This window comes from Nyctereutes procyonoides, unplaced genomic scaffold, assembly GCF_905146905.1.
Source record: "Nyctereutes procyonoides isolate TBG_1078 unplaced genomic scaffold, NYPRO_anot_genome, whole genome shotgun sequence".
In the NCBI taxonomy this organism is placed as follows: domain Eukaryota; kingdom Metazoa; phylum Chordata; class Mammalia; order Carnivora; family Canidae; genus Nyctereutes; species Nyctereutes procyonoides.
This window is the reverse complement of record NW_026575125.1, coordinates 86,993,308-87,065,396: the sequence shown is the minus strand read 5'-3', so window position 1 is coordinate 87,065,396 and position 72,089 is coordinate 86,993,308. Positions and strand designations below refer to the sequence as shown.

The window sequence follows — 72,089 nt, the reverse complement described above, 5'->3', positions numbered from 1 at the left end:
GGGAGGGGGCCTCACGGGCTAAACAGCTCCCACTGAGCCTTACACCTAGCAGGGGGCGGGGCAGCTCCCCCAGGTGCACACACCTGAGAATCAGCACAGCAGCCCCTCCCCCAGAAGACCAGCTGGAAGAACAGGGGAAGAGCAAGTTCTTGACCAAGCAACGCTGGAAAGATCCAGGGTAAGTCAAAGGATTTACAGTATAAAGAATGAGAGGGTACTCCTCCTATTTTCCCCCCTTTTCCCAATACAACTCCTTTTTATATCAGACTAAAAATTTCCAATACATTTTCTCTTTTCCCACCTTAACTACAATATGTTACCACCTCTTCATTTTTAAGTTTCTTCCTTTTTGACATTCTACGATTATATGTCTTAGATATATTTTCCACTTCTAGATTCCCTTCAACATACTCAGATTAATTTTGGAAGATATACGAGATGTGTTTTCTTGTTTTGTGTTTTGTGTTTTATCTGCCTCATTTTCTTCTACAATGGGGGAAATTAATACCTTCTAAAACATGACCAGCATGCACCCAGAACCAAGTGGAATACTGAGCTGGTTCATTCTGTGAGATTATATTCTCTCTTCCTTCCCATTGTGCCCCCATCTTTTTATCATTTATGTTTTGGTGGTCAATATTGGGGCTTTCTACAAGTATTGCTGGTTTACATAAATTTGGGGCTGAGCATCTTCTAATATACAGAACTTAATATACTCAGAACCAAAAGGATCACCCTCTAGGAACCCTCAGGTAGACTACATTCTCCCTCCACTATGACTTCATCACCACCACCATCTCCCAATCCCCCCCTTTTTTTCTTCTCCTTTTTTTTTCTTCTTTACTTTTATTTTTTTTTCTCTTTTTTTCTTTCTTCTATATTTCTTCTTCATTGGGATTCTTGGCCTTTTATTTTTTAAAATTTTTTTTAATTTGTTTTTCACTTTAATGGTCCTTATGTTTTATTTTGTTCTGATCTTTGTTTTCATTTTCTGGTCTCTGACCTTGTCAGAATCATCTAGGGTGAAATTTTACTTAGGTTGTGGTTGCTTTCTTGACTCAGCCTGCTCACACAGCCACTCTGCATTGAGCAAAATGACTAGAAGGAAGAACTCACCACAAAAGAAACAATCAGAAACAGTACTCTCTGCCATAGGGTTACAGAATAAGGATTACAATTCGAAGTCAGAAAGCCAATTCAGAAGCACAATGATAAAGCTACTGGTGGCTCTGGAAAAAAGCATAAAGGATTCAAGAGACTTCATGACTGCAGAATATAGACCTAATTAGACAGAAATTAATGATCAATTAAATGAGATGCAAGCCAAACTGGAGGCCCTAATGATGAGGGTTAATGAGGTGGAAGAAAGACTGAGCAACATATAATACAAGTTGATGGCAAGGAAGGAGGCTGAGGAAAAAAAGAGAAAAACAATTAAAAGACCATGAGGAAAAGTTAAGAGAAATAAATGATAGCCTCAGAAGGAAAAATCTACATATAATTGGGGATCCAGAAAGCGCCGAGAGGAACAAAAGGCCAGAAAGCATATTTGAACAAATTGTAGCTGAGAACTTCACTAATTTGGGGAGGAAAACAGGCATTTAGATCCAGGAGATAGAGAGATCCCCACCTGAAATCAATAAAAACCATCAAACACCTCGACATTTAATAGTGAAACTCACAAATTCCAAAGATAAAAAGAAAATCCTTAAAACATTGAGAGACAAGAGATTCTTAACTTATATGGGGAAAAATATTAGGTTAAGAGCAGACCTCCCCACAGAGATGTGGCAGGCCAGAAAGGGCTGGCAGGATATATTCAGGGTCCTAAATGACAAGAGCATACAGCCAAGAATACTCTATCCAGCAAGGCTCTCATTCAGAATAGAAGGAGACATAAAGAGCTTCCAAGATAGGCAGAAAATGAAAGAATATGTGACCACCAAACCAGATCTGCAAGAAATATTAAGGGGACCCTGTAAAAAAATGGGGGGAAGCCTGCAGGAATAATCCACAAAAACAGGGACTGAATAGGTATTATGATGACACTAAATTCATCTCTTCCAATAGTTACTCTGAATGTGAATGGGCTTAATGCCCATCAAAAGTCGCAGGGTTTCAGACTGGATAAAAAAGCAAGACCCATCTATTTGCTGTCTACAAGAGACTCATTTTAGACCTAAGGACACCTCCAGCCTGGAAATGAAAGGGTGGAGAACCATTTACCATTCAAATGGTCCTCAAAAGAAGAATGGTGAGCAATCCTCATATCAGATAAATTACAGTTTATACCAAAGGCTGTAGTAAGAGATGAGGAGGGACACTATATCATACTTAAAGTGTCTATCCAACAAGAAGACCTAACAATCATGAATATTTATGCCTCTAATGTGGGAGGTGCCAAGTATATCAATCAATTAATAACCAAAGTTAAGACATCCTGAGATAATAAAACACTTATACTGGGAAACTACAACATGGCGCTTTCTGCAAATGACAGATCTTCTAAGCACAATATAACCAAAGAAGCAAGAGCTTTAAATGATACACTGGGCCAGATGGATTTCACAGATACTTACAGAACTTCTAAACACAACTTACTACATATTCTTCTCAAGTGCACATGGAACTTTCTCCAGAAGAGACCACACACTATGTCACAAATCAGGTCTCAACCAATAACAAAAGATTTGGGATTGTCCCCTGCTTATTTTCAGACCATACTGATTTGAAACTAGAACTCAATCATAAGAAGATATTTGGAAGAAATTCAAACACGTGGAGGTTAAAGATGATCCTCCTAAAAGATGAAAGTGTCAACCAGGAAATTAGAGAAGAATTAAAAAGATTCATGGAAACTAATGAGAATGAAGATACAACCATTCAAAATCATTGGGATACAGCAAAAGCAGTCGTAAGAGGAAAATACATCACAATAGAAACCTCCCTCAAGAAATTGGAAAAACCTCAAATGCACAAGCTAACCTTGAACCTAAAGGAATTTTAGAAAGAACAGCAAGTAAAACCTACACCAGGCAGAAGAGAGATAATAGGGATTCGAGCAGAACTCCATGAAATAGAGACCAGAAGAACTGTAGAACAGATCAACAAAACCAGGAGTTGGTTCTTTGAAAAAATTAATAAGATAGATAAATCCCTAGCCAGCCTCATTAAAAAGAAAAAAGACTCAAATTAACAAAATCATGAATGAAAGAGGAGCGATCACAACCAATACCGAAGAAATACAAATGACTTTAAAGATGTACTATAAGCAGCTATACGCCAACAATTAGGCAATCTGGAAGAAATGGATGCATTTCTATAAAGCCACAAATTACCAAAACTGGAACAGGAAGAAATAGAAAAGCTGAACAGGCAAATAACCAGGGAGGAAATTGAAGCAGTCATCAAAAACCTCCCAAGACACAAAAGTCCAGGGCCAGATGGCTTCCCAGAGGAATTCTATCAAACATTTAAAGAAGAAATAATATCTATTCTACTAAAGCTGTTTCAAAGGATAGAAAGGGACAGAATACCTCCAAACTCGTTTTATAAGGCCAGCATCACCTTAATTTCAAAACCAGACAAAGACCCCACCGAAAAGGAGAATTATAGACCAATATCCCTGATGAACACAGATGCAAAAATTCTCACCAAGATACTAGCCAATAGCATCCAACAGTACATTAAGATTATTCACCATGACCAAGTGGGATTTATCCTCAGGATGCCAGGGTGGTTCAACATTCATAAACCAATCAACGTGATAGATCACATCCACATGAGAAAAAACAAGAACCATATGATCCTCTCAATAAATGCAGAGAAAGAATTTGACAAAATATAGCATACATTCCTGATCAAAATTCTTCAGAGTGTAGGGATAGAGGGAACATTCCTTGGCATCTTAAAAGCCATCTAGGAAAAGCCCACAGCAAATATCATTCTCAATGGGGAAACACTGGGAGCCATTCCCCTAATATCAGGAATAAGACAGGGATGTCCACTCTCACCACTGCTATTCAACATAGTACTAGAAGTCCTAGCTTCAGCAATCAAGCAACAAAAAGAAATAAAAGGCATTCAAATTGGCAAAGAAGAAGTCAAATTATTCCTCTTCACAGATGACATGGTGCCATATGTAGAAAACCCAAAATACTCCACCCCAAGATTGCTAGAACTCATACAACAATTTGTAATGTGGCAGGATACAAAATCAATGCCCAGGGGCAGCCCGGGGGGCTCAGCGGTTTAGCGCCGCCTTCAGCCCAGGGCCTGATCCTGGAGACCCGGGATTGAGTCCCACATCGGGCTCCCTGGTTGGAGCCTGCTTCTCCCTCTGCCTGTGTCTCTGCCTCTCTCTGTCTCTGTGTCTCTCATGAATAAATAAATAAAAATATTAAAAAAACAAAACAAAACAAAATCAATGCCCAGAAATCGGTGGCATTTCTATATACTAACAATAAAACTGAAGAAAGAGAAATTAAGGAGTCAATCCCATTTACAATTGCACCCAAAACCATAAGATACCTAGGAATAAACCTAACCAAAGAAGTAAAGGATCTATAACCTAAAAACTACAGAACACTTCTATAAGAAATTGAGGAAGACACAAACAGATGGAAAAATATTCCATGCTCATGGATTAGAAGAATTAATATTGTGAAAATGTCTATGCTATCCAGGGCAATTTATACATTCAATGCAATCTCTATCAAAATATCATGCAATTTCTTCAGAGAGTTAGAACAAATAATCTTAAGATTTGTGCAGAATCAGAAAAGATCCCAAATAGCCAGTGGGATATTGAAAAAGAAAACCAGAGCTGGGGGCATCACAATGCCGGATTTCAAGCTGTACTACAAAGCTGTGGTCATCAAGACAGTGTGGTACTGGCACAGAAACAGACACATAGATCAATGGAACAGAATGGAGAATCCAGAAGTGGACCCTCAACTTTATGGTCAACTAATATTCGATAAAGGAGGAAAGATGATCCACTGGAAGAAAGACAATCTCTTCAGTAAATGGTGCTGGGAAAATTGGACATCCACATGCAGAATAATGAAACTGGACCATTCTCTTACACTATACACAAAGATAAACTCAAAATGGATGAAAGATTTAAATGTGAGACAAGACTCCATCAAAGTCCTAGAGGAGAACACAGGCAACACCCTTCTTGAACTTGGTCACAGTAACTTCCTGCAAGATACATCCATGAAGGCAAGAGAAACAAAAGCAAAAATGAACTATTGGGACTTCATCAAGATAAGAAGCTTTTGCACAGCAAAAGAAACAGTCAACAAAACTAAAAGACAACCTACAGAATGGGAGAAGATTTTTGCAAATGACATATCAGGTAAAGGGCTAGTATCCAAGATCTATAAAGAACTTATTAATCTCAACACCCAAGAAACAAACAATCCAATCATGAAATGGGCAAAAGACATGAACAGAAATCTCACAGACGAAGACATAGACATGGCCAATAAGCACATGAGAAAATGCTCCACATCACTGGCCATCAGGGAAATACAAATCAAAACCACAATGAGATACCACCTCACAAGAGTGAGAATGGGGAAAGCTAACAAGGCAGAAAACAACAAATGTTAGAGAGGATGTGGAGAATGGGGAACCCTCTTACACTGTTGGTGGGAATGAGAAATGGTGCAACCACTCTGGAAAACTGTGTGGAGGTTCCTCAAAGAGTTAAAAATAGACCTGCCTTACGACCCAGCAATTGCACTGCTGGGGATTTACCCCAAAGATACAGATGCAGTGAAAAACCGAGACACCTGCACCCCGATGTTTCTAGCAGCAATGTCCACAATAGCCAAACTGTGGAAGGAGCCTCGGTGTCCATCAAAAGATGAATGGACAAAGAAGATGTGGTCTATGTATACAATGGAATATTACTCAGCCATTAGAAATGACAAATACTCACCATTTGCTTTGACTTGGATGGAACTGGAGGTTATTATGCTGAGTGAAGTAAGTCAATCGGAGAAGGACAAACATTATATGGTCTCACTCTTGGGGAATATAAAAAGTAGTGAAAGGGAATAAAGGGGAAAGGAGAAAAAATGAGTGGGAAATATGAGAAAGGGAGACAGGACATGAGAGACTCCTAACTCTGGGAAACGAACAAGGGGTAGTGGAAAGGGAGGTGGGCGGGGGGTAGGGGTGACTGGGTGACGGGCACTGAAGGGGGCACTTGATGGGATGAGCGCTGGGTGTTATGCTGCATGTTGGCAAATTGAACTCCAATAAAATTTATATATATATATAAAAGTTTGCTAGTGCTTTTATGATTTTTAAAATTTATAAGCATTTTACTATTACATATGAATTCTTTTCTAACTTGTTTTATCATTTGTTTGTATTGAGATATATACATTTTGGCCTTGTTCATTTATTTTACTGTTGAGTAGAATTCCATTATGTAAATAAAATTCTTTCCAAAACTGTTTTAACAACTGCACTCTAACTTCACAGCACTTGAAAGAACCTATTTTCCTATATCCTTGCATAAACTTATGCTCTCAAATTTGAAGTTTCATCAATTTGTTGGGGGTGAAAGATATTTATTTAAATTTATATTTCTTTATTATTGAGATTGAAAATCCTTTTATATGTTTACTGAGTTTTCATATTTCTTTTCTGCGTCAATATTCTTTGATCATCTTTTAACTGCTTTAAAATAAACCCCAAATATCTATGAGTCTTTATGGATTCTTGACACTCAATATGTTTTTAATTTATATGTATTGGAAATGTCTTCTCCCAGTCATGTCTTCTAATTTAACCTTCCCTTTGTTGTACAGAAAAATTTAAATTATTACACACTCAAACTTTGATCTGTTACTTTTTAGTTTTAGCTTTGGATTCCTGTGTTAAAAAGCCATTGCCATTTCCAAATCATAAAGATAGTCTCCTGCATTTTGTCTTAAAGTTTTTTCTTTTTAAATTTAGGTCCTTAAATTCATTTGAAATTGATTTTTATTTTTATGTGATGTAGGGATTCAGTTTTTTTTCATACACACACACACACACACACACACACACACACACAATTTATCCAATACCACTTATTGAAAAGCTTGTGCTCTCCTAATTTTAATGCAATCTCTGTTATATGCTAAGTTTTCATATATGGAATGTATGCATATACATTTGGCCTCATTCTGTTTTACTCGCATAATGGCTTCATTTTGCCAATATCACACTGTTTTAATTACTATAATTGTATAGTAAATTCCTATATATAGTATTTTTCTGACTATTCAAATACAGTTATATAACCATTTCCTTTTTTTTTTAATTGAAGTTCGATTTGCCAACATATAGTATAACACCCAGTGCTCATAGCATCAAGTGCCCTCCTTGGTGCCTGCCACCCAGCTACCCCATCCCTTCACCCGCCTCCCCTTCCAATACCCTTTGTTCATTTCCCAGAGTTAGGAGTCTCTCATGTTCTGTCACCCTCTGTGATATTTCCCACTCATTTTCCCTCCTTGCCCTTATAATCCCTTTCACTATTTCTCATATTCCCGAATGAGTGAAACCATATGATGACTGTCTTGCTCCAATTGACTTACTTGACTCACGATAATACCCTCCAGTTCCATCCATGACAAAGCATATAGTGGGTATTCGTCATTTCTAATGACTGGATAGTATTCCATTGTGTATATAGACCACATGTTCTTTATCCATTCATCTGTCGAAGGACATTGAGGCTCCTTTCACAGTTTGGCTATTGTGGACATTGCTTCTGTGAACATTGGGATGCAGGTGTCCCGGCGTTTCACTACATTTCTATCTTTGGGGTAAATACCCAGTAGTGCAATGCTGGGTCGTAGGGTAGCTCTATTTTTAACTCTTTGAGGAACCTACACGCTGTTTTCCAGAGTGGCTGTACCAGCTTGCATTCCCACCAACAGTGCAGGAGGGTTCCCCTTTCTCCACATCCTCTCCAACATTTGTTGTTTCCTGCCTTGTTAATTTTCCCCATTCTCACTGGTGTGAGGTGGTATCTCATTGTGGTTTTGATTTGTATTTCCCTGATGGCCAGTGATGCGGAGCATTTTCTTGTGCTTGTTGGCCATGTGCAGGTCTTCCTTGGTGCAATTTCTGTTCATGTCTTTTGCCCATTTCATGATTGGATTGTTTCTTGGGTGTTGAGTTTAATAAGTTCTTTATATATCTTGGATACTAGCCCTTTATCTGATAGGTCATTTGCAAATAACTTCTCCCATTCTGTAGATTCTCTTTTAGTTTTTGTTGACTGTTTCTTTTGCATTGTAGAAGCTTTTGATTTTGATGAAGTCTCAATAGTTCATTTTTGCTTTTGTTTCCCTTGCCTTCAAGGATGTATCTTGCAAGAAGTTGCTGTGGCCAAGTCCAGAAAGTGTGCTGCCTGTGTTCTCCTTTAGGATTTTGATGGAATCTTGTCTCACATTTAGATCTTTCATCCATTTTGAGTTTATCTTTGTGTATGGTGTAAGAGAATGATCTAGTTTCATTATTCTGCATGTGGCTGTCCAATTTTCCCAACACCATTTACTGAATAGACTGTCCTTTTTCCAGTGGATATTCTTTCCTGCTTTGTCGAATATTAGTTGAACATAGAGTTTCATAGAATTCCCCTGGGAAGCCATCTGGCCCTGGAATTTTGTGTCTTGGGAGGTTTTTGATGACTGCTTCAGTTTCCTCCCTGGTTATTGGCCTGTTCAGGTTTTCTATTTCTTCCTGTTCCAGTTTTGGTAGTTTGTGGTTTTCCAGAAATGCATCCATTTCTTCTAGATTGCCTAATTTATTGGCGTATAGCTGCTCATAATATGTTTTTAAAATCATTTGTATTTCCTTGGTGGTGGTGATCTCTCCTTTCTCACTCATGATTTTATTAATTTGAGTCTTTTCTCTCTTATTTTTAATAAGGCTAGCTAATGGTTTACCTATCCTATTAATTCTTTCAAAGAACCAACTCCTGTTTTTGTTAATCTGTTCCACAGTTCTTCTGGTCTCTATTTCATTGAGTTCTGCTCGAATCTTTATTAAGTCTCTTCTACTGGATATAGGATCATTTTGCTGTTTTTTCTCCAGCTCCTTTAGGTGCAAGATTAGCTTTTGTATTTGAGTTCTTTCCAGTTTTTGGATGGATGCTTGTATTGCGATGTATTTCCCTCTTAGGACTGCTTTTGCTGTATCCCAAAGATTTTGAACAGTTGTATCTTCATTGTCATTAGTTTCCATGAATCTTTTTAATTATTCTCTAATTTCCTGGTTGACCCTTTCATTTTTTAGCAGGATGGTCCTTAACCTCGACGTGTTTGAAATCCTTCCAAACTTCTTCTTGTGATTGAGTTCTAATTTCAAAGCATTATGGTCTGAAAATATGCAGGGGACAATCCCAATCTTTGATATCGGTTAGGACCTGATTTGTGACCCAGTATGTGGTCTATTCTGGAGCAAGTTCCATGTGCACTTGAGAAGAATGTGTATTCAGTTGCATTTGGATGTAAAGTTCTGTAAATATCTGTGAAATCCATCTGGTCCAGTGTATCATTTAAAGCTCTCGTTTCTTTGGAGACGTTGTGCTTAGAATACCTGTCAATTGTAGAAAGCGCTACATTCAAGTCACCAAGTATAAGTGTATTATCTAAGCATGTCTTAACTTTGGTTATTAATTGGGGATCCCTGGGTGGCGCAGCGGTTTAGCGCCTGCCTTTGGCCCAGGGCGCGATCCTGGAGACCCAGGATCGAATCCCACGTCAGGCTTCCGGTGCATGGAGCCTGCTTCTCCCTCTGCCTGTGTCTCTGCCTCTCTCTCTCTCACTGTGTGCCTATCATAAATAAATAAAAATTAAAAAAAAAAGAAAAAAAAACTTTGGTTATTAATTGATTGATATATTTAGCAGCTCCCACAATCGGGGCATAAATATTGATGACTGTTAGGTCCTGACTGGATAGATCCTTTAAATATGATATAGTGTCCCTCTTCAACTCTTAGTACAGTCTTCGGGATAAACTTTAGTTTATTTGATATTAGGATGGCTACCTCTGCTTTCTTTTGAGGACCATTTGAATGGTAAATGGTTCTCCAACTTTTATTTTCAGGCTGTAGGTGTCCTTAGGTCTAAAATGAGTCTCTTGTAGACAGCAAATAGAAGGGTCTTGCTTTTTTATCCAGTCTGAAGCCCTGCACCTTTTGATGGGGTCATTAAGCCCATTCATGTTCAGAGTTACTATTGAAAGATATGAATTTAGTGTCATCATGATATCTATTCAGTCCCTGTTTTTGTGGATTGTTCCCTTGGACTTCCTCTATTACAGGATCCCCTTTAGTATTTCTTGCAGAGCTGGCTTCGTGGTCACATATTCTTTCAGTATCTGCCTATCTTGGAAGCTCTTTATCTCTCCTTCTATTCTGAATGAGAGCCTTGCTGGATAAAGTATTCTTGGCTGCAGGTTCTTCTCATTTAGGACCCAGCCCTTTCTGGCCTGCCAGGTCTCTGTGGAGAGGTCTGCTGTTAATCTAATATTTTTCCCCATAAAAGTTAGAGATTTATTTTCTCTTGCTGCCTTAAGGATCTTCTCTTTATCTTCGGAATTTGCAAGTTTCACTATTAAATGTTGAGGTGTTGAGTTGTTTTTATTGATTTTGGGGGGGGGATCTCTCTATTTCCTGGATCTGAATGCCTGTTTCCCTCCCCAAATTAGGGAAGTTCTCAGCTATGATTTGTTCAAATACCTCTGTCCCTTTTCGGCGCCCTCGGGAACCCTAATTAAACGTAAATTTTTCCTTCTGAGGCTGTCATTTATTTCCCTTAACCTATCCTCATGACCTTTTAATTGTTTTTCTCTTTTTTCCTCAGTTTCCCTCCTTGCCATCAACTTGTCTTCTATGTCACTCACTCGTTCTTTTACCTCGTTAACCCTCCTCGTTAGGACCTCTAGTTTGGATTGCATATCATTTAATTGATTTTTAATTTCTTCATGATTAGATCTAAATTCTGCAGTCATGAAGTCTCTTGAATCCTTTATGCTTTTTTCTAGAGAAGCAATGGCAATCTTAATAATAAAATAGCCAGGTATTGAACCAGCAAAAATGAGTTTATTTGGCAATAACACAGGAATTGCTGTAGTGAACATGCAAATCAATGCAAAGCATAGTCAAGTTCAAAGAACTAAGGAGCAGAGCATACTTTTATAGAGGAAAGAAGGAAGTTAGGAAGGGTTATTTTTAATAAATCTCACTGGAGGAGATGGAAGGTTCAGGGTTGGGGCGGTTTCTCATTGGCTGAGTTGTTGCTAAGCAAGGATTAAATCATTCTTCGCGCTGGATATGTAAAGAAATCTGTGAGGAGTGGTACATGAGTGAGAAACCTTCCTTCATGGCTTCCCAGCTCCATTTTGAATTAGATTTCCTATATTAATTTTCACAACAGCAATATACTGTAAACAGTTTATGGAAACATTTTGCTATATTAACATAAAATGAGACATGGAGGAAAGTAACTTAAAAAGAGTGATTATTCCAGGAAGGGGAGGCATATTGAGATAGATTCAGGGTAAAAAGTGGACTTCAACTGCATTTATAAGCTTTATTCTTTAAAAAAAGACTCACGCAGATATGACAAAATCTTTATATTGGTGAATACAGATTCTGAGCATCCAAATTATTGAAAAGAACATAAAATCTCTCCTAATCCCACCATCCGGGATTTACTGTTAAACTTGTAACACATTTCTTAGAGTCTCTGTGCATCTCCCTTGTGTTCTTATTTTCTGCAGTGTGTGTGTGCATGTGTGTGCATGTGTGTGCGTAGTAAATTGTGATCATGAAGTTTTACATGCCATTTTCTTCATCTAACATCCTATAGTAAGATTTGAGCATTTGATATATAGCCATTCCAATACCTCCCAGTTTTTCACTACTTATATAAACAAGAAATGGCTGTTTCTGATGTGCATCTTTGGCCCCATCTCTGGATAGTTTCTTAGAATAGATTTCTGATGTGGAATTACTAGGATATTAATATTTTAAGGCTTTTGATACCTATTTTGCTATAAAGCCTTTGAGAATATTTAGGTTAATTTGCATTCCTATTAGTAAAATGAGTATCCACGCTCACCACAGAAGATTAGAATCTTCAAAATATCAGTCAAATATATAGACCTCATTTCAATTTTCATTTCTTTGATTGCTAATTAGATTGGGCATTATTATTACTATACTTTTTTGGTCAATTATTCCTCTTCTTTTTTATGTCCTTATCAATTTTCTATTAGAATATTCATCTTTGTTTGGAGTTCTTGAGTCTCTTTCCATTTTCTACATATTCCTGCTCTAATACCACATTGCTTTTAAAGTGTTTCTTTGATACATTTTTATATAAGCAAGTATCCTGTCTTTATTTTTGTTGTCCAAAAATTTCTTGGCTGTCTCATGTTTTAAAACTTCCAGATGAGTGTTAAAATAATTTTCTCAAGTTTCAAATATCCCACTGGGATTTTGATCTGAATTACAATAAACTTACATCTGAATTTTGGAAAACTTGGCATGTTCATATTGTTTAGTCTCCCCATCCAGGAACATGTTATTCTTCTATGTTTATGTAAATCTTGTATCTCTCCCAGTAAAGTTTTGTCGTTTTCTTCAGCCAATTTTTAATTGTTTGTTTCTGGGTATTATGTTGCCATTTTAAGCGGTCTTGTTTCCCTGCTATATTTTCTAACAAGTTATTGTCAATATGTAAGGAAGCTCTTTACTCTGTTTCCTATGTATTCAGGCGTTTGACTAAACTCTCCCATTAGTTCTAAGATTTTTTTAATGCAGAATCTTTTAGATATTCTATGCAGATATTTCTTATTGCATACACTGGAATTTCCATGTGATAATTAAATAAATTTAATGATGAAGCATGCTTGCCTTGTTCTTAATTTTGATTATAATGTCTCCAGTGTGTCACTGTTACAGATGATGTTAGTTATTGTTTTTGTCTCAATATTGTAAGATTAAGAACCTTTCTTTCATGCCTAGGCTTTTAAAAAATTAATGCTTAGTTTCATTAATCCAGAAATGGGTGTTGAAATTTAGCAAATGCCCCTTTTGGCCATATATGGAGATAGTCTAGTAACTCTAGTAACTTCTGACTTCTGGGTATGTTATAATAAGTGATTTCCTAGTTTTATCAGGCTAACATTCTGAAATAAATTGTACTTGGTGATATTATTTTCTTTTGTATACTGTCCATATTTTATTGGCTTAGTGCTTTATGTTAGTTTTTTTATTTTAAAAGAATCCATCTTTAATATCTATGTGCTATATTTGGTAAGATTTTGTATCAGGGTCAAGTTAACTTCAAAAAATGTATTCAGGAGACTTCCTTCTTTTACCATGATGTGATTTTTTAAAAATATTACTGGCTAATTACATATCCATGAAAATCTGAAAAAAAAACATAAATAATCAGTCTGAGAATTTGAATAGAGCTTCTCAATAGTATATAAGCTGCAAGGACAGTTTTTGTCTCTTTGTTCACTACTGTATTTCTAGAGTCTAGAACAGTTCTTGTCATAGAGTGGGTATTCAGTAAATATTTGTTGAGTTAATGTAATGAATAGTATCCTCAGACCTTTTGTAGTATTGTTTGGAAGGTTTCTTTCTGATTTATTTTGCATTTTGCTCAATAAAGCTCTTTTAGTGTATCATTTGACACAAACATGCACATACATACAGACACACCCCTCAAAAAAACTGTTTTTTTAGACAACCAAAGTATAGATGTTACTAGAAAGATCATGTATTGTACTTAAATTCCCCACTGATATTAAGAACAATTATCAACATTTTCTAAGGTTTTCCAATATTATGTTTTAACAAGGCCATAAATTCTATTTTAAGAAAATTTTCAGGCTGGCATTTCAAAGCTTCAGTGATAGACATAATGAATTGTTAGTCCCAATTTGAGATGGACATGTAGCTCATTCTCTTAGTAAAAAAGCTAAAAGCAATTTCTCTTCCAAGTCCCTTAATACTTTCCAGAACACATTACAGATCTAAAGGTCACTTAAAATAAGCTCTAAATGTCACTTAAAGTAAAACTATGTCAGTGAAGATAAAATACCAAATTTAAGCATCATTGCTCAGATTATATAATCTTTTTCTTTTGCCTATATTATAACATCAAGGGTGATATGGCGGTAGAGGAGGAAAAAATGTCTCAGGTTGGGGTTGATCATAATATAAACAGTTTTTAATCCCTTCTTTTGAAAAAAGAGAAGAAATATGGTCTGATATTGTTAACTCAGATGTGATTAATTTTAAAGAGCATGACCTCAGCAAAATACTATGGTAATTTTATGTCGTGACTTCTTATTATGGTGTCATAGATCAATGATCTGTGGTATATTTCACAAATATAACATATCACTTATTTATTTGACCCTGGATAATATGGTGCAATTCTAAATGAAAGGAAGCTGTGATTAAACAGTATAGAGCAACCCAAAAATGAAATAAACCTACAATGCCCTCTGTTGATGAAATGTGTGACTACAGAATGCATGATCAGAAAGGAAAAATTCAACATATGTTTCTTAGTTCATTTTTCTATCAGTTTAAGGTAGTTTTTCTAAAATGTGTCTTAATTTAATTTCATAAAATGACTGTTTTGTTTTTATAGCAGTGAGCACAAAATTATATAAATCAATAGGAAAAAATCAAAATAAAAACGATTAATACAATAATTCCAGGCACATGGCCTTGAACAGGTATGATCTAGTCTGGCCCTGTTCTAGGAGAAAAACAATATGGAGGGAAGAACCATTTTTAGAGAATTTCAATTAAGGTAGAGTAGAAGAGGTAGATTAGTATTGCTCAGATTGCTATTCTCCTCCTCATTTCCCCTAGTCTTCAAATATCAGCTAAGTCCTTACAACTGATGGAGTTCACTTGTGGCTTATGGGTGCAAGGATGGATTGGTACCCTAAAACAAAACCTAAATCCCCTCTTCTAGAATGTGTTAAAGAGATTGATAGACATCCTTTGATAACTCTTCTCCCTCTCCTTAGTAACATAATCATAAATTTTGGTTGGGCATATTGGTACCCTGCCTAAGCACTGTATTTCTTAGCCTCCATTGCAGCTAGATTTGGCCATGTATCTACATTCAGGCCAATAAAATGAAAGTGATAGTAACATATGTAACTTCTGGGAAATTTCTTCAAAAGATAGAATGCACGTCCTTCTTCACCTTTGCCACTAGCCTGGTAAGAAAGGACAGTTCGGCAACTATCCTGGACCATAACATAGAACATATATGTTGAAGATGACAAATCAACAGAATATAACAAACTTCTGTTCCCAATGCATCTATGGATCTGCCCTACACATGCTGGACTGCCTCTCAATCAAATATTTTGTAAAGTTATTATTTTGCATCTTAGCTACACCTGAATCTAAACCTAAATGAAAATAAAGAAATATTAGGTAAAGAATTTCAGAGGCTATGACACCATCAAGCATTATGACAAGTTACTTTATACCGATTATTTGCAGAACCTTTACCACATTATTCAAATATATTTGCATTAAATTCTCATTGAATGTGTTAAAGATACATTGTATAAACCTAGAGTAAATTTTATTGTTATAAAATGAAAAGTATTGTAATATTTTCTGGATATCAATTACCTTACTTCTGTGGTTATGTTGACTCATTTGTTAAGGAGGGTCTCCTTGATAATTCAGGTTGAAGATAGAGTGTCCTTTTATGTGTAAAGGATTCGTCTGAGGAAACTAAAGTTTCATTCTGTACTCATACTACTCCTCCTTCAAAGTCAATAGAAATGAGCTTACATCTTCCAGGCATCAGGAGCTATTATACTTTGAGCTTAGGAAGTATAACATTGTTACAGAGGTGGTTACATATGGTAGCATACAAGAGAAGATCCTAAGCAATGGCAGAAGCTCCATAGCACAACTAAAAAGGGGCAAACAACTTAAATTACATCAACACTATCTTAATATCATTTGATATCCCCTCTGTCAATTTCACAACTAGAGAGATAATGAGTTACTTGTTAATGGACCTGATGGTGAACATTGAAAGATTTACTATGTATAGTAAACTGCTGCCAAGATATCTCAATTTATTCACCTTCTTAACATAGGAACAGAAAATTAATACCATAGACTATTTAACTTGTGATTCTTCTCTATTTGGGGATAAACATATGGAGACAGTATGAGAGGACCCCAAGTGAAGAGACCTGGTTCCTGGTTCCCAGTTAACTGGGATTTTTTTTTAAACTAGGACTTGTTTTGTTAAAAAAAATTATTTTTATTTGAGAGAGAGTGAGCAAGAGAGAGCACAAGCAGGGGAAGGGGCAGAAGGAGAGAGAAGCAGACTCTTCTGCTGAACAGGGGGCTCAATGGGGGGGTGAATGGAGGGCTTGATCCAAGGACCCTGGGATCATGACCTGAGCCAAAGGCAGACGCTTAATCAACTGAACTACCCAGGCAACCCTGATTCTGAGACCTTAAGCAAAGCAATTAAATTACATCAGCTTCCTCTGCCGTAAAATGGGAATTACACTTGTCACAGCTACCACACAGGATTGTTGGGAGGGATTAAATTAAATCATGTAAATGAAGATATTTTGGAAATCGTAGAAACGGTAACCAAATATAAGAGCACAACCTTTTTATCCAGGTTATTAGAGATAGCAAACTGTTTTCATGAATAAATTGATCATGTAACAAAATACACTTATCCAACGTCCATCACCATAGAAAGCACTGTCAGTGCTCCTACTAGAATGTAAAAATCACACCTATTCAAACACCAGCCTTGGAAACACTCATCAAGTTGCCCACAAATATTTCATAATAATATACAAATGGCTAAGGAATCTGGTATGTTCAAGTTTAATATTGTATGACATATATGTCAGGACTTGGGGACAATTTTAATAGAATTTATACATGATGTCCTCAATATCCTTTTTTTCCCCTTGATTCTATCCTATTCCCTACCCTCACACAACTGTTAAACTTACTTTCTCATTATACCTCCTTCCACGAGGAGAAACCCATCAAATAACTAAGGTAATCCAAGTATTTAAAAAATTGATGTCATGTACATCTTGGCATAAAATAAATTCTTTGGGGGCACCTGGGTGGCTCAGTCAATTAAGCATCAGCCTTCAACTTAGGTGGTGAACCCCAGGGTCCTGGGATTGAATCCCACATCTGGCTCTCTGCTCAGCGAGGAGCCCGCTTCTCCCTCCCTCTCCCCACTGCTTGTGCTATCTCTCAATCTCTTCCTCTCTCTCTTCCTCTCTCTCTCACTCTCTCAAAGAAATAAATAAAATCTTTAAAAAATAAAAATAAAGTCTCAGGAGGGGGAAATATTTTAAGCCTTATCTCTACAATGGGGAGTAAACAAAAGCTTTCACAACTTCCTCCCCTAAGAATTTCAGCTTATTAGTACGGAGATTAATCTTTTCCTGTGTAAAAAATGAAGTGGCAAAGGACCAGCCCACGGACTTTAAAACTATATTCTGTAAGCATATGAGATACTGAGGACTGTTCCCTCTATCCCAACACTTTGAAGAGTCTTGATCAGGAATGGATGCTGTTTTTTTGTCAAATGCTTTCTCTGCAGCTATTGAGAGGATCATATGGCTCTTGTTTTTTCTCTTGTTGATATGATCTATCACGTTGATTGTTTGACGAATGTTGAACCACACTGGTATCCCCGGGATAAATCCTACTTAGTCATGGTGAATAATCCTCTTAATGTACTATTGGATCCTATTGGCTAGTATCTTGGTGAGAATGTTTACATCCATGTTCATCAGGGATATTGGTCTACAATTCTCCTTTTCGGTGGAGTCTTTGTCTGGTTTTGGAATCAAGGTAATGCTGGCCTCATAGAATTGGTTGGAAGTATACCATCTCTTTCGATCCTTTGAAACAGCTTTAGTAGAATAGGTATTATTTCTTCTTTAAAAGTTTGATAGAATTCCCCCGGGAAACCATCTGGCCCTGGGCTTCTGTGTCTTGGGAGGTTTTTGATGACTGCTTCAATTTCCTCCCTGGTTATATTACTTCCTGTTTCAGTTTTGGTTTTTGTAGGTTTCCAGAAATGCATCCATTTCCTCCATATTGCCTAATTTGTTGGCATATAGTTGCTCATAATACATTTTTAAATCGTTTGTATTATCTTGGTATTGGTTGTGATCTCTCTTTCATTCATGATTCTATTAATTTCAGGCTTTTTTCTTTTTAATAAGACTGGCTAGGGGTTTACCTATCTTCTTAATTCATTCAAAGAACCAACTCCTAGTTTTGTTGATCTGTTCCACAGTTCTGGTCTCTATTTCATTGAGTTCGGCTCAAATCTTTATTATCTCCTTCTTCTGCCTGGTGTAAGTTTTTCTTTTTTTTCTTTTCTTTTCTTTTTTTTTTTTCTTTCTTTCTTTTTTTTTTCTTTTTTTTTTTTTGCCTGGTGTAGATTTTACTTGCTGTTTCTCCTACAATTCCTTTAGGTGCAAGGTTACCTTGTGTATTTTAGTTTTTTCCAATTTCTTGAGGGAGGTTTCTATTGTGATGTATTTCCCTCCTAGGACCGCTTTTGCTGTATCTCAAAGATTTTGAACAGTTGTATCATTATTTTCTTTTTTTAAATAATAAATTTATTTTTTATTGGTGTTCAATTTGCCAACATACAGAATAACACCCAGTGCTCGTCCCGTCAAGTAGCCCCCTCAGAGCCCGTCACACATTCACCACCACCCCCCGCCCTCCTCCCCTTCCACCACCACTAGTTCATTTCCCAGAGTTGGGAGTCTTTATGTTCTGTCTCCCTTTCTGATATTTCCTACCCATTTCTTCTCCCTTCCCTTCTATTCCCTTTCACTATTATTTATATTACCCAAATAAATGAGAACATATGTTTGTCCTTTTCCGATTGACTTACTTCACTCAGCATAATACCCTCAGTTCCATCCACGTTGAAGCAAATGGTGGGTAATTTGTCGTTTCTAATGGCTGAGTAATATTCCATTGTATACATAAACCACATCTTCTTTATCCATTCATCCTTCGATGGACACCGAGGCTCCCTCCACAGTTTGGCTATTGTGGACATTGCTGCTATAAACATCGGGGTGCGGGTGTCCCAGCGTTTCATTGCATTTGCATCCTTGGGGTAAATCCCCAACAGTGCAATTGCTGGGTCGTAGGGCAGGTCTATTTTTAACTCTTTGAGGAACCTCCACACAGTTTCCCAGAGTGGCTGCACCAGTTCACATTCCCACCAACAGTGCAGGAGGGTTCCCCTTTCTCTGCATCCTCTCCAACATCTGTGGTTTCCTGCCTTAATAATTTTCCCCATTCTCACTGGTGTGAGTTGGTATCTCATTGTGTTTTTTTTAATAATAAATTTATTTTTTTATTGGTGTTCAATTTACCAACATACAGAATAACACCCAGTACTCATCCTGTCAAGTGTCCCCCACAGTGACTGTCACCCAGTCACCCCCACCCCCCGCCCTCCTCCCCTTCCACCACCCCTAGTTCGTTTCCCAGAGTTAGGAGTCTTTATGTTCTGTCTCCCTTTCTGATATTTCCCACACATTTCTTCTCCCTTCCCTTATATTCCCTTTCACTATTATTTATATTCCCCAATGAATGAGAACATACAATGTTTGTCCTTCTCCGATTGACTTACTTCACTCAGCATAATACCCTCCAGTTCCATCCACATTGAAGCAAATGGTGGGTATTTGTCGTTTCTAATGGCAGAGTAATATTCCATTGTATACATAAACCACATCTTCTTTATCCATTCATCTTTCGATGGACACCGAGGCTCCTTCCACAGTTTGGCTATTGTGGACATGGCTGCTATAAACATCGGGGTGCAGGTGTCCCGGCGTTTCATTGCATCTGAATCTTTGGGGTAAATCCCCAAGAGTGTAATTGCTGGGTCATAGGGCAGGTCTATTTTTAACTCTTTGAGGAACCTCCACACAGTTTTCCAGAGTGGCTGCACAATTTCAAATTGCGACCAACAGTGTAAGAGGGTTCCCTTTTCTCCACATCCTCTCCAACATTTGTGGTTTCCTGCCTTGTTAATTTTCCCCATTCTCACTGGTGTGAGGTGGTATCTCATTGTGGTCTTGATTTGTATTTCCCTGATGGCAAGTGATGCAGAGCATTTTCTCATGTGTATGTTGGCCATGTCTATGTCTTCCTCTGTGAGATTTCTCTTCATGTCTTTTGCCCATTTCATGATTGGATTGTTTGTTTCTTTGGTGTTGAGTTTAATAAGTTCTTTATAGATCTTGGAAACTAGCTCTTTATCTGATACATCATTTGCAAATATCTTCTCCCATTCTGTAGGTTGTCTTTTAGTTTTGTTGACTGTATCCTTTGCTGTGCAAAATCTTCTTATCTTGATGAAGCCCCAATAGTTCATTTTTGCTTTTGTTTCTTTTGCCTTCGTGGATGTATCTTGCAAGAAGCTACTGTGGCCGAGTTCAAAAAGGGTGTTGCCTGTGTTCTCCTCTAGGATTTTGATGGAATCTTGTCTCACATTTAGATCTTTCATCCATTTTGAGTTTATCTTTGTGTATGGTGCAAGAGAGTGGTCCAGTTTCATTCTTCTGCATGTGGATGCCCAATTTTCCCAGCACCATTTATTGAAGAGACTGTCTTTCTTCCAGTGGATCGTCTTTCCTCCTTTATCGAATATTAGTTGACCATAAAGTTCAGGGTCCACTTCTGGGTTCTCTATTCTGTTCCATTGATCTATGTGTCTGTTTTTGTGCCAGTACCACACTGTCTTGATGACCACAGCTTTGTAGTACAACCTGAAATCTGGCATTGTGATGCCCCCAGATATGGTTTTCTTTTTTAAAATTCCCCTGGCTATTCGGGGTCTTTTCTGATTCCACACAAATCTTAAAATAATTTGTTATAAGTCTCTGAAGAAAGTCCATGGTATTTTGATAGGGATTGCATTGAAACGTGTAAATTGCCCTGGGTAACATTGACATTTTCACAATATTAATTCTGCCAATCCATGAGCATGGAATATTTTTCCATCTCTTTGTGTCTTCCTCAATTTCTTTCAGAAGTGTTCTATAGTTTTTAGGGTACAGATCCTTTATGTCTTTGGTTAGGTTTATTCCTAGGTATCTTATGCTTTTGGGTGCAATTGTAAATGGGATTGACTCCTTAATTTCTCTTTCTTCAGTCTCATTGTTAGTGTATAGAAATGCCACTGATTTCTGGGCATTGATTTTGTATCCTGCCACACTGCCAAATTGCTGTATGAGTTCTAGCAATCTTGCGGTGGAGTCTTTTGGGTTTTCTATGTAGAGTATCATGTCATCAGCGAAGAGGGAGAGTTTGACTTCTTCTCTGCCAATTTGAATGCCTTTAATGTCTTTTTGTTGTCTGATTGCTGAGGCTAAGACTTCTAGTACTATGTTGAATAGCAGTGGTGAGAGTGGACATCCCTGTCTTGTTCCTGATCTTAGGGGAAAGGTTCCCAGTGCTTCCCCATTGAGAATGATATTTGCTGTGGGCTTTGTCATAGATGGCTTTTAAGATGTTGAGGAATGTTCCCTCTATCCCTACACTCTGAAGAGTTTTGATCAGGAATGGATGCTGTATTTTGTCAAATGCTTTCTCTGCATCTAATGAGAGGATCATATGGTTCTTGGTTTTTCTCTTGCTGCTATGATGAATCACATTGATTGTTTTACGAGTGTTGAACCAGCCTTGTGTCCCGGGATAAATCCTACTTGGTCATGGTGAATAATTTTCTTAATGTGTTGTTGGATCCTATTGGCTAGTATTTTGTTGAGAATTTTTGCATCCATGTTCATCAGGGATATTGGTCTGTAATTCTCCTTTTTGGTGGGGTCTTTGTCTGGTTTTGGAATTAAGGTGATGCTGGCCTCATAGAATGAATTTGGAAGTACTCCATCTCTTTCTATCTTTCCAAACAGCTTTAGTAGAATAGGTATGGTTTCTTCTTATGAACGTTTGATAGAATTCCCATGGAAGCCATCTGGCCCTGGACTTTTGTGTCTTGGAGGTTTGTGATGACTGCTTTAATTTCCTCCCTGGTTTATTGGCCTGTTCAGGTTTTCTATTTCTTCCTGATCCAGTTTTGATATTTGTGGCTTTCCAGAAATGCGTCCATTTCTTCTAGATTGCCTAATTTATTGGCGTATAGCTGTTCATAATATGTTTTTAAAATCGTTTGTATTTCCTTGGTGTTGGTAGGATCTCTCCTTTCTCATTCATTATTTCAGTAATTTGAGTCTTCTCTCTCTTCTTTTTAATAAGGCTGGCTAATGGTTTATCGATCTTATTAATTCTTTCAAAGAACCAACTCCTGGTTTTGTTGATCTGTTCCAGAGTTCTTTTGGTCTCGATTTCGTTGAGTTCTGTTCGAATCTTTATTAACTCTCTTCTTCTGCTGGGTGGAGGATTTATTTGCTGTTTTTTCTCTAGCTCCCTTAGGTGTAAGGTTAGCTTTTGTATTTGAGTTCTTTCCAGTTTTTGGATGGATGCTTGTATTGCGATGTATTTCCCCCTTAGGACTGCTTTTGCTGCATCCCAAAGATTTTGAACAGTTGTATCTTCATTCTCATTAGTTTCCATGAATCTTTTTAGTTCTTCCTTGATTTCCTGGTTGACCCTTTCATCTTTCAGCAGATGGTCCTTAACCTCCATGTGTTCGAAGTCCTTCCAAACTTCTTGTTGTGATTTAGTTCTAATTTCAAGGCATTATGGTCTGAGAATATGCAGGGGACGATCCCAATCTTTTGGTATCGGTTCAGACCCGATTTGTGACCCAGTATGTGGTCTATTCTGGAGAAAGTTCCATGTGCACTTGAGAAGAATGTGTATTCAGTTGAGTTTGGATGTAAAGTTCTGTAGATATCTGTGAAATCCAACTGGTCCAGTGTATCATTTAAAGCTCTTCTTTCTTTGGAGATGTTGTGTTTAGAAGACCTATTGAGTGTAGAAAGTGCTAGATTGAAGTCACCAAGTATAAATGTAATATTATCTAAGTATGTCTTAATTTTGGTTATTAATTGATTGATTTTTGGCAGCTCCCACATTCGGGGCATAAATATTGATGACTGTTAAGTCCTCTTGTTGGATAGATTCTTTAAGTATGATATAGTGTCCCTCTTCATCTCTCACTACAGTCTTCGGGGTAAATTTTAGTTTATCTGATATAAGGATGGCTACCCCTGCTTTCTTTTGAGGACCATTTGAATGGTAAATGGTTCTCCAACCTTTTATTTTCAGGCTGTAGGTGTCCTTCTGTTTAAAATGAGTCTCTTGTAGACAGCAAATAGATGGGTCCTGCTTTTTTATCCAGTCTGAAACCCTGCACCTTTTGATGGGGTCATTAAGCCCATTCACGTTCAGAGTTACTATTGAAAGATATGAGTTTAGTGTCATTATGATATGTATTCAGTCCTTGTTTTTGTGGATTGTTCCACTGGACTTCTTCTTAAAGGGGAATTTTGAGAGTCCCCTTAAAATTTCTTGCAGAGCTGGTTTGGAGGTCACATATTCTTTCAGTTCCTGCCTGTATTGGAAGCTCTTTATCTCTCCTTCCATTCTGAATGAGAGCCTTGCTGGATAAAGTATTCTTGGTTGCATGTTTTTCTCATTTAGGACCCTGAATATATCCTGCCAGCCCTTTCTGGCCTGCCAGGTCTCTGTGGAGAGGTCTGCTGTTACCCTAATATTCCTCCCCATTAAAGTCAGGGATTTCTTGTCTCTTGCTGCTTTAAGGATCTTCTCTTTATCTTTGGAATTTGCAAGCTTAACTATTAGATGTCGAGGTGTTGAACGGTTTTTATTGATTTTAGGGGGGGATCTCTCTATTTCCTGGATCTGAATGCCTGTTTCCCTTCCCAGATTAGGAAAGTTTTCAGCTAGGATTTGTTCAAATACATATTCTGGCCCTCTGTCCCTTTCGGTGCCCTCGGGAACCCCAATTAAGTAGGTTTTTCTTCCTCAGGCTGTCGTTTATTTCCCTTAATCTATCCTCATGGTCTTTTAATTGTTTGTCTCTTTTTTCCTCAGTTTCCCTCTTTGCCATCAACTTGTCTTCTATGTCACTCACTCATTCTTCCACCTCGTTAACCCTCGTCGTTAGGACTTCTAGTTTGGATTGCATCTCATTCAATTGATTTTTAATTTCTGCTTGATTAGATCTAAATTCTGCAGTCATGAAGTCTCTTGAGTCCTTTATGCTTTTTTCTAGAGCCACCCGTAGCTGTATAATAGTGCTTCTGAATTGGCTTTCTGACACTGAATTGTAATCCAAATTTTGTAACTCTGTGGGAGAGAGGGCTGTTTCTGATTCTTTCTTTTGAGGTGAGGTTTTCCTTCTAGTCATTTTGCTCAGTGCAGAGTGGCCAAAAACAAGTTGTATTGGGAAAAGGAGAAAAAGAGGAGAGAAAGAAGGAAAGAAAAGAGAAAAAGAAAAAAGAAAAAAGGAAGAAAAAAAAGAAAGAAAACGAAAGAAAGGAAAAAAAGGGGGTGGGGAAGCAAACAGAAATCAAAAAGCAAAAAAAAAAAACAAAACAAACAAACAAACAAACAAAAACCACAGGGGAGTATCTTCTGATTCTGTATACTTTAAGTTCCTTGACTTCCCCTGGAACTGGTCCGTCTAGCTGGTTTTCTGGGGGAGGGGCCTGCTGTGCTGATTTTCAGGTGTTAGCACTTGGGGGAGCTGCTCTGCCCCTGCCTGTTGCAGGGCTCAGTGGGGGTTGTTTACCCCGTGGAACAACCCCAGTGGCTGCGGCCAACTCTGGAGCCCTGGATTCAGCCTCCACAGTAACTACAGAGCTCTTGGTCTGCAGGGCCTGGATGCTCCGGGGCGGGGCCGCTGATCTGCTCAGCTCGGGGCAGGAGCGTCCTTGCTGTCCTGGGCCCTCCCGGCCTCTGCCTGTCCCGGGGGAGGCCGGATCCTGGGCTGTGTCCCGGCGCCCTGTGCTCCGGGCCCTGCGCTGTTGGATTCGCGCTCCCGCCCCGCAGCCCCCTCCGCGGAGCCGCCGCCCGAGCCCCTCCGAGCTGCTCCTGGGTCCATACGTGCGCGCTGCAGCCCTTAGGGAGCTCGGCGCACTCTCCCGGGGCGCAGGTGCCTGTTAGTGTCCCCGGGAGCCCGAGGGCATCCCCGCCCTCCTGGGTCCTGCTCCAACTCCCTGCGAGCCCCTTTCCGCCCGGGAAGGTTGGTGCAGCTCCTGCTTCTCCGGGACGGGGCTCTCCTGTCCTGAGGACACTCGCCCCGGCCTCAGCCAGGCTCCTCGCGGGGCCCCTCCCCCTCGGAGGCCTTTTGTTTCTTTATTTCTTTTTCCCCGTCTTCCTACCTTGATAGAAGCGCGAACTCTTCTCACTGTAGCATTCCAGCTGGTCTCTCTTTAAATCTCCAGCCGAATTTGTAGGTTTTCAGGATGATTTGAAGGTTATCTAGGTAATTTGGTGGGGGCAAGTGACTTGGGGAGCCTACTCTTCAGCCATCTTGCCCCGTATCTTTATTTTCGTTTGTTTCCATGAATCTTTTTCATTCTTCTCTAATTTCCTGGTTGACCCTTTCATCTCTTAGTAGGATGCTCTTTAACCTCCATGTGCTTGAGTGTCTTCCAAATTTCTTCTTGTGACTGAGTTCTAGTTTCAAAGCACTGTGGTCTGAGAATATGCAGGGGACTATCCCATCTTTTGATATTGGTTGAGACCTGATTTCTGACCCAGTATGTGGTCTATTCTGGAGAAAGTTCCATGTGCACTTGAGAAGAATATATATTCAGTTTCAGTAGGATAGAATGTTCTGTATATATCTGTGAAATCCATTTGGTCCAGTGTATCATTCAAGGCACTTGTTTCTTTGGTGATGTTCTGCTTAGATCTGTCTTTTGCTGAGAGAGCTATGTTGAAGTCTCCTACTATTAATGTATTATTATCTATGTATCTCTTTGGTTATTAATTGATGTACTTGGCTACTCCCACATTAGAGGCATAAATATTCAAAATTGTTAGGTCTTCTTGTGGGATAAACCCTTCAAGTATGATATAATGTCCCTCCTCATTTCTTACTACAGCCTTTGGTATAAACTTTAATTTATCTGATACAAGGATTGCTATCCCAGCTTTCTTTTGAGGACCATTTGAATGGCAAATTGTTCTCCACCCTATCATTTTCAGTCTTGGAGGTGCCCTTAGATTTAAAATGAGTCTCTTATAGATAGCATATAGATAGGTCTTCCTTTTTTATCCAGTCCAAACCCCTGCATCTTTTGATGCAATCATTTAGCCCATTCATGTTCAGGGTAACTATTGAAAGCCATTTATGAAAAAAAAAAAAGCCCACAGGGAACATCATTCTAAATGGGGAAAAACTGAGAGCCTTTCCCCTAAGATCAGGAGCACGAAAGGGATGTCCACTCTCACCACTGATATTCAACATAGTACTGGAAGTCCTAGCCTCAGCAATCAGACAACAAAAAGACATTAAAGGCATTCAAATAGGCAGAGAAGAATTGAAACTCCCTCTTTGCAGATGACATGATATTGTGTGTGGAAAACCCAAAAGACTCCACCGCAAGATTGCTAGAATTCATATAGCAATTCAGCAGTGTGGAAGGATACAAAATCAATGCCCAGAAATCAATGGCATTTCTATACACTAACAATGAGACTGAAGAAAGAGAAATTAAGGAGTTAATCCCATTTACAATTGTGCCCAAAACCATAAGATACCTTGGAATAAACCTGACAAAGAGGTAAAGGATCTATACCCTAAAAACTACAGAATATTTATGAAAGAAATTGAGGAAGCCATAAAAAGATGGAAAAACATTCCATGCTCATGGATTGGAAGAATTAATATTGTGAAAATGTCTATGCTACCCAGGGCAGTTTCCACATTCAATGCAATCCCTTCCAAAATACCATGGACTTTTTTTTTTTAAAGATTTTATTTATTTATTCACGAGAGACACAGAGAGGCAGAGACACAGGCAGAGGGAGGAGAAGCAGGCTCCATGCAGAAGCCTGATGTGGGACTTGATCCCAGAACTCCAGGATCACATCCTGAGCCGAAGGCAGACACTCAACTGCTCAGCCACCCATGCGACCCTATCATGGACGTTCTTAACAGAGCTGGAACAAATACTCTTAAGATTTGTATGGAACCAGAAAAGATCCCGAATAGCGAAAGGAATGTTGAAAAAGAAAACCAATGCTGGGAGCATCATAATGCCTGACTTCAAGCTGTATTACAAAGCTGGGATCATCAAGACAATGTAGTACTGGCACAAAAACAGACACATAGATCAATGGAACAGAATAGAGAACCCAGAAATGGGCCCTCTACTCTATGGTCAACTAATATTTGACAAAACAGGAAAGACTATACACTGGAAAAAGGACAGTCTATTCAGTAAATGGTGCTGGGAAAATTGGACAGCCACGTGCAGAAGAATGAAACTAGACCATTCTCTTACACAATACACAAAGATAAACTCAAAATGGATGAAAGATCTAAATGTGAGACAAGAATCCATCAAAATGCTAGAGGAGAACACAGGCAGCACAGTTTCTGAACTTGGCCACAGCAACTTCTTGCAAGATACATCTATGACGGCAAGAGATACAAAAGCAAAAATGAACTATTGGGACTTCATCAAGATCAAAAGCTTCTCACAATGAGATACCACCTCATACCAGTGAGAATGGGGAAAATTAACAAGGTAGGAAACCACAAATGTTGGAGAGGATGCAGAGAAAAGGGAACCCTCTTGCACTGTTGGTGGGAATGTGAACTGGTGCAGCCACTCTGGAAAACTGTGTGGAGGTTCCTCAAAGAGTTAAAAATAGACCTGCCCTACAACCCAGCCATTGCACTACTGGGTATTTACCCCAAAGATAGAGATGTAGTGAAACGCCGGGACACCTGCACCCCAATGTTCACAGAAGCAATGTCCACAATAGCCAAACTGTGAAAGGAACCTCGATCGATGTCCTTCATCAGATGGATAGAGAGTGATATATACACACACACACACACACACACACACACACAATGGAATATTACTCAACCACTAGAAACAATGAATACCCACTATTTCCTTCAACATGGATGAAACTGGAGGGTATTTTCCTCACTGAAATAAGTCAATTGGAGCAGGACAATCATCATATGGTTTCACTCATATGGAATATAAGAAATAGTGAAAGGAATTACAAGGGATAGGAGGGGAACTGAATGGGGAAAAATTAGAGAGGAAGACAAACCATGAGAGACTCCTAACTCTGGGAAACAAAGGGTTGCAGAAGGGAAGTTGGGTGAGGAGGTGGGGTAACTGGGTGATGGGCACCAGGGAGGGCACTTGATGGGATGAGCACTGGGTGTTATACTATATGTTGGCAAAGTGAATTTAAATGAAACAATTTTTTTAAAACTACATTCTGTAAGCATATGAGATTAAACCTCATTCTGATAGGAAATCAAGGTCAAAGCATACTTTTTCCATAATATCCCAACAAGAAGATAGACCTCTGTAATTCCAATCTGAACCATGGAGCTTTTACAAAAAAGAGCTTATAAGACTGCACCAGTTTAGCTTGTTAACAGCAATTAAATAAGCAGGTTATTGCTGCTGGTTTCCTATATTTCCTTTATTCTGGATAATTCGAGCTACCCCCCCCCAACCAACACACACTTGTAACCTCTCACCTCTCAACCATCCTTCTAACCCACACTAACTTGACTTATTTGCTCCTAAAGTGATTATTTTTTCCTGTTATCCAATTCTTTTGTTTTTTTAAGATTTTATTTATTTACTTGAGTGAGCGAGAGAGAGGGGGATCACAAACAGGGGGGAGGGACAGAGGGAGAAGCAGACTCCCTTCTTAGCAGAGAGCCCGACCAGGTTGGATTCCAGGACCCAGAGATCATCACCTGAGCCGAAGGCAGATGTTTAACTGACTGAGCCACCCAATTCTTGAAACTATATATGCATACTGGATGTCTATCAATGCCAGCTATCTGCTTATTTCTAATGCCTACTATCATACTTCCTAATATCAAACATATCCTTTCTGAGATATTCTAAAAATTAATAGTATTACTAAAATATCAATAATCTTTCACATTTCATAAAATTGAGCACATCAGTAATATTTCACATTTTACAAAGTTTCTGATAGTCACAGTACTTAACAACCAAAAAGATGAGATCTTCATTGACTACACTGATTTATAAGGAGGTACTTGAAAAAGCATGTGTTCTACATAGTATCTTCAAATTGAACTCATGTTGTTGGGGGCTCAGAGAAGGAATAGTCATTAGCAGAGAGAAAGATCTGGAAGGCACCTTTCTCTTCTATTTATAATACCTTTCCTGCATATATAAATAGGAAAAGATACTGACAGGAAAATGTGAATTTTTCTTTTTATCCACAGTTGTTTGCAAAGATAACAGATTTGTCAGAAACATCATTACATAGCACAAAACAAGATTTTTGGGGAGAAATACAATTGATTTTTATTTATGCAAAATATTATACAATTATTTAATAATTGATATTTATTTATCTTTTTAATGAAAGATAAAAATCCTTATAAGGGGAGAGAAGTAGTAAAGAAATATAGATATATGACTACTAAATTAAATAAATTTGTAGCAAAGACCATTGAAACAGCATTTTATAATTGAACAAGCACATTCCTGCCAGTGACCAAGATGTACAAATTTTGTAACATTTGTAGCTAATATTTTGAAAACACAGCAATAAGCAACACTAATTATTAGGAGCTTAACTTTTTCCCAAAATAAGAAAGTTTTAAAAAGATGATTTAGGGGCACCTGGATGGCTCAGTGGGTTAAGCATCTGCCTTCAGCTAGGGTCATGATGTCAGGATGGAGCCCCACATCAGGCTCCCTGCTCAGTGGGAAGCCTGCTTCTCCTTCTCCTTCTCCTTCTGCCTTCCACTCCCCCTGCTTGTCAAATAAATAAATAACATTTTTTCAAAAATAATAAAATAAAAAGATAATTAAAGGCCAGAAGCACGAAAGTTTACAAAATATTTCAATAATAAAAGTAACCTGTTTGGGATGCCTGGGTGGCTCAGCTGCGGAATAATCTGCCTTTGGCTCAGGGCGTGATCCCGGGGTCCTGGGATTGAGTCCTGCATCTGGCTCCTTGCAAGGAGCCTGCTTCTCCCTCTGCCTATGTCTCTGCCTCTCTCTCCCTGTATCTCTCATGAATAAATAAATAAAATCTTTTTTAAAAAGGCAACCTGTTTCTGTGTACACAATAAGTTGGTCTTTGAACAGAAACTCAAAATCCAATTTTATTTTCTGTATATTTTAATGTAATACTTTCCATTAAAGGATTCAGAAACCACCTTTCTTTCTAATCCTAACATAGCTATATATGAATGTGTTTACACATATATAAATGTATAGTTATATGATAATGTGAATCTTTCCATCTTATTTTAAAAGATAATTAACTTTATAGGTATATTAGATAAGATAATGTGCAGTATGTTGAATTTATTATCTTTATAAAACTAATATTTTTTCTGATAAATTAAAATATTAATTATATACTTTATCTCATACATGTTCATTTCTCTATAACTATTGTATCTAGTCTAAACGCAACCATTTATTTCTGCCAGAACTAACCATTAAAACTTATTTCCTTAAGGAGAAAACTAGAAGCCAGGTAGTCAAGAACTGCCTGGCTATTTTTCTCACCACCATACATTTCATATTACTTATAAAACTTATAAATTACAATAAAAATTTATGTTAAAACTATCCAACGACTTCATTTATCTTATTAATGTATAGCCATTATAGAAATAAGGGACAAGAGTAAATAAAAAATTCTGTGTAGTGACCAATGCTTTATACACTTTTCTTACTCAAAAATTGTCCAGATAACCAAAGAATATTTACTTATTAGCTCAATTCAATATGAATTTAAGGACATAAAGTTAACTAAGGATTGGAACTAGAATTTAAGCCAACACATTAAGACTTTATGATTTTAGCATTATAAAAATTCACAAGACTGATCTTTTTATTTTTTATTTTCTTTAAGATTTTATTTATTTATTCATGAGAGACTCAAAAAGAGAGGCAGAAAAAAAGAAAGAGAGGCAGAGACACAGACAGAGGGAGAAGCAGACTCCATGCAGGGAGCCCAACGCGGGACTCGGAATCATGTCCTGAGCCGCATAAGGTTCAACCACTGAGCCACCCAGGCATCCCAAGACTAATTTTTTAATATACTCACTATTGCAAATTCATTTAGTTCACAAAATTTTACATTTTAGTAATTTTAAATTGCTTGTGGAAACAATAATGACAATTTATTTGACATTTAAAACAAAGTAGGAAATTTAAATAGTTTAAAACTTCATAAATTAAATTCTTAAGCTATCTAGACTATTATATCTTTATTATTTTTCCATGGCGGTGAAATCAGAGAGAAAACAAAAAAATTGTCATTAAACTATAATTAAGTCACTGTTATTTGTCCTGTGTCATCTACTTATCTGGAATATTACATGAACTATTTTCTGATAAAATTCATAAAACTCTTTACTCTTGAAATCATCCCCAAATCTGAGTGTCTCATTTTTCTCCTTATTTTGTTACCTACCAGCCTATCCAATCAAGAAAATCTGGCATCTAATGAACAGGAGAAAACAGGATTAAAAGTTAATAATATGTGTCACATTCATTCCATTATTTGTTTTTGTTTTTCTGTTAGTTTCTCACAGGAGGAGACACTCCACACTTTTTCTTTCAAGATTTATTAATTTATTTAGATGGGGGAGGAGCAGAGAGAGAGAATCTTTCAGTCAGACTCCTCCTTGAGCACAGAGCCCAATGTGGGGCTTGATCTCATGATCCATGGGATCATGACCTGAGCAGAAACCAAGAGTTGGACGTCCAACTGACTGAGCCAGCCAGGTGCCCCAGGACTCTATACTTTCAATTATTTCTACCAGCTGTCATATTTTAAAAACTGATTGTTATGAGTGATATCAACAAGATGGTAAACTAGGAAACCTCAGACACCAGACCCTTTATCCTTCATGGAAATATCAAACAAGTATAGACTGACTAAAATAACTTTATAGGAACTGCATAAACCAGTGAAAAGTCTATAGCAACCAAGTGATTGCCAATTCCAGAAAAAAAAAACAACATGAAAAACAGTGGGAAATTTTGCAGCTTTTTTGCTCACTTTTGCCTCACCCCTTCCTGATGGGGGCATGGTTGAAAAATACCAACCCAATTCCTGGTTCCATTCATTAAGCAAAAGTAGAGTGCAAATTGTTTACAAGGATTTGGTCTGTTCTTGGGCTGTTTGAGTGATCGGTTTATGTCTTGCCTGACTCAAAGTTCACCTGAAGAACAGCAGAAAATCTTGGATCTCAATCTGGAAGCCATGCATAACAATGAAGAGTATCTTGGTGTGAAAACACTACAGAGGGTGTTCACACCTGTGGATGCCTACGAGCAAGAGATTCTAAATTAGAGGAATACAATAGAACCTCTAAGGCCCCAAGAAGCTAGAGTGAAACTTTGGGGGAAATTGAGACATTTAAAAGCGGCTGGGAAATAAAAGGTAAAAATTAAGAAAGCACACACAGAGACTCATAAAAAACACATGCCTAGAGAAGACCCTGCACTGATCCCAAGGCTCAGAGTCCCTCTAAATAGGGAAGGCCTTTTATGTCAGTCTTTAAAGACTAGAAGAGGTGGGCATTTTTTCAAATGCCTGATTTTCAGCAAGGCATCAAAAAGCATACAAAGAAACAAGAAAACATGACTCATTGAAAGGAACAAAATAAATCTCCAGTGATAATTCTTAAAGAACATATGCTGCAGACTTACTACACAAATATTTTAAAAGAGTTATCTTAAATATGCTCAAAGAGCTAACGTGAGGCATGGACAAAACCTACAGGAATTCAGAAAAAAGATATATAAACAAAATGAGAATATCAACAAAAAAATAACAAAATATCAAATTCTGGAGCTGTAAAATACAATAACTGAAATGAAAAATTTACTAGAGGGGGGTTCAAAAGAAGACTCAAATGGAGAAAAAAGAATTGGCGAAGTTAAAGACATTAGAAAATTGTTGAATCTGAGGAGTAAAAAAAGAAAAAGTGATGAAAAGTAAACAAAGTCTAAAGGACTTATTGGACACAATGGAGTCCACCACTACACACATTAGCGAAGTCCCAGGAGAAGAGAGAAAGAGGCGAAGACACATTATTTGAAGAAATAATGGCAGAAAATTTATCAAATTTAAGGTAATATGTGAATATACAAACCCAAGAATCTTAACAATTCCACTTAAGATTAACACAAAGAATCTTTGTGTGGTCTGAGGGGCAGTTGTTCCGCCTTGAGATCCTGGAAATCTTCAAAGAAGATTCTTCCATCCTGCCCAGACTACTTCTGTGAGCTCCAGAAACACCTATCCAAGCATTTATTCAGCATCTTTGCTATCTCGAAGACCTCTCAGATCCACTGCTTCTCTGGAGTGAAAACCATGCTTTGGAGCCCCACCCTTACCCTGACCCCACCATAAAACTCAGTTCTATTACAGGTCTCCTGACAGAGTGCATTACATCCCTGTCCACTCAAGCATGGCCTGGAAGCCAGCAAGTCGCCTTGATGCCTCCATTTCCCAAGACCTCCCACTGCCCTGTGTCCCCCACCTCTGCCCCTCTTAACGTGACATAGCTCTTAATCCTCCTCAGCTTATTTACATCAGTTACCCAGCCTAGCTTTAATAAAGATTTTTTTAAGGAAAAAAAAATTACCATTATAATTAAATGGTAATTAAACTGTTGAAAGCCAAAAAAGAAATAGTGAAAAGAGCAGAAAAAAAGTGACTTATCATGTACAAGGAATCCCCAATAAGATTATGGGTGGATTTCCCAGCAGAGACCTTGTAGGCCAGAAGGCATTGGGATGAAATATTTAAAGGGCTGAATGAAATAAACTGTCAACTGAGAATTCTACATCCAGTAAATATGGCTATCAATAATAAGCAATAAATTTAAAAAATTTCCAGACAAGCGGTCTCAAAAGAGTTCATCACAAATAAAAATGTTAAAGGGAGCACCTGAGTGACTCAGGTTAGGCATCCAACTACTGACTCTTGATTTCCGCTCAGGTCATGCTCTCAGGGTCATGGGGTCGAGCCCATGTCGGGCTCTGAACTGGGTGTGGAACCTGCTTTGAGATTCTCTTCCCCTCTCTCTGTCCCTCCCCCTTCTCTAAAAAATAATAATAAATAATGCTAAAAAGAAATACTAAAAGGATTCATTAAAGTTGAATTAAAAGGACACTAGATAGTAACTCAAAGCCATATGAAAATATGAAGAGTTCTAGTAAAAGCAAATGCATGAGCAAATGAAAAAAAAAACTGGTATTATAGCGATTTTGGTTTCTAACTCCACCTGCTATTTTCTCAGGATTTAGAAAGACAAAATCATAAAAAAATAATTATAAATCTATATAAGGGGGTATCCAATATATAAAAGATGTAGTTTGTGACATCAGTAATGTAAAGTGGAAGCAGGAAGCAAAGTTGTAAAAGAATGAAGTTTATGTATGCAATTGAAGTTGATTTGGTATCAATTTAAGACAGATAATCATAAATTAGGATATTATATGTAAGTGCCATGGTAACCGCAATAAAATAGCTATTGAATATACACAAAAGGATACATGAAAATAATCAAAATGTGTCACTATAAAAAACTGAACTAAAGATAAAGGAGGTAAGCAGTTGTGGAGAAAATGAGGGACAAAAAAGCTAAAAGAGGTAGAGAAAACAATCAATCAATCAATCAATCAAGTGGTAAAAGTAAATGCTTCCCCACCAGTAATTACTTCAAATGCAGATTAAATACTACAATTAAAAGACATATATTGGCAGAATGAATTAAAAACCGAATTCAAGTGTATGTTTTCTGAAAGAGTAATTTTAGATAAAACATGCAGAGATTGACAATAAAAAGTTGGAAAAAGATATTTCTATTGAAATATCTTTCTTATCTATACTATCTGAGATAGTAATCAAAAGGGAGTGTAAAGTTAAGTTGTTGATTTAGATCCTTTCTTTTTTTAAAAGAAAGCATTTAAACCTATCAATTTCCTGCTCAGCAGTGATTTTGCTGCATCCTATAAATTTTAGTGTATTGTATTTTCATTTTCATTCGTGTTAAGATAGTTTCTAATTTCCTTTCTAATTTCTTCTTTGACCCCTTGGTTGTTTAATAGTGTGTTAATTGCCACATATTTGTGAATTTCCCTGTTTTTCCTTCTGGTGTTCATTTCCAGTTTTGTGGAAAAGATATTTTGTATGATTCAGTATTTTTACATTTATTAAGATTTGTTTTGTGGACTAACGTATGGTATGTCTTGAAGAAAGTTTTCACGTTAACTTGAGAAAGACATGCATTCAGCTATTTTTAGGAACAATAACAGAACTAGAAAAAGAACAAATTTAATTCAATGTTATCAGAAAGGTGAAAATAAGATGCATTGGAGCAGAAATAAAGGAAATAGAGAAAATTAAGACAATAGGGGGGGAAAAAACCCCAAAAAGAGTTGCTAATTTGAAGAGATCTAGATGACCCTGGAAAGGTGATAGTTTTTTAGATCTAACACCAAAGGACCTACTCATGAAAGAAAGAATTAATAAGCTGGATTTCCTTAAAATTAAACGTTTCTGCTCTGTGAAAGACATTGTCAAGGAAGTAAAAACACAAGTCACTGACTGGGGGCAAACATTTGCAAAAAAAAAAACATATTTTATAAAGGACCGTTCTATGTAAAAGATATAAACAACTCATGTTCACAGCAGCATTATTTACAATAACCAAAAAGTGGAAGCAACATAATGTCCATTGATGGATAAATGGGTAAACAAAATGTGGTATATACTGTTTAATATCAACCAGCCTTAAAAAGGAAAGAAATTCTCACACATGCTACAGTATGGATGAACCATGAAGACATTGTGTTAAGTGAAACAAGCCCCACCACATGACAAATATTGTGTCATTCTAGTCCTATGAGGTAACTCTTCTACCTAAATATGTAGAAACAGAAAGTAAAATGATAGTTTCTAGGGGCTGAGTGGAGGAAAGAATAGGAATTCAGTGTTTAATGAGTATATATTTTCAGTTGGAGAAGATGAAAAAGTTTTGGAGATGGTGATGATGAGTTGCACAACCATGTGAGTGTACTTAATCCACAGATATGTGCACTTAAAATTGGTTAAAATGTTAAAATCTGTATATATATATATATACAATATACAATAAAAATAAATGAAAAACTCTGTGGTTAGCAAGAGTACTCTAATGTGCTTGATGAGAATATTTTCTTTTTTTAAGCAGCTTTTTAAAAAGATTTTATTTATTTATTCATGAGAGACAGAGAGAGAGAGAGGCAGAGACATAGGCAGAGGGAGAAGCAGCCTCCCTCCGGGGAACCTGATGTGGGACTCCATCCCAGGACCCTAGGATCACGGTAAGTCGAAGGCAGCCGCTCAACTGCTGAGCCACTCAGGCGCCCTGATGAGAATATTTTCTATGGTCTTTGAAGCATTCCCTTGGATACCAGTAGGATCAAAATTCAAAGTGCTTTTGTTAATGAGAGACTCCTAACTCTGGGAAACGAACTAGGGGTGGGGGAAGGGGAGGTGGGCAGGGGGATGGGGTGACTGGGTGACGGGCACTGAGGGGGGTACTTGACGGGATGAGCACTGGGTGTTATGCTATATGTTGGCAAATTGAACCCCAATAAAAAATAAATTTATATAAAAAAGTGCTTTTGTTAGAGACTATGTTACTGGGCTGCACTCCATTTTAGTTGATGAAAAACGTTAGATGTTAACATAACCACAATAACATACCAAAGGAAGTGTTATTACCCAGCCATTAAATACTGAAATTCTTCCATGCTCTATTCTTTGTGTTTGTATTCTTAAACTGACATGAGGCAATTTCTTCTGTATCTAGAGCTTCAACTGTCATTTATATGCAGATGCCTCACAACTCTATGTTCTCAGTTATCTCCCTGAGCTCAACCGCTTCATGTCTCAGTATCACCTCAAACTCCAGACTCAACTTGTCCAACACCAAATTCATGATTAGTAGTCCCATACATGGTTATTTCCCACTCATCTAATTGAATAAGCCATAAAGCCAGGAGCTTCATTTTCCTTTACATCCCATATCCTATTAGAATCTCCTGTGCCACCATGTACCTGTTGCTACCACTTATCTCAGCACTTTTACATTCATTTCTCTGGGTATTTGACTAATGTCTGTCTCCCACCCCACAGTGCACACTCTGGTGAACAGAGACCTATTTTTGCTCATACTCATATCCCCAGAATACATCACAGTATCCACCCTTCCAGTGTTTAATAAATAGTTGTTGAATAAATAAATCTTTAAGCTTTGAACTCATAACTGGGAAATAAGCTTGATGTGAAAACTTATAAATAATTCCTCTCCTTCCTATCTATATGAAGATGTGAGTTATTTCCCCAGGCAGTAAGAGGTTGTAGTTTGACACTCATCTTGAGATTACCCTGAGTTTTTAGTTCAGTGCCACCTTGTACATCTACCCGAATTTCTTGAACATTTCCTGTTGAGTACAATGACTCCTGTATCTGCTGCCTCTCATTAATATTAACCCAAATATATTGTTCAGTTCCATGAGTGGGTAATATTAAATACTTGATGCTCACAAGTCAGCAAGTGCAGATAGAGGTCCTGAGGATGGGGATGAGGCAAGGGAAGGGCGGAGTTTATCTCAGAATTCATCTTTGTGGATTGGAGTCCAGCTCGCGCTGTTAGTTTCAATGAGTTTACTTAATACCTGACTCTGTTTCTACATTTCCGAAAGTGGGCACAGTACTAAAAATACGTATAGCACAAAATTATTGGGAGAATTATATGGAAGAATGTCTTTGGAATCACTTTTTAAACTGTACAGTGACACAAATGTCATGTAACGAGCCCAATGTGAACAAGGTTGGAGTGAATCCTAAAATAGCAATGGGACTGTGGAGGTTTCTGGCAAAGTGGGTAACTATCTTTCACAGCACATTTCCATCTTGTTTCTGAACTTGTTTTTGAAATGAATAATGGACTGCTTGCGGCAAAGACAAACATAAAAAAGAGGAGTGACGCGCACTTTTAAAATCTTGTATTTAACCAATGAATTTGGAGTCTGTATTTCCACCGTGTTTCAGCTTCCAGGAAACCCCCACCGCCCCAGCGCCTCCCGCCACCCCGGCGGCCGGACAGCGCAACACGGTAGGCCTTTTAACGCCGCCTGTTCCGGGTGCACGTCATCAGATTGTGACACAGCGCCTTTACGTGGGTGCTCAGTTGTTACGTCATGCGCCCTCTGCACTATATAAAGCTGAACTCTGAAGCTTCTCCCAGTTGTACCGGACCGTGCGGGAAGCGCCGCGTCGCGGCCCGTGGCTTCCCGAGCTGCGGCGACCAGTGTCCCCCTGGTTCCCAGCTGCCCGCCGAGTGCCTCCGGGCCGAAGAAGAAGGAAGACGCAGAGGAGGAAACTCAAGCATGCTGTTGCTTCTACTGAGCGGCATTCTGTTTGCTTTTCTGTTTGTCTTCTGGAAAAGCCGCTTTCAGGTAAACGTATAAGAGAAATTGGAATTAGATGAAGTTAGATGGTTCCTGAAAGGGGGGGGGGGCGGTCTGAGAGAGTAGAAAGATACTAAAATAGTAAAATAAGAGTAAGGAGAGGTCATTTCATTCCTTCTCTTGCAACAGCCTCAGATGTTTACCCCCAAACTTCCCTTTTATTGACCAATGATTCAGCAGCTGTGGCCCCCCGGTAAAAAGCCCCAAGTCGCAGAGTAATATGGTCAGCTTTGCACCCACTTGAAAAGTAGAACCGAAAGGGCCCACCCTCCACCACCACCTCCTATTTTAGGAATCTATACCTTCTCTATGTTCTCTAGCTTCTACTATTCCTTATGTTTGTTTGCCGGTTTCACCCTGGTTTCAACCATCTTTATAAGAGGTATTTGGGCATTCACAAATAATTCAGGTCAAAATGTGGGTTTCCTGGTGATACGGAAAGTTGCAAGTGACTTTTGATAGGATCAGGGTCCAAGTATAGACCTACTGTTCGAGAAATGTAAGCCAAAGATGTGACATTTTGATATTAAATAGCTATTCTCATATATATATTTTTTCAGTCTTTGGGAAGAGCATATTTCTGAGTCAACATTGTTGTTCAACAGATTTTCAACCTCTAATTCTAAGGAGAGGATAATCAGCTTATTTTGATAACCAAGACTAAGCATGTTATTTGGTCTACCCTTGAACAACGTAGGCTTGAACCCCGTGGGTCTTATACTCTCTTTTTTTTATACAGTCCAGTACTGCAAATGTATTTTCTCTTCCTTATGATTTTCTTAATACAATTTTCTTTCTTTCTTACATATGCTATGTAATACATATACAAAATATGTTAATCGACTATGCTATCTGCAAGGCTTCTGGTCAACAGTAGGCTATTAGTCTTTAAATTTTGGGAGAATCAAAAGTTACACATGGGTTTTTGACTGCACAGGGAATCAATGTCCTTAACCACCAGCCCCCTGCCTTATTCAAAGGTCAGCTTCTTTTTGGAAATGTTTAAACTCAATAAACTACATATGTATAATTTCCTTCCCTTACAGAGCAGCGTTGGTGAAATGTCATCAAATTCGACTTCTCTTGCACTAGTAAGACCAACCTCTTCTACTGGGTCAACTAAGAGCAATACTGATAAGAGTCTTTCAGTCAACAGCCTCTCTCGGGAAATCTTAATTAATTTCCCACACACGATAGCCATGCAGAAGCAAATATTGGTAAACCTCAGGATCGTGGAATACAAGCTGGCTGAATTGGAACTTTTCCTAGTTTTCAAGGATTTCAATGGTGCATTAATTAACTGGAAATCTACTGACAGAGATTAGAGAATGTAATGACAGTGGAGGCAATCATTAAAGGCACTTTGAGTGAATTCATTTGATTATATGTGTTTATACCAAATGAATTGTTTAAAAGGGGAGGGGATGCCAAGTCAGGTATGAAATCCAGACATTTATCAATTTGCTTTTACTGATATTTAAAGAATTGATTATATGTTTTATATATTTTTATATATACAAGTTTGACAAGTTTATAAACATATATATGTTTAACTGGGGAAGGAATGAAAGCACAGTAGACAAAGAAACAGTTCCAAAGGTTTTCTTTTAAAAAAAATAAGCACAGTAAAAAGAGTATAGTTGAGATGTAGCTATTTCAATTTCACTCACATGTGAAAAACTTTTTTGGTGTACAGTACAATATTGCAAATGTCTTTTTGTGTTAAAGTAAATGGGATTTGATAGAACTTTTTCTTTTATACAGAATACTCTATTACACTGTTGAATCTGTGTATTAAGAGCTATCATTGAGCACCCTAAAATATGCCAGGCATTGTTAAGATCTTGCTGTAGACACTTGTGAAGATAGTCACATAAATTCTTCCTCTTTGTAGTCAGCTCTTGAAGGGAATTTCTTACCCGTCACCCTGTCCTCCATCAATTTGATATTATCTCATTAGAAATATGCCTAAATCTTCCCTGAATTGCAAAAATCACCTATAGAAAAAGGCATGGGTTTTTTTTTATTTGGTGAAAAATGGACATCTCACATAGCACCAAAATATGATGATAGAATGCATTTAATGTAATATGGATTAAAATTAAGAAAAAGTATTTCTTGATTCTAATCAGCCATCTATTTCAAATGTTTTATGAAATCCAGTGTAACTGAGGAATTAACAATCTGTTGAAGTTCACTGATGGCATTTGACTTATCCACAAAGAAAATCCTCAAAATATCTATCACAAGTTAATTTTATATATATGTATGTGGTTCACTGAGATTGTTCAATTATAGCCCCATCTGTTTACCTACTGTAATGCCCCAAAATAAATTACCAGTATAAATTAAATACCTTAATCCCTTACTCCTTTAATCTTCAATCAAAATGAAGAGGAAAGGAATTTTAAAAGTATTAATTTAGGAACACCTGGGTGACTTAGCAGTTGAGGTCTGCCTTTGGCTCAGGGCGTTATCCTGGAGTTCCGGAATGGAGTCCCGCATTGGGCTCCCTGCATGGAGCCTGCTTCTCCCTCTGCCTATGTCTCTGCCTTTCTCTCTGTGTTTCTCATGAATAAATAAAATCTTTTTTAAAAATTAAATGTATTAATTTAAAATTAAGCATTAAAATGATTCCTTTTATTTTTCATTTGCTGAGAACAAAAAGCCAAAAGTAGTAGTGTATATGGTTCTTAAGCTCTTTTGAGTCATAGATCCCCTTTAGTATTCTTATGAAACTTAGACTCTCTCTCTAGAAGAATGTATGTATACATACACACAGAATGATATGTATAATGTCAGTTTCATATGTTCTCTGAAGCCCAGGTTAAGAACCTTAAAAATAACTGAGAAGTTTCTTACATATTTAGGCAATGTTCACCATCCCAGGCTGTGATGTTTAAATTAGTAGTCAATAATCAATGTATAAGCCTATTAATGATATGTTTTTATTATCCTTTGTAAGGAAACTGGGACATATGACTTTCTAATTTGCCTTCCCTTATTCTTGACAAATTTATCTTCTATAAGTATGTAAATAGAAGATTATCATCTGTAAGTAGTAACTTAACTCAAGACAAAAATAATTTTACGTGATCTATTAAGTATATATTACAATCCTAAGATCTTAGATTTGATTGAAGCCATTTCCTCATTAGTATTTTGTCCCGTGTTCTATTTGAAAATAAACCTAGATTTCAGAGAATATAATGAACAACTCTTAATTTTGTGAAACACAGTAGAAATTAGGTGGGAGATATTTTCTTTCAAATATAACCTGAGGAAGATACTATATGGAGTAAGTATTCAAAGCTTCTGGATTCCATTTTCTAGATTTATCATTTACTGGCCATAGAATCCTGATTTTTCTGCCTTATTTCACTATTTGTAGGTGAAGAACATAACCACTAAGTTCACATAGAAAAAGAGACCCGTAAATACATGAAAATTTTATATATATATTTGGATTAAAAGTATTAAACTACAGTGCTCATATACACAATCCATTTTTTCATATATGTATGACATTTCTAGTTAAACGAGGCCTTCAATTTTAACACTTTCTTTTAAATATACTGATTTATTTCCCCCAGCTTTATGGAAAAGACAGTTTGTAAACTAAGAAAATAAAAGCAAATAATATTTTAAAACTTATATAATAGAAAATATAACAGTTTTCTAAATCACTGGCTCAATATAACGTCTTCAGCGTATTAGAAAAATATAATATTTACAAAAGTGACATAGAGACAGCTGTGTGTTATACAGATAGATAATCTAAAAAGAAATATAATAATCACATTGTTAAATAGTAGTAGATTCACATTATATTACATTCCTGCTTAAATGGGAAAAAAGTTTATACTATCATGAATATAGTATAGACGTTTTTCTACTCGGCCAGCATATAAATAAATAAAATTTTCCTCTGTTCTAAAATAATCACATTGTATGACCACATATTTTTATAAATTAGATCTCATTCTGGTTTTCTACTGCCACTAACAGTAGGTATTTCATGGTCAGTCTCTTTTTTAGGGTCTACCATGTCTTTATATCTCTCCCCACGATGTCGTTCCAGGTATGGACCCCAGTTAGAAGCTGGTCTGCAGCAGCTTACAAAGCGCTGAAAAGAAAAAAAAACTTGTTTTAGACCATAAGTGCTACATCTGTAAACAAGCAGATATCAAACCATATTTTCATTGCAAAATATTAAGTTTTTTTGCTAACCAAAATGAAATGGGAACCATAGAAAGGTAAAAGGTGGTCATCAAAAATTCTTAGTACAGTGTACTAAAAAAATGATAGTGGGAAGCCTAGGTGGCTCAGTGATTGAGCGTCTGCCTTCGGCCCAGGGCGTGATCATGGAGTCCTGGAATTGAGTCCTGCATCATGCTCCCTGCGTGGAGCCTGCTTCTCCCTCTGCCTGTGTCCCTGCCTCTCTGTATGTGTCTCATGAATAAATAAATAAAATCTTTTTAAAAAATTAATTAAAAATTAAAAATGACACTCAAATTTAACTGTTTATAGAATTATATTAACTACAAAACCAAAATAAGTGAGTATGTAAATGATTTGAAAAGAAAATGTATGGGCCTGTTTGAACAATGGAATCACTCCGTGTTTTTCACTGAATTCTCTGACATTTTGGTCCTGCCCTTAGAGTGAGGGTTATGTGAGGATATAAACCAGTGTATACCTGGGAGGTTCCAAGAACCAAATAAAAGGAGCTCAAGGATCAAACCACTGATTGGAATGAGCTTGGGAAATTACCTAAAATCTGACTGGAGATTTGTCCTAGTCATTATCCTAATGAGATGTCATGATCAACTGCATCCCCCTATGTCTCCGTGAAAGAGGGATCACTCAGGGTCTAGACTGGGTTTGAAATAATTTAGCAGGCTTTTTCCACCCTAAACAAACTATTAGTACATGTATTATAACCAGACAATATAAAGTAAGGATTATAGATATTAAGCAAAAAGGTCATTTGCTTTGTGTCATCTTCAGGGACAACTCAGTACAAGGATAAAAATCACAATTTCTTTGTGCTGAGCACTCTAATAGGAACTGAGGATATAGCAGGAAGCAACAGAAGACTCCTCCCTAAAGAAGCTTATAGTAGAAGACATATATATGATGTAAAGCTATGTTATGCACATAGTAATCTGAGGATTGTATCAGATTGTAACCTAAAGGTTCATAATCCCATATTACCACCATTTGAGTAATCACCATTTTCATCATAAGTACTTTCTACAAAGTGTAATATAAATGTGCTTACTTGAAAGATACTTCCTTCAGCTTGAATTATTTTTACTATGGCCATAATTGGAATCCAAATAATGCAGAAAATAATCATACACCAGCCTAGAGCAACTCCCCAGTCAGGATATGGAATTTGGGCATAATCAGGTCTATGAAATTTCACCAATGACCAGATCAAAATTGCCTGTGAAAGTCAAGTAGGAAAAGACAATTCTAAAGATTAGACTTTATTGCACTAACGATTTCAATTGCACATTCCTTAGAAATAATCTATCAAAAGCAATTAAAATGAAGATACATTCAAACAACTAAGATAATCCAGTAACTAGCCAGAAGAGAGTACTAAATGAACTCATCTAAATAACTCATATTTGGCTTTGAATAGATTCTTCCAAAATGAGCACCTCCGTATAGTTATAAAAAATACAAATACTGGTCCAACATGTTTTTCAATAAAATACTTTACCATGAAATATTTCAGATTGGAAACAAAATAATATCTGAAAATTTCCATTACTGACCTTTTAACTTTAACTTACAATAGTATGATTTTATCCTATGCTATCCAGTTTGCCAGCATAGCACTTAATTCAAGGAGAACGTAAAGTACCTTTTAGTGAACATGCTTTGCACCTTGCTTAGCAGTTGCTTCTATTATTTCCCAAGGCATAGAGCACCCCTTACTGCATACCCAAAACACACACATTCACAAACTACTGGTATATATTTGCTAAAGTACACTTCACTTCTAGCCTCTCTTTGAGAGAGGAAAAACAAACTCAATGTGTGTTTGGGTAAAACAGTGAAATCTGAATCTTCACAAGGAAAACACCTAATGGCCAAGTTAAAAAAAAAAAAAACTTCTTAAAAAACCTATTAGATATGTTGCTGCATTAAAAGTAATTATTTAGAAACTTGTAAGGCAGACAAAACAAAAACCAGAGTCACCTAGTAGTTTCTCTAAACTACTTAGCTAGCTATCTTTTACTAAACTCAGGGAGATGGAATGTAAGAATTTTATCAAATAGGTATTCAAGTTTAATTTTAGAATTAAATAGTTAATTCCATCAATTTAATACATTAATTCCCAGTAATTTAAATGTATTTCCCAATTATCATAATCTTTTACATAAATACGAGAGAGTGGATGAGGATACTGGAGTATCCATGACTTCATGTCACTTTATACAAAATAGATGATAATGTATATCATTTAATATTTAATACTTTTGCATTTTAAATTAAATCCAGTTGTCAAAGCTATTAATGAAAACTCACTGGCTAAAAAAAAATTTAGTGAGAACTTCTTAATTGATAAAGGGCTTATTTTATTATGGAGACTTGTCAAAAGAAGAAAACAATATTTAGTAGTAATGTCAAAATCATTTTGCTAGAATATGGAGCATCCAAAATATTTTAATTCAGTACAGTCAGTCCCAAACTGCTCCCTACTTGAAATTGACCTTATAAAATGTAAAAAATAAAACTTAACATTCTCTAAAACAAACATAATACTTCAGATGTGAAGCACATTCTGGATCAAATTATTTAATGCCCTTTCCTAGGAAAGACTTTTTTTAAAATTTTTATTTATTTATGATAGTCACATCAGAGAGAGAGAGGCAGAGACACAGGCAGAGGGAGAAGCAGGCTCCATGCACCGGGAGCCCGACGTGGGACTCGATCCCCGGGTCTCCAGGATTGCACCCTGGGCCAAAGGCAGGCGCCAAACCGCTGTGCCACCCAGGGATCCCCCTAGGAAAGACTTTGAGACAAGGAGGCAATGAGGACCAAAAGACATCCTCTATGAAGCTTTGCCGCTGCCCCCACCTCCACCATTACAGTAATTCTCCATCCTCTTAAGTGTTTATTTTGTCACTTACTGTCCTGAACTGATATTTAAAGGTATGTCTATATGTCATGTCTCTCGGGTAAGATAACTTTTGCTTTCCCTCAGTTCCTAAATAGCACCAATTGTTGAATTTAACATAAACTGTTGCCTCTGTTGACAGTGGTGAATTTCTTTTAGTAATTTTGGATAGTAAATACCTCCCATAAAGAAAAATGTGCACTAAAATCTGAGTGTTGTTTCTTAGCAATTAGTGTATTGAGATCATATTCCTTGCAGGCAGAGTCTGGGTCTTAGCAGAGAGGTTAGGGACAGTGTAGGTTGTTCAGGATAATTTTTAGGGAACTAGCAAACGAATGACTTATTTTTATTTATTCTATTGATAATTCTTAAGTACATAGGACTTTTAAGTCTATAAGAGCCTGTTCATTTTCTCAAATGGTAAATGTTTAAACATAGCCTCAAAAACAATACTGCAAATATATCTTAATTTAGGCAACTTGCAATCATAAAGCAAAAGTTGAAAGTCATTAATTTATGACAGTTTGCCTTACTGTCTCTAACATGAATTATTCAAGTTTATCTTAGAAATGTTTTATATAGGGATCCCTGGGTGGCGCAGCGGTTTGGCGCCTGCCTTTGGCCCAGGGCGCGATCCTGGAGACCCGGGATCGAATCCCACATTGGGCTCCCGGTGCATGGAGCCTGCTTCTCCCTCTGCCTATGTCTCTGCCTCTCTCTCTCTCTCTCTGTGACTATCATAAATAAATTAAAAAAAATTAAAAAAAAAGAAATGTTTTATATATAGATAGATATCAAATTCATAGCATATTAATACTTACAATCAGAAGAAGAGGAGTAATAACAAACCAGCAAGCTCTCCACCATAGCCAGAATATCCACCTTTTTGCTCCAATCATCATTTCTATATCTTCAATGAATCTGTTCCCACCTTAGAAAAAAAGAGTGCATTCAGTCCTTGCTTACATTTTCCTCCATTAATCATTGTGGCCCCAAATTATCTGACTGTCTAAAAATTTTCCTATACTAACTGTCTAAAAATTTTCCTATACCATATCAATGAAGTATACACCTTTAACTACATATTATTCATAATCAATTTTCCCAGTAATATTATACTTTACTATTTTCATAAATATTTTCATGAAAAGGAATCACACTAAATTAGTTAATAAAATATGTATATAATTCTGTAGTTACTATTTACCATAAATCCAGATGATTCCTATGATTTCCAGTATAGCCGCAATCAAAATACCCCATCCAGCACAGAAGTGGTCAATCAAATGAACCCAATAAATTCCAGCCTACAAAAAAAAAATTACATCTAAGTATATTTTAATTTATTTTTATGATTGATGAAGTCTTTAAATATATGCTCCCTGGTTTCACCTATGCTAAGATATGATAAAGGAATGTTTCCAAATGTAAACACAAATGTGGCTTTAAATATCTCAAAAACGATGCACTTTCCATCCTATACCAAGTCACTGTAAAAAATAAGCATTTAGAATACTTGATTATCAAAATTATATGCAGTGTCTGTGTGCTCTGTAGTAGCTGCCAAAAATATAGCATGTGTTCAAAGTCTATAACTTTCTTGTATTTGGGGAAATTTTCCATTATTGGATCACCTCCCCTCTTCAAAATATTATTAAATTTCAAAATTGTGCTATAATGGGAAAAAATTTGGGCTAAAACCCAGAAAACCTTGATCCGAGTCAGACTTGGATTTGTCACTAAACATCCTCTTAAACCTTTGTTTGCTTATTTAGATTATAAGGTACATTCCAACTAATAATTTGTCTATGAAAAAAATACTATAAGGGGCACCTGGGTGGCTCAGTGGTTGTGTGCCTGCCTTTGGCTCAGGTCATGATCCCATAGTCCTGGGAGCGAGTCCCACATCAGGCTCCCTGCTTCTCCCTCTCCCTATAACTCTGCCTCTCTCTCTGTGTCTCTCATGAATAAATAAATAAAATCTTAAAAAAAAAATCTGTACTATACCTGAGTCACACAGACGAGACCAAGGAGAAACAAAACCAAGCAGCACCCCAGAGTTATAGGAACCCTCATTTTCTTCATCAATTTGGGAAATAAATCTTGAATCGTTGTTGTAATCGTTTCTTCAGAAGGGAAAAATGGCAATGTTATATGTAAACTCATTTGCCAATAATTTTAATCAAAGAATTCAGCTTCTAATCAAATTTATAAATATATGCTGAAAATATACTCTAGGTCCTACTCCTTGCTTTTTTAAAAAACCCATAGGATCCTTTCTTTTGGCAGTTACCACCTGTTGGTTCTGATGAAAACCAAATGCAGCTCTCTTTATTTGTTATTTTTAGTCTGTTTTACAAGGTTTTTCATTGGTAGTAACTACAAGTTAACAGATCCCTGAAGGCTGACGTAGTTTGAAAGAGGGTTATAGGTAAGGAAGAATTCTAGAACTTTTAAATAAAATGAACATTTGAATAAATGGCATGGAGACAGAAAGGCCTTCTAGGTTTAAGAAAGAAATGTGTTCATGATACACAGTACTGGCTGAAAGTAGAAGGATGTATGGGTGAAAGGATGAAGATACAGGTTTAAAATTTTCAAGGGCTTTGAAAGCCAACTAGAGGAGGCCAGACGTTATACTGTATATAGTCAACTATAAAAGTGTATTTATGTAAGAGTGATATGATGAAAAAGTTTCCAAATTTCTAGGTGTGTACCCCAGGGGAAATCCCTATGTGTACATAGAGCCACATGCACGAATAATCATTGAGTTGCATGTGTAATTTTTCAAAATTGGAAATAATCCAAATGCCCATCAGTATGGCAACAGATTGTGAATTCGGTAGATATATAGGAGTATATATCAACACAGATTCACAATACATGTAAAAAAACAACTGTCAGAATGATATGTATGTTATGAAACTTCACACTGATGTGACAAAATTCTTGTGTTATTTATGGACATGTATATAATGTATCAAGCATGGACTGAATAACACACATAATCCATGGTGACAGTTGCTTCTGGGAAGGAAGAAATGTGAATTGTATTAGGGAGAGAAACAGGGGACTTCAATTTCATTTCTGAAGCAAATATGAAACATTCATGTCTGTTCCTTTTGGGTATCTACTGCATGAGTGCTTTGTATTTTTCTGTATTTAAAATTTAGTAAAAAAGAATGTTCAGATTCTAAGGGCAAACCTAATGGGGGCAACATGTTTTTAAGTAGAGGAAACATGAGTAAAATATAACAAAATATAAAATATAACACTCAGAGTATTACTTACCAATGGATGCAAACTGAGAGTCGAGACCCAAAGTCAAAAGCATGAAGAAAAATAATATGGACCAAAATGGCCCACCTGGGAGTTGGGCTAGCGCTTCTGGATAAGCAATGAATGCCAAATCAAAACCTAAGAAAAATGTATGACATTTAATTTAAATCAGTTGCCAAAAAGTTCATATATTTGAACATTTCCAAAATAAGATACTAGAAAAAATTCATTTCAATTTAGCAATGCCATCCATAATGCACATTCTCGAGCAACTCTTTCACTTGTACTCTTAAAAATATTCGACTTGGTTATTCAACAAAATGATAATGTGTGCATGTGTGCATGTGACGTGAATTAACCCATGAGATGAATTTTGTAAATTACTCACATAGGAGATCTTAACTATTTCAATGATTTTGTTTAACTCTTTCTTTTTTTTAAGATTCATAAAGAATAACAATTGTCTTAAACTCCAGAAACGTAAATTATATTAGCCTAGAAATTCTAAAAGAATTACACTATCAAGAAAGATATGCTTATGGAATGACTGTTGTAGTCTTTAGCTGTCTCTCCAAATGTTCACCCAGAATGTGTACTGCCATTTTAACTAGTATATGGACACTTGCAAACTTGTATATAACAAAACTAAAAATTGAATCTTATTTTCTGTTTGATGTATATTATTGTTATAGGTGCTTTAAATTTTTTCAATTATATTATATGATACTTAGTTGCCTTAAGTATTTTAGGTTTCTCCCGAGTCCTAGAAGACTGACCTAGGATTCAGCAGAATTAGCTTCTAACCTAGGCTCTGTCACTTCCTAATGATTTTATCTATCTACTATAAGACATAAAATTTCTCTGCATCAGTCCACTTCTCTGGAAATGAGAAGCTAGATTATCTATGAGGTCTCTTCTAGTCCTAACATTCTATTCTCCTGCATTGGTTTCTCCATTAAATGATACTGGCCATAAATAAATTTTTTTAATTTTTTATATTTTTTTAATAATAAATTTATTTTTTATTGGTGTTCAATTTGCCAACATACAGAATAACACCCAGTGCTCATCCCGTCAAGTGCCCCCCTCAGTACCCGTCACCCATTCACCCCCACCCCCCGCCCTCCTCCCCTTCCACCACCCCTAGTTCGTTTCCCAGAGTATTTTTTAAATATTATTTATTTATTTATTCATGAGAGACACACAGAGAGAGGCAGAGACACAGGCAGAGAGAGAAGCAGGCTCCATGCACAGAGCCCAACGCAGGACTCGATCCCAGGACTCCAGGATCACACCCCGGGCCGAAGGCAGGCTCTAAACCACTGAGCCACCCAGGCGTCCCCATAAATAAAAATTTAATGAGGAATTCCTACCACTAAGAATCCTGGAATTCTTTTCCTAAGATTCTTAGTCAGATAACTAAGCATCCTTAGCTAAAGAAAGTTAGGAAGTTCATTAAATAGATTCCTTTAAAGCTGGGCATAGCTGGATACTCAAAGTTACTTGGGTTTCTATCGATATGATACTGATGTGTTTTAAAAATTCAGACCCAATACTGCACTTGTACATGGAGGAATACACAGCCACACCCACACACATATATACTCTTATATAGTCATTCATATGAATACACACATGTATATATGTATATATACACACATAAATGAAGATAATATGTGTAAAGGCACCCATGTACAGTAGGCAGTTCATATGAAGGACTATGCAAAATTCAGACAATTATCTTCTTAAACAATTGTTCCCTAATATAGTCCTGTTTTCTCAGACAATCTAAAAATTATTACATGATTAAAGCAAACAAATTATATAAGATGAAATGAGAAAGAAAATGCAACACCCTAAACCTTGCTTGAGTGCTTTAAGTAAATTGCTACAAAATGTATTAGTGTTTCTTAAATGAGCTATACTGAATTAATCAAAGTTATTAACGTAGAGCATCACATACCTGATTTTACGACTTGAGAGACTTCCTTTCCAGATATATGAGCCATGTGTCCCAGTATAGAAAAAATAGCAAATCCAGCAAACACACTAGTGAGGCAGTTTGTCAAACAAACTACAATAGCATCTGAGAAGCAGTTGTTATTGAACTTATTGTAAGATGATAGAGCAACTAAGCCACCCCAAGCCACTGAAAGGGAGTAAAATATTTGAGTGGCAGCATCCTTCCAAACCTATAAGAGAAGATAATTCAATTTTTAAAAAGACACACTTTAAATTTTTTTACTTCTATAAAATACTTCATATATACTAATGAATTAATATGAATAATAATGAAATAAACACCAAACCCACTACTCAGCTTAAAATATGAAACGTTGTCACTCTTTGGAAGCCACCCAATGCCCCTTTGTCATCATATCACCCTTCAACCTCCAGTGGTAACTGTTATCCTGACTTATGTGTTTCTCATTTCCTTGTTTTTCTTTATATTTTTACCATAAAAATATGTAAACCCAAACAGTATGGTTTGGGTCTGAATTTTTAAAACACATCAGTATCATATCGATAGAAACCCAAGTAACTTTGAGTATCCAGCTATGTCCAGCTTTAAAGGAATCTATTTAATGAACTTCCTAACTTTCTTTAGCTAAGGATGCTTAGTTATCTGACTAAGCTTTTCATGTTATTGGGTTTATAGAAAAGTTTTCCTAATGGATGTAAACCTATGCAACATGCCTTTTTTCATTCAGTATTGTATGAGATTTATCCACGATCAATTTGAACCACATTACATTTCAACTTTATGTTGAAAATGAAAAAATATGGGCAAATTCATATGGTTTAGTTAAATATCTGTAGTTTTGAACATTTTTTTCACTGCCGTTTGCCCCACTATGTATACCACAGGTCATCCTTTATCTTGCTGAGGGACATTCAGGCTGTTCAATATTCTGCTAGTAAAAATGATGTAGCTGTAAGTATTCCTGTGCATGTCTCCTCATACCTAGTTGAGGAACTGCAATGTCAAAGAGTATATGATGCGTCTTCTCTTTTACTAAATATTGCCATATTATTTTACCACCTACTCTCACCAGCTAGGTGTGAGAGCTCCCATTCCTTCACATGCTTGCCAATATTGGTCAGAATTTTTAATATGGTCATATCTGGTGGCTGTCGAATGAGAGTTTTCATTACCCTAATTACTTACAAGGTTTAGTTTGTTTTTATGTGTTTATATTCCATAGGGTTTTTTTTTCCCTGTGAAATTCCTATTCATGCCTTTTGCCAATTTATTGTTTGGGTAATTTGTCTTCTTTGATCTCTAGCAATTCTTATGTAATTTGGATTCTAATCCTTTGTCTATTATATATGATAACTTTCCTCCCAATTTGTGGTTAACTCTTTTCACCTCTTAACATCGTGACCTTTGATGAGCAAAAGGTTTTATTGTTGTTTTAATGTAACTAAAGGTGTCCATCTTTTCACTTTCATGTATTGTCCTTGATTTCTCTTACTTAAAGAGAAGTCTTAGCCAAAGGTCATAAAGATACTGTCCTACATTTTCTTCAAAAGGATTTAAAGTTTTGCTCATATTGTTTTCAATTAACCTAAAAATTGATACAGTATATATTAAATTGGAAATCCCAATTCATTTTCTTTTCTAGAGTATCATTTGTCTAAAGATGATTTATATTATCAATTATATCAATTGGATGTCAATAATATCAATTAAATAGTCCATCCTTTCCCCCATCAATCTGCATTGCCACCTCTGCCATATATCAAGTTCCAAATGTTCATGAATCTATTTCTGAGACTACTGTTCCACTGGTCTGTAAGTCTATACCTATGCTAACACCACTTTATTTTAATTCCTATAGTATTATAATATTGTTTCATATCTAGTAGGACAGGTCTTCCTTCTTCAAAAACACCTTTTTTTTTGCCTTTTTCTCTTACACATAAATTTTACAATCAGTTCTCAAGATCTAAGAAAAACTGCTGTCAATCTGATTAAAATTTTATTGACTGCATACCAATTTGGGGAGGATAGATACATATCCATTCTTAACAAGGATAGTAGTAGGCAATTTTTGAAGAATGTTGATATATTTAGACATCCTTTAGTTTGTTCGTTTAGAGCCCCGCATAGCTGGCCTCCACTCTTTAAGCAGCCTCCCACTCACTGCATCCAATCTTACCCCTTTACTAGTGTCCCTTTTATAATTTGCCTCTCCTATATCTTTGCTAAAGGACAATAATCTTAGAAACTAATCTAATCTATGGAAATCCATGCTAACAGTGAAATTCTGTAGATAAAACATTACCCAAAGTAACCTAATTGTGTAGATTTCAAGGAATAAGACTGGCAAAGATTTGGGCAAAAGTGTTGTTTTTGTTTTGTTTTGTTTTGTTGTGTTGTGTTTTAGTCCATCTAAAAACAGGACTGCTCAGTGAAAGGCAGGCAATATAAAATGGTGACAAAGAGCTCTAGCTCTGGAGTCAAAGAAAATGAAGTTTATATCCAATACCTCTTACTCTCCTTGCCTTCAATTTATTTAACATTTTTAAGCCTGTTTATTCATCTGTAAAATGGAGAGGATGAAGAAAATGATGATGATGATAACTATTATTATTACAAGTGTACTCAGAATGATGTGAGAATTGAATAAGATAGCATATGTAAAGCAATTAGAATGCTCAATGGTAGCTATTGCTGTTATTGTGGAAAATAATCATAAATTGATAGTTTCTTTTATGGAAATTAAAAACTGTATTTTTCCCCTTGAAAGGTATGTAATCTATTTCCAATTTAAATAGAAATAAAAGTTGTTAGGGAATAAAATTTGCTAGATCTTCAGAATACAGCTTGATGTTAGATTATTATTATATTATAATTGCTTTATAATGGCAGGCAGCCAAAAGAAAGCAAAATGGATGGATGAGATAGGCATAGATAGATAACGGTTATTTCACTTATTGTAACAAAATCATTAGAAATAAAATGCTCTTATTTTTTAGGCAGCTGTACATATTAAGAGATGAACAACATGCTTATGTTGATCTCTCAGCTGCTTTTACTTGATACATCTTTGTATGCATATGTGAATTAGGGGGAGCTGGAAATTGGTGTGGCAGGTCTGGTTTCTATAAAAATGCTACTGCATACTATGATGTGTATCTAGGTTGCAAGTAAAGTGAAGCAAAATTCCAAAAGTAGTTATAATATCCATATCTATCAATCTCATAGCTATATACAAAATTATTAATTTAGGGATTAAGGAATCTTCATTCAAGATGCACAAACTGGCTGTGTAAACTTAACTAAATTTGAATCTTTCTGGGTTTCAGTTTCACCATTGTAAAATGAAGGAGTTAGTACGATAATCACTGAAGACTGGAAGACTCTTCTAGCTATAAATTTGTATGGTCCTCTGCTCTCCTACAGATTGCAACAAAGTTCAGATATCCAAAGAAAAGGAAAAAATATATATTTATGATCCCATACTCAGGATATGGATTGTGAGAGATTAAAAAAAATCTAAGAAAAAATTCTCATTACCAGCAACCCAAAGAAGGGTGGGCGTACTGTTTCTACCACATTGAAGAGGAGGAAGGATTAAATTGTATGTTTCATAAAGAGCTTTAGGTTTAGGTCTGATATTTTAAAGATAATAGAGACATTGAAACAGACAAATACAAAATAATCATATAAAATTTTCAGGAACTGTAAAGCTCAGGTGATCTCAGGCTTGTAAAAGTCAAAGAATATCAAAGGGGCTTTTCAACTGTGCTCAAAGTTAAGCTTAAAGAAAATGGAGGATCTACTTCTTAGAGAAAATGTTGCATCTCTAATAGTATAGTATAACATGACAGCAATAATTGAAATCATTGTGTGCTCATATTCATTTAACAATTTACCATTTTTAAAGTGCATTAATTAATATTTCATCTTGCTTAACAACCTGACAGAGAGAAGATGATGAATCCCAACTTCCATTTTATTTGTTTCTGATTCATCATCGAAAATGGTCTTCGAGTTGGGAAGATATTAACAAACAAGGTTAAAAGATGTGAGGCCCAACATAAATGAAGAAATAAGCAAATGGCCTGTGGACACATCAAACTATATTAATTTCAAAGACTAAAATAATAAAAGTTCATAGTTCTGAAATAATTTAAGGCTGTTCTAGTTAATTCCTGAGTGAAAATTATTTGGGTACAGGAAACTAAAGGCCAGACACTGACATCTCAATTTTCAGAAAAGGTAAAGGATGGATATCCATGACAAAAAAACTGATAAATTTGACTTGCTTACCAGAGAAATTCTACAACAAATAATTAAATGTGCACATTGTGGGGTGCCTGGATGGCTCAGTGGGTTAAGCATCCAACTCTTGATTTCAGCTCGTGTCATGATCTCAGGGTCATGATAGGGAGCCTGCACCAGGCTCCACACTCAGTGTAGAGTCTGTTTGAGATTCTCCCTCTCCCTCTCCCTCTGTCCCTCCCCCCGCTTGCGCTCTGTAAATAAATAAATAAAATCTTCTTATAAATATATCCATATTGTAAGTATTTAGAAAATAACAAATTGCTGGAAATTAGCATGAGTTCCTCAAAGAACACCACAGCAAATAAACTAATAACTATTTTGGATAGCACTGCTAATATGGAAGATAATAGTAACATAGTGTTTCTTGACTTCAACGTAAGACTTGGGGTTTTAGCTGGCCAGAAGCTTAATGTGTGCCAAAAATGTGACGTGTTTACTGAAAAAGTGAAACCATTCATAAGCTATGTGAATAGACGCATCCTATATACAGTCCACTTACTGTTAATGCTCTCTGTGATCAAAAATGCAAAAAATTTTATGTATCCATGATACACACAGCCATTATCTAGTGATAGACTGAAAAGAAGGTTACCCAATTCATATTCATGGCACACATTTATGTTTACAAGTAACAGTTTTGTTAATGGAATGCTTCATTCATTTCAAATTTGTGGTTTAACTTCATAATCCATTAGGTACACTTTGATCTTAATTTGGGGATATTAACTTTTGAAGCAATTAAAATGTGTATTAGATCATTAGACTTTCACCTATAATCTTGAAATCTGTGAGTTTATCCAAGAAGTCTTACTGTCCTACTCATCAACTTGCAGGTAGGTATCCAAACGTGACAAGTTCTTTTTCAGATTGATAGGCCCCAAATCTTTTTGGTCAAATAGAATCAGTTGTACAAATAAGATGACTTTTAAAATTTTTCTGCTAAAATGACCATCTCACTTCCAATAGGAAAGCACTAGTGTCATGTTAAATGGCTACATTAGACTTCCCAGTGAACAGAAACACTAACAAACTTAACAGCATATTCTTTTACAAGCCACTACATTATGATACTCTTACCTGCAACCAAAGATTTTCAGTGTTTGCTTTTATGGTTTACCTCCTCAGATAATCTAAAATCCAAATGAAGTCTTACCTCTGCTTCCCTAAGTTTTGTAAAATTTGACTGTGCTCCAATATAGTATGAAATGCCTTTTGATGCACCCTCCAGAGTTGCACCTCGGATTAGCAGGATGAGTAGGACAACATAGGGGAAAATAGCTGTAAAATATACCACCTAACAAGAAAAACAACCAGAGGTTGATAAGTTAAATTTTTAAGTCATGAAACATAATTGTATATGAACAAAATTGTTAGGCAGTTGACACTTAATAAATCTGGTGATACCAATACCAAAATTGGCATAATTTTCTCTTTCTTTTCCCACTCTGAGATGATCCATTTTCAAAACACTCTAATGTATGAAGCACTATTTCCTGGGTTCACATTGTAAATACACAAAACATCAGCAGTGGTAACTTGGAATCAAGGTAGAGTACCTTCCTAAATATGTCTTTATAAATGTCTGAGGGGACAGATATCACTTCTTAGTGAATTACTGCATTGAGGTGGGAAGGGAATGATTTTATAACTGAAATAACTGAAATAGTATATATTGTCCCCAAGGAGAAGGAAAATAATCTCCTAGTAGACATCCAAATCCCATGAAAGCTGATTAAAGTGAATACCCAACACTTGATATTATTATCCTTAGAGGTACCATTAAGTGAGTTTGATAGCACACATACATGTGCACGGCTTGTATCCTGGATAACACATAGTTCCAGATGATCAGATTGCTTTTGAGGCTGGCTATTCATTAATGTGGATGATTTCTTTGATCCATAGATGTCCTATGTTTGATAATATGCCCAAGGAGACAATTTAAAGTCATCCAGAGACCAATAAAAATTAATTGCCTAGACAAATGGCCTTTAATGGATTATTTCAATATTGATGTCAAAAAGGAACTACAGGTTTCAAAAATGTGCAATTGAAACATTTTGGAAAGTTTTCACTGACTTTGCAATATTCACAGTATTTTTGTGATCTAACAGAGGGTCTCATTATAGTTTAGCATTAACAATGTGCTAGATATTATACCAGGAATACAAAGATAGTAGCCACAGTTACCCCTGTCTTCTGTCTGTAAAGAGGTTTCAGTCTAGTAGTCATACATAAACATTCACTTTTCTGAGTACTGTACAACTGTTCACGAAGAAAATTCCACGTTGTTCCCTGAAATGCCATGACGTTCTTAGGAAAGTTTAAAAAATAAAACAATAAAGGGAGAAAATACAGTGTTTTTCAGAAGAGGACTCTTCACTTAAAAAGAGGGTTCTGAGTCAATTTTGGCAAGCTTTAAGAAAACGACTGCATATTTGATTTTTTTCCCTCTCCCACAAAAGGAATCCTGACACTGTCCTTATATAACTAGGATCTAGAGTTTCTAAACCAGACATTCCAATATACAATTCCATTCAAGATGCTTCTTTATATAATAGGACAGACAATTTTAAACACACACTCAAGCTTCAGAATGCTATATAAGCTAGCAGGGTCCAGTTTGAGTACAGTTGATCCTTGAACAACACAGGTTTGAACTGCATGGGTCCACTTAGATGAGGATTTTTTCAATAAATTCAAGTACTATAAATGTGTTCTCCTATGATTTTCTTAATAACATTTTCTTTTCTCCAGCTTACTTTATTATAAGAATACAGCATATAGTACATATAACATACTAAAATAGGTGTTAATTGACTTTACATGATCAGTAAGGCTTCTGGTGAACAGCATGCTGTTAGTAATTGTGAGGGAATCAAGTTATAGCTGGATTTTCAACTGCAAGGAGGGAGTTGGCACCCCTCACCCCCACATTGTTCAAGGGTCAGCTGAAATTGCACAACCCTAGTACTAGTTTTTGCTTGTTTTGTTTTATTTGTACCAATAGCAGCAATCTTATGTATTTTCCTACAGCCAGGCTGCCTACTTAGAAAGCTTTTCACACATTTGAATATTCCCATTATAGAAAAAACATGCATTTGATTGTGCTTGACATTGAACTGCAATGAAATTGGAAAAGAGCTACATCACTATCTAATGTGTTTTCCAAATTACCTTGCCAGAAGACTTGATTCCTTTAAATAGCGCTGCTCCAACTATGAGCCAAGCCAGAAGAAGACAAAGTGCTAAATACCACACAATTACTCCAGTCTCATCCATTCCACTTGACCGCTGCAGCGCCACTTTACTGAAAACATACAAGTCTTTTTATGAACACAGAATCACTTGTCTTAACACATTGAATTTTGTAATATCTACAGCCAGGGAGATGTTCATGAGTATTCCATCATATTAATGCATTAATGTCATATGAGCTATAGTACAGAGGGCAAAAATAGTTCAATGAAAAGCTAGGCTCTGAACTTTAGGGTTAACTGTAGCCAAAGTTCCAAACCCTAGAATAAAAGATCTACTAATTCTTTTAGCTATGATTTGCCCCCTAGTATTTCAAAGCTTCTTTATGTAAAATAAAAATTAACCTTACATCAGATTATTTCTTTTATTTGTTACAGTATTTTTCTCAAGGTAAAATGATGAAGAACACATCTAAAATTAAATTATTCATCATACTTGTAGTTAGCATCAAACCTAAATGGTCCCAATTTTTAGACCTTTTTCAAAGGCTTTCTATAAAAATCAATGATTTCTATTTAGGACCTGCATGGATCTAGGGTTTTTATTCTTAGTTTGATGTTTGGGAACATTTTAAGTTCCAAATTTTTAAACGGTCACACAGAGCATTAACGCATAGATGCAGAAGAGCTCATTACAGCAAGAGTCAAGGCAGTTTGGTAAGGGTAAAATGTAGGTATAAGTAAGGAAAGTAAAGTGTAATCAATTAAAGTTAATACAAGTAAATATAACCCCAAATATCTATTTTTATCATATAATGATAATCATAAGCAAAATGGATAATGAAGAATGGTAGCCTTAAATAGCACCAAATATTACTCACTACCCAACAGTTTACTATTAGAATTTGCTGAGTATACTCTAAAATTTGAGATTCTTTTTCTTCAAAGAAATGCCCTAAATTATACATGACAAGCACTGAACAAATCATCACCAACAGTATTGTGCTCATTTAACAAACAATTTATAAATGGCAATTTGTTGACTATGAGCTGATCCTGCAGGTTACTACCACTCACATAGGGTAGGTAAGCATTTGAGTCATGTGAAGTATAATTGGCTCTGATTCCCCTTTTTTTCTACTTATACAAGGCAAGGAACAAGCTGATCAATATTTTATTGTTAGTTCCAAAAACTTAAATAACATCTGTTTAAATAGATTATCTAGCATACTTACTTCCAATATTGTTCACTGGGAAGTTGCCCTGGCTGATAAGCTTCACTTCCATTGATGCAGGTTAAACTGTTGTTGTATATCCAGCTTCTATTGACTCGGATGATCTCCCCCGTATTTGTACTGACATTACAATGAGTAACTAAAAATTATATATAAAAAAAGAATACACACACAGAAACGTACTTAGTTTTAGAAGAGTATTTTCCTGAAAAAAAAATGTGTTTTTTTTAAAGATTCATTTACTCATTTTAGACATAGAGCACATGAATGGAGAGGCGAAGGGAAAGAGAGAATCCTGAAGCAGACTCCCCACTGAATGTGGAGACCTATGTAGGGTTGGATCCCAGGACCCTAAGATCATGACCTGAGCTGAAACCAAGAGCCGGCTGCTCAACCAACTGCATCACCCAGGCACCCCCTCCTGAAAAAAAGTTTTCATGGTAAAATAATTAAACCATTTAGATTGTTATTTGGTGAGGGCAGAGGAGAAGTCTTACAAATGGAACAAGCCATGCACATTCAGCATCTTGAATCCTCTCTACTAGTAAACTAAGGGTGATTAAACATCATCCCTTTTAAACTGGGATTACATGTATAGTAATAACCACTATAAAGTAACAATAATTTTGATTGTGATTTAGTGCTCTAAAAAATTTTTGGTATGTGGATTTATTTAACTTATATAGACAAATGACACCTTTAAGTTGCTAAGAAGCATTAAAGCTTTATTACATTATTCTCCGATATACATAGGCAATCCCCGCAGTAATGGTCTACAATATCAATATGACATGATCCCAAAGACCAGCAACTTATGATGTGGATGACTTTCACTGGCTCCTGAAATACCACAGTCCTGTCAGTCCTGTCATGGATAGTGCTGGTCTCTACCACTTTCCCACTTTCTTCCTTCTCTCTTGGCTACTCCTAAGGATGGTTTGGCTTTACTGGCAGCCCTCAAAAATTAACATATTGCACTAATCACTTTTCAAAATTATCCATGCTTTATCCTGCTTTCATCAATAACCTGTGGCTCACTGTAAGATTTTATTTTTTTAATTTTTATTTATTTATGATAGTCACACACACAGAGAGAGAGGCAGAGACACAGGCAGAGGGAGAAGCAGGCTCCATGCACTGGGAGCCCGACGTGGGACTCGATCCCGGGTCTCCAGGATCACGCCCTGAGCCAAAGGCAGGCGCTAAACCGCTGCGCCACCCAGGGATCCCTAAGATTTTATTTTTGAATAATCTCTTAACACCCGACGTGGGGCTTGAACTCACAACCCTGAGATCAAGAGTAGCATGCTCCACTGACTGAGCCAGATGGGCATCTCACTGTTGGTTTACTTTAAATTGCCCCTATATTGGTGAGAAAATCGTGTAACTTTTTAAGCTTATGAGAAAGGATGAACGAATCATGCTCTGTTCACAATATCTTTTAAGAAAATAAGCAAAGTTACCTATAGGTGACCTGCTACAGTTCTGATCCGCCCAAGATGAACAATTTTTCCACGGCAGTTCACTTTGGAAAGAAGCAAACATGTAATAAAGACTGTAGGCAATTATGACATTGTAATAGATCGTCACAAAAATGGATATCAGGACCATCGTAATTCCCACACCTGGAAAAAGAGAACAGTTGAAATCAAAAACAAAAAAGTGCAATTTCTTTTCCTAATTCATTAAAAAAAGCTGCATCTCAATTTCCACAGAATCTATTTTAAAACGAGAAGGCAGGTTCAAACAACACGGTCTATCTTTTCTTTTTTTTTTTTTTGTTTGTTTGTTTTTTTGTTTTTGTAGGGGGGAGAGGAGAGGAAGTACTATTGTCTAAACAGCTTTTTTTTCAAATTTAAAATTATTTTGGTGACTGGCTTTCTGAAACCATTTCCTTTTAGTTAATTAGAAAATGATACTAAGATCAAGGGCAGAGGACCTGTATTGATCTGTCAAGTTCACATAAGGAATCACCCATGGCTATTCCTCTCTTATTATGTCTGAAAGTCCTTGTCAGAGTGAGTCCTGTTCTTGAAAACAAACAAACAAACACTATTCAAAACTCATATCCTATTGATCCTCTGACCAGTACTTACATCTTCATCTATAAGCCAATATTTTGACAAGTAGCAGATAAAGGCTCTGAATTAATATACAGGATTTCTACAAGTGCATGTAAAGAAAATTCAATAGTTCAGTAACAATCTGAATTTAAACTGCCAAAGTTTCTTGAACTTGTAATATCAAAATGTAGTTTAGCATACCGAATACAACTCATATGCTCAAGACTGGCTTTTGAGGTGGCTTCCTTAATATTCCCGCACAATGTTCTATTCACCTCACTACAAATTTATTTTTGATGCTGCATTGAGGCTTTTACAAATAGTTTGCAGCAGCTAGCACATAGCAAAATGATATCTTACCTTCAGACAGGAAGTCTGTTTGATGTTTAATAATAATCAAGGCACTTTGAAAAGCTTTGCCAATGTCCTATTCTATTAGTGTACCCAAGAAAACAAAGTGACCTGCCCTTCAACTTTGCTGAATGAGGCATTGTAAAAGATATGCAAAGGCAAGAAGACAAAAGACTGCATATGAAGTAGAAAAAAGCCAGAGCCATGCAGGTAATGCACAACAGGACTATAACTATGCACCAAGGGATTTTAAAAGCTGAGTGTAGGAAAATAATGACATCCTGACAACCCCCTCTAGTATCCTCCAGAACCCCATCCAGATCTTCAGCCCCAGAGAAACAGAAATACAAATTAACATTTGGTCTTTCAATTTTACAGTAGCAAAAATTCATAGAAACAATGTATGTTTCTTTGCCTTTATCATGTCCAAATATGAAACACTTTCCTGCTACATAGTGGGAACAGCTCTATACACAGATCAATAGGCACGGAAAGAAATACATTTTAATACCAACCTTGAAACAATGGAAGAATCCTCCAAATTGAAACTGGACTTAAGCTAGCAAATTGTCCCAGTGAACACTCTAGGAAGAACAGAGGCAAACCAGCCAGGGCCAGCATGATCGCATAAGGTATCAAGAAGGCGCCTAGAAAATGCAAAATAGAAGCAAAGCACTATTATGTCCCAAACCTCTGATGGCCCTTCGATAACCAGTGTAACATTGTGAAAGCCTTCTGATAGAGTGGAGTCAGAGCACTGGGTTCAGGCCCCAGATTTATTACTTTCTGTGAGAAAGTAATTGATTCTCTAAACCTTGGCTTCGTCTGTGAAATGGGATTCTAGTATTACCTAAAGAGGTTGCTATGATTATTAAAAACAATAGCCTATAAAAGAGCCATCCTGAGGACATGAATGATCACAGGCTTTGGAGCCAGATACACCTAGATTTATATCCTGACTCCACCATTTGCTAGTTACGTGACCTGGGGCAATCTACCTAACTTCCAGACCTTGGGTTCCTCATAAATGGGGAGAGTGATACCAACTCATCAGTCTGTGCTAAGGGTTCGATTATAGAGCCTATGTGAAAACCCTTGGCAAAATGGCAGGCATGCAGTTTATGTCCAAAGTTAGTTTCCCTCCTTTCTCCTTTCCAAATAAGCAGTCTATTTTTTGTAAGACTTCCAGTGCAAATGCAAAATGTGGTTCAGAGTGGAAGCTATTGCAGCTGAGTGGACTATTCTCCAAATAGTCATAAGGGTCTTTCCTCAATGTCCGTAAGAAATTTTTTGGTTTTAAGAGATTCTGAAGTTTTGAGATACATTCAAAGTTAACTTTCCGGGATGCCTGGGTGGCTCTGTGGGTTCGGTGTCTGACTCTCGATTTCGGCTCAGGTCATAATCTCAGGGTCATGGGAACTGCTACGGCTCCACTGCTGGCATAGAGCTGGCTTGAGATTTTCTCTCTCCCTCTCCCTCTGCCCCTCCCCTCACTGCTTGTGCATGCACGTGCACACACACACCCTATCAAAAAAAAAAGTTAACTCTCTATTTTATAAGGTAAGACTAATTCTCCTGCATTTAGATTATCCAGATCCCTTTTTTAATTTTTTTTGACCTTCATTATTTCACTTTTTTCTGCCCACTTTTGGGGCATAATTGCTCATTCAAACTTTTGCCGGGTTGTAGGTAGAAGCACGACAGAATATTAAACTTATTGATCAAGTACATAGCAGTCTTAACAAAGTTTAACAGGAAAACATGGGGATCAGTGGATTCTGTACATTTCACTGGCCCACACTGCACTATTTTTCTCACATATTTTCCATACTATGATATTGTAACATCATACCTGGGAATTACATTTTTCCCAACCTCAAAATATATTCCATTAAAAATAATGACACAATAAAATACTTGTTATGTACACGTCACTAGGTACTAGAACATAGAGACAATATGTTTTTATAGATGTTGCAATGTACATACCTTCATTACTATGACTAATTGAAGTTTTAGTCTTACCATGATAAATATGAAGAAAAGTAATATAGACTCTCTCTGTCTAAATACAACAAGGTAAATCTTACTAGCCCATTACAAATAGGGTGGGTTGGGTTGTTGTTTTTTTTTTTTTTTTTCAAAAAAATATGATTTTCCTTAGTGGTATACTTAGCTTTTTACCCATTATATTATTTTTAATTGATAACAATCATAATTGGTAAATTGCTAACATAATACACTGGTCACAAACTGTTGATACTGCTATCTCAGACCCTATGGTTATATGATACTTCTTCAAAACTAGTAAAAAGAATCCTAGATAAAAATGATTCCAAATTTTAGCAACAGTTTTCCAAACCTGACCATATTTAAAAATCTGATCAATGGGGATCCCTGGGTGGCGCAGCGGTTTGGCGCCTGCCTTTGGCCCAGGGCGCGATCCTGGAGACCCGGGATCGGGTCCCACGTCGGGCTCCCGGTGCATGGAGCCTGCTTCTCCCTCTGCCTGTGTCTCTGCCTCTCTCTCTCTCTCTCTCTCTCTCTCTGTGTCTGTGTGTGTGTGTGTGTGTGACTATCATAAATAAATAAATTAATTAATTAAAAAAAAGCTTAAAAAAATTAAAAAAAATAAAAATCTGATCAATTAACACTTGACAAATCTGAAATTCATGTTCTTCTCCTACACTTGGACAGAGGGAAAAAAACAATCAAAAGAGCCTAGGCTATTCATTACCTAAATGATACAATCTTTAAAAACTGAGAATTAATGTGATATATTAATTTTTAGAGGAAATCGTGAGAGAGATGATAGCATATAAAGAATAATAGCATTTAGTGTGTGTGGGGGGGTACGTTTAAAATTCTCTATTAAACCTAGTTTAATATAGTTCCTGGAAATTTATGGCCACCCCTGGGCCACTATATGATGGCAAGTCACAGGGAATCTCTGAAACTGTGGTTTTTCTGAACCTGAACACAAGACGCTGGAAAGGAGTCTGAATGCTCTTCGCTACACTAGACCTCAGGAATGAGACACCCAAAGGACTGTAATTCCTAACTCATTTTCCAGTTCAAACTTAGACCAAATCCATGACTAAACGATATAGGCTCCAGAGAGGGGAATTATTGCCACCAACACTTAAAGTGTTTGATAAACAGAGCTTCTCTCTTAAGTCTCTAAAGGCCAATATGAATGTTCTAATGCAACCAATTAACAAGGACTATAAGATTGAAACATCACCACACAAAATCCTATTATACCAAGAAAAATAATTATAGTGGCACAGTTTCACTGGTTCCCAATTATGAAATCTAAGGGCATGTCACCTCTACACTTCTAATAGAACCTGTAATTACAAGTAAATAAAATATGGTGTAAGTGAAAAGTTCTTTCAACACTACTAGGGAATTGTGCAATTCATTTTGTTTCCTTTTGTATGTCACCTCAGAGTTAATTTTTTTCTCCTTGTTCTAATGAGTCTTCCTTAATGATCTCTGAAGCATAAACAGTATCATTTTGCAGAAATTAAACACCTAGTCTTGAACTAAAGTCTATTGCATTCTAGAAGGATCCTCCGTATGGTCAATTCAATTAGGAATACGTGTAACTGAATATTGCAGCTTAAAATACTAGACCTTTACTTTTTAATCAACTCCTTCCAAACTTGTATTTCCACAATGTAATACCTTATGCTACTTAAGCAATGTATTTGAGCTTCATATTAGAATGAGAATCCCCTGCCTTTTGCTTTGATTCAGTCTTAAATGAGGCCCAACATAACTTGAGTCTGAACAGATTATCATGGCAACATGCATAAAAAAGAGCAATTGGAAGATTATATTCCATCTTAAATCAGAAACTCAGAAGTGCTAAAAGGGCAACTTTTATCAAGTTTATACCTGAGGATTTTGTGAGGCCAGCTTCTTAACTTGAGCTAGCAACTCATAGTCTAATGATGGATGCAATATGCTTGCTTCCCATTCCCCTACTAACCCAAACTGGCATATACCTCTGCTTAGTTCTTAAAATAGCCTCGGAGGCCATAGAGCACACCATTTAAAATGAAAGAGGAAAGAAGTTGAGGGGGAGAGGGCAATACCTCCACCATTGTTGTAGGTCAAATAGGGGAATCTCCACACATTCCCCAATCCCACTGCATATCCAACCATAGATAGAAGATAATCCGATTTTTTGGACCAGTTACCACGGTCCTGATTCTCATCATTTTCACCAACATGGAAATTCTCAGATGAAGCTGTCACTTTCTGGAGAAAAGAAAATATCAAGAGTTTGTCTTTCTACTATTAAAAATCCACAGAAGCATAATTTCACACACAGAGAGAGAGAGAGGTGGGGGGAGGGAATGAACCCTGAAAGCTGTAGCCAAGGGAAAGGCTTTCCAATGGTTGAGGAGATTTCTGCTAGTGGCTGCTTCCACTTTACAACATTTACCCCTTAAAATGGGGGGAAAACACCCGAACACCTCTTTAGATGGATATGTTTGCTACTTCTTTGGGTGAGATCATCCAAATTTTGCTAGAAAAGTTACGTGTGGTACCCAGCATGAAAGGGAAATGAGGGCAGACAAGTAAGGCTTCAAATACAAGTCTTAAAGAAGACTGGAATTAAATCAACGTTCTTGAGATTGCAGGAGATCTTTGAAAAGAAGGATACAACATAGCTTCTACTAAAACAAAGAATTTACAGACTCCTTTTGCTATCCGCTGATAGTTTGGGATGTTCGGAGTTAAGGGAAGTTTGACTTCACTCCCAATCTTGGAGAATAAAATCGAGGCTTCGCTGGAAGCCACAGAATAATACTCCTAGACAAATTCTCCTGTCCCACCAGGTAGAGCAGCTCTTTCTGCACCTCAGAGGGAAGGGGTTCTCTCCCAACCTGTTAGCTGCTCTGGGCTTTGGAGGGTTCCAGGTCAGATCAGGACACTGCATTTTCTCATTTCCCTCCATATGGACACAGTCTGGTCAGGGACAAAAAAAAAGCCCCAGGATTTTGTGGGCATACCCAAGGCAGAGGTTGAGGTGACCCTAAGTCTTCTGGCTACCCAGGAAGAGCTGTTCTCTTTTTCCTCTACTCTTGGGGACATCTCAGGCACACTTGAAGGTAGTTGAAGAGGAATGTGGAGAACAAGGAGCAGCCAGCAGAAGGCAAAGCCTGAGACTGCCTCCCCCGAAGTTTACCCTTCCCAGGCGCCCCCCCCCTCGCCACGCCTCCCACCGTTTCCAGACCCCTACCTCCTTCCCTCTGCACTTGAAGAAGCTCGGGCACTTCAACTTGTCCATGGTTGACTCACTCCCTCAGTTCGCTCCGCCTCGTCTCGCAGTCTGGCCGAGCTCGCCCGGCGGCAGGTGCTCACTCCCCCGTTGCTACCTGCCTGAGTGAGCCACCTTGCCCAGGGGTGGGACCATTTATGGAGGGAGCTCTCCCCTCCCCCTTCAGGGCGCCCTGTCGTGTCAATTACCGGAAGGGACTAAAGTGAGGCTCTGGTTTTCCCCCGGGGAAGCTGGCATGTAGCAATCCCCGGCCCCGGCCCCGGCCCCGGCCCCGGCCGAGGGCTGGGCTGGCGCGAGCCGAGCAGCCCGAGCGAAGGGACTGACAGCCCTGACTCAGAGCCTGGAGGTGCCTTCGCAACCTCGCCTCGGTCCGGCTTCCCGGCTTCCCCCTGACGTCCTCTCTTACTCTGGTCTCTGTCCTGACGCCAAGTGCTGATCTCCACCGGCGCGGGGGGCGGAGGGGGAAGGGCACGGTCTGTGGGGCCCGCCCCGTTCCCCAAGTTTCTTCTGAACAGACCCCGTCGTCCCGGGCCCCGGGGTTTCGCCAAGTTTTGCCCCTCACTAGTCAGCGCCCGGTGCCCCGGGGCGAGCGCCGCTCCCGGCGGGAAAGCTCCTGAACCGGGCACCTGGCAAAGCAGCTACCTGCGATAAGGTTACTCAGCTGGCTCTGCCTGAAAAGAGCGACTTGGAGCCGCTGTCTCGGGGACCTTCCTCAGCCTTCGGGACAGCGTTGCCCTTTACAGGGATTGCTTTGTGCCGCATTTCAAAGAGGGAAAACAAAAACAAATGATCGAGCGGGTTTGTGGGAAATTCTAACCCTAACAAAGGACTCCGCTTTGCAAGAGTAAGGCCTAGAAAGTAAACTATGAGGAAGCATCCCAGCTTGGCCAGGGAGGAAAGAATGACCGTAATGCTGTTTACCAGTGTATCACCTTTTCATCCAAAAGCTCAACGGATCATCTGACTTGGGTCAAACATGGTGGCAGTTCTCTGAAACACAGCCCGAATGGGTGCACACAGGGGAGCCAGCAGAGAGTCAAATTCTATACCCTAGGTGCAGCTCCTTTGCTCTCCATCCACCCGATGGGCATTTCCCATTTGCAACACAAATAGACCCCCGAGGAGTCTGGGCAGGCAAAGCAGAGGAAATCTCCAGAGGGAAGTGGGAAGGTAGGTAGGTAGTCATGAGAAAGCATTAATGAATTTCATCTCCGTCTTGAACATAGCACATGCTGGTGTGCGTGTGCACCTCTTAGTATTATATGCACACTACTGGGGGGGGGGAGCTAAAATGAAGGAATTATTAGCCTGTCTCAGAAGAGAGGAGAGGAAAAGGGACATATAACCCTCTGTTCAAAATGATGAGCTGAAAAACAAATCTAATCGCATTTGCCCAACTATCAACATCTCACAGAAATTAAAGGGAGCACAGAAAACAGACGGGGACTTTGGGACTAGGAAGAGAATAGGACTCTTGGGAATACATAGATTATGGGAATATCAAGGCAGGGGTAGGGGGGAATGCAGAGAACACAAGTTGGAGTTCTCCCTGCCTGTTACACAGTAGAGAAGCATCTAACAACTTAGAGCATCAGAGGCATAACACTTAAAATGGAAGGTATTCGAGAGAAAGCATTGTTAGTTTATGTGTTTGTTTGAGGGATAGTTTCCCCGCTGTCTTGCATCTTTTGCCATTCTCTGCCTCAGACTCGTAAACTTGCATGTCCTCCCCCACACAGGCACATCCATGCTGGTTCCCACCTCTGTGCCTCTGCTCATGCTATTTCTTCTTCTGGAAATTCCCACCTTCCTCATTTGGTTAGCTACTACTCATGCTTTAAGACTCTACTGAGGTGTCACATCCTCCAGGTCTTTCCACAATGGTTGCACCTCAATGACTGCACACTGGGCTTACTTGCCTCTCCTCCATAGTCCTATGCCGCCCCATACTCATGTTACATCATGTGAAATTATTTGCTTACAGTCCTCTAGACTGCCAGCTCTCTGCATGTTAATCATTCCCGTGTTCCCAACACCTAGCACAAAACCTGACATGGACAGGCACTCAGTAAATGCTGATTAGAAATTTTGAATCAGAGAGGCCACTTAATAACTCCATGGTCAGAAAAGGGAAAGGACACCTGGTCTACCATCCATCCCCAAGAGATCATAAAATACCAGGACTGCATTTCCTTCTCTTTGGGTTCTGATTTATTACCTCACAAACAAATGGTGTTTGTGGATTTTTTTTTCATTTATTTGAGACTCGAAAGAAGTATGGAAGTTGAGTGGGCGTAAGAGAGAGGGAACTACATAAACTCAGCCAAAAGGGTATGAATGAGCATGGTGTAGGAGACTATGAGAAGAGTCTGCTAATTGACAGGATAATAAAAAATAAAGTTGGGGAGAGAAAGTGTGACCATTTATAAGCTTTGAAATCCAGGCCTAAGCCACGGTCTCGTAGGCAATAGTAAAGTGATTGTTAACTTGGGAATGACACATAGTACACTCTACTTTAGTTGTACAAAACACCTGAAAATTATAATTAACAATCTCCATGCACCAAGTTGTGCAATGCTGGACTTTTAACTATGGGTCATCTATTCCAGGACACCCACACCACAGCCATGAATCTGCTTAGCTTTAAAACAAAGAAAGAAAGAAAGAAAGAAAGAAAGAAAGAAAGAAAGAAAAGAAGAAGAAGAAAGAAAGAAAGAAAAAGAAAGAAAGAAAGAAAGCATTGACAGCAATTTAAAGATTTATTTAGTAAATCACCAGCAACTAAAGATCATAACTGTAATTTGGCCAGGAAAAAAATTAAAGACCGATCCAATAGTTATATCCCACATTCTTTGCCTGTAGTATTGAGATTCAGTTTATGTCATTATTCATGGAAGTCCCTTTGATATTGTTTCTGGTCACTAAAGATAAAGGAGACTCATTACCTAAAGCTTTCTTCTAGCCTGGATATGAAATTTTTCACTATTTAGATGTGAAGATTTTGCACTACTCAGAAGGTCTTTGAACAATTTCACAAACCCAGTGTCTTTTTGAGCAACCACACCGTTCTGTAGCCCTCTTCTGGAAGAACCCCAATAAACTTCACCAGCTGAAAACCTTAAGAAAAGAAACCCTACTAGTCTATCAGCAGGAAAAATAAATAAATATATATATATATATATATATATATATATATATATATATATATGAAAAAGAAATATATATGAAAAAGAAATAAATAGATATATTTTAAATATATGCATACATACATATATATACATTTAAAATCCTATCATAGTAAATATGCATACATGAATTATCCCTTGAAAGTCTATAGTTTCAAGGGTGCCTGGGTGGCACAAGTGGTTAAGCATCTGACTCTTGGTTTCAGCTCAGATCATGACCTCAGGGTAGTGACATTGAGCCAGCCCCATGTTGGGCTCTGCACAGAGTCGACTTAAGACTCTCCCTCTCTCTCTGCCCCTCCCCACCACACTTTGGCTCTCTCGCTAAAGTAAATAAATAAATAAACCTTTTAAAAAACATTTAAAGTCTATAGTTTCAGACATTAAACACTTGATGAAAAAATAAGACTCCACCCGTAATCAAAACAAATTAATAAATAATAAATTATTTCTTTTTAAAAAAAGTGTCTTTCAATTCCAGGAAGCAAGACTTACTTATGAAAGACAAATTGCATAGATGTTCTTGCTGCCAGCCAAGGAGGTGATGATTCTCTAGCTGGGACACCTACTGAAGGGACAAAGAAAATGCAAACTCCGTTCTTACAGAATACTAGAGGGTGCCATGCCAGAGAAACTTGAAAGAAAATGATAGCCCTTGGTGAATAATTTCATATGGATGGTTTCTAAACAGGAAAAGTTAATCTGTCAAGTTTCATAATTTTTTAAAGTAGGCTCCACACCCAGCAAGGAGCCCAACTCAGGGCTTGAACTCAAAGCCCTGAGATCAAGACCTGAGCTGAAATCACAAGTCAGTTGCCCAACTGACTAAGCCACCCAGGTGCCTCAAATTTCCTAATTTTTACATTCACTGTAGCATACCATACAGCTTTTCTTAAGTGTACAAATCAGAGGTGTACAGCTTGATAAATTTTCACAAACATAGCACTCCCAAGCATCTAGTTTCAAGTTCAAGAAACAATAGTACCAGGACCTCAGAAGACCCCTTCTTAATCTCAAGGTTAATCACTATCTTGGATTTTTTTAACACCATAAAGTAGTTTGGGCAGGTTTGGAACTTCATATAAATGGATATTATTGCACATACACATTTATGTCTGACTTCTTTGAGCTCAGCATTATGTACTGGAGATCCAAACATATTGTAACATGCACCTGTAGTTCATCTATTGTCATACTACATGGTATTCCAATGTATGACTATACCATTATTTATTG

The 72,089-nt window shown here is 37.3% G+C and overlaps 2 protein-coding genes across 2 annotated transcripts; one reads left to right on the top strand and one right to left on the bottom strand.

Annotated features, from left to right (window-relative positions):
* The first annotated feature begins 38,484 nt into the window (after nucleotides 1–38,484).
* Nucleotides 38,485–40,139, top strand: CT83 (cancer/testis antigen 83). The gene is made up of 2 exons (XM_055338090.1): nucleotides 38,485–38,802; nucleotides 39,861–40,139. Exons 1-2 carry the CDS (start codon nucleotides 38,545–38,547, stop codon nucleotides 40,137–40,139), a joined length of 537 nt encoding a protein of 178 aa, XP_055194065.1. The 5' UTR covers nucleotides 38,485–38,544.
* A 2,113-nt stretch (nucleotides 40,140–42,252) lies between these two features.
* On the bottom strand, nucleotides 42,253–67,872 carry SLC6A14 (solute carrier family 6 member 14). The gene is made up of 14 exons (XM_055338886.1): nucleotides 67,630–67,872; nucleotides 66,476–66,641; nucleotides 62,888–63,019; nucleotides 61,422–61,583; nucleotides 59,959–60,097; nucleotides 58,704–58,836; nucleotides 56,680–56,820; nucleotides 51,195–51,423; nucleotides 49,244–49,369; nucleotides 47,960–48,078; nucleotides 47,160–47,259; nucleotides 46,774–46,883; nucleotides 44,099–44,266; nucleotides 42,253–42,940 (listed from the first exon to the last, which is right to left on the bottom strand). Exons 1-14 carry the CDS (start codon nucleotides 67,675–67,677, stop codon nucleotides 42,794–42,796), a joined length of 1,920 nt encoding a protein of 639 aa, XP_055194861.1. The 5' UTR covers nucleotides 67,678–67,872; the 3' UTR covers nucleotides 42,253–42,793.
* Between the last annotated feature and the right edge of the window lie 4,217 nt (nucleotides 67,873–72,089).

Bases quoted from the DNA above. Each gene is read 5' to 3' on its own strand.
- CT83 (XM_055338090.1), top strand. From the start codon at position 38,545: ATGCGCCCTCTGCACTATATAAAGCTGAACTCTGAAGCTTCTCCCAGT. The intron at 38,803-39,860 runs GTAAACGTATAA...CTTCCCTTACAG, and splicing joins TCTGGAAAAGCCGCTTTCAG to AGCAGCGTTGGTGAAATGTC.
- SLC6A14 (XM_055338886.1), bottom strand. From the start codon at position 67,677: ATGGACAAGTTGAAGTGCCCGAGCTTCTTCAAGTGCAGAGGGAAGGAG. The intron at 48,079-49,243 runs GTAAGTAATACT...TCCCTTCTGAAG, and splicing joins CTCTCAGTTTGCATCCATTG to AAACGATTACAACAACGATT. The intron at 42,941-44,098 runs GTAAGCACATTT...TTTTCTTTTCAG, and splicing joins CTGAAGGAAGTATCTTTCAA to CGCTTTGTAAGCTGCTGCAG.